The following is a 67,514-nucleotide window of genomic DNA, read 5'->3' as shown; positions in this document are numbered from 1 at the left end:
AATAAGGAAGAAGTGGATACAAATTGCACACTCCATATCTGTGTGTAAAGAATGACATTAATGGGGATGGGGATAAAATAAGAATTAATGCTGAATTAAAGATATTAGTGTTGCTCGGGAATTCTAAGAAACCAGAAAATACTGAGATATATAAATGGATAATTACATTTTTACGTTTCTCAATTAAAAAAAAATTATATATATGTAGCGGGCATGAAAAATGGCTACAGTCATCTCTCCTGCTGACAGTAAGGCCTGGTAAGTTGTGGGCATGCCAGCAGGAATTATGGAGGTTTGCCCTCACACCCTGGTGAGGTGCCCTGTGTATGGATGGGAGTGGTCACAGGCTCTGACTCCATGGTTAGTGATGTCAGAGGTGTGTCAGCTTCCAGAGTGTACATAAGGCACAGCACTGTGTCTAAGAGTTAGTTCTGAGTTCTACGTGGTTCTGAGTAGTCTGCCAGAGTTCTGAGAGGAGTAAGAGTTATGTTATAGTAGCTGAGTAAGAAGACTGTGTCCAGGGACCTGACACAGAGTAAAGACATCCCGGCTGGGATAGGGAATCCCTATTAAAGGAGAATTACACCTTTCAAAGGGAAGCACTGAATGATTATGAGTGGCTAGAGAGACTACTGCGAGGGGCAGCTAGCCCACCTCAAGCAATAAAGATGCTCTTAATCACAAACCCTCTCGTGTACATGTGTGGAGTGATTGTACAGAGAGGAGCACCACAGAGGAGTTCCTCGCCAGGACCATCCCCAAGTGACCGAAGGGACCCTGATGAGGTGGAGGCGCTGCACTGGAACTAGGTAGGACTCTGCACACTACCTCAGCTGCCTGTCTGGACGGGTCATCCCCACACACACTCATGCGGGAGACTCAGGAGTCCTGTAGCCAACAGGTGCACCACCAGACACAACCACACTGTAATGGGGACTGGTTAGACCACAGGGGCCAATGTGAAATTGGGTGGGTCAGGCCGGTTCACAAACACCGTTACATATATTTTTGTTCGAATGCTGTTTGGAAAACTATATTTTTGGTTTTTCCATCAGGCACAAAAACATACACATTTTTTTCCAGTTTCCCCTCTGGTGCATCCAACAAAAATGATTGTAAAAGAGGATCATTCAGAAGAAGTTACCAAATGGGAAAATCTTCCAATATGAACATACGACGCGGGATCTTTTTAATACCCCATCCCTTTTCTCTTAAAGAGAAGGGAGAAATATTCGAGATATCGTGGTAAAATCAGACATCTCCCGGACAAACAACAATACTTTTGTAATCTGATATTGTTAGGGCTGGAGCACACTTGTGGCTTCGCGACACTGCGTGGCTGTGTGCGCATGCGCGCGCCTCCGTCTGCTGAGCGATGTGTGATCATCCCCAGCAGACGGAATGATCCGACACACCACGTCCCCACGTGACGCGCTCAGCCTCCTACCCTGAGGGAGCAGGAAACAGGGGAGTGAGCAGAGGGGACCGGGGGGTGTGAGCAGCGGGGACCAGGGTGTGTGAGCAGCAGGGACCGGGGGGTGTGAGCAGCGGGGACCGGGGGGTGTGAGCAGCGGGGACCGGGGGGTGTGAGCAGAGGGGACCGGGGGGGTGTGAGCAGCGGGGACTGGGGGGTGTGAGCAGCGGGGACCGGGGGGTGTGAGCAGCGGAGACCGGGGAGTGTGAGCAGCGGGGACCGGGGGTGTGAGCAGCGGGGACCGGGGGGTGTGAGCAGCGGGGACCGGGGGGTGTGAGCAGCGGGGACCAGGGGGTGTGAGCAGCAGGGACCGGGGGGGTGGGCAGCGGGGACCGGGGGGTGTGAGCAGCGGGGACTGGGGGGTGTGAGCAGCAGGGACCGGGGGGGTGGGCAGCGGGGACCGGGGGGGTGTGAGCATCGGGGACCGGGGGTGTGAGCAGCGGGGACCGGGGAGTGTGAGCAGCGGGAACCGGGGGGGTGTGAGCAGCGGGGACCGGGGGTGTGAGTAAGTTGTGACACCTCTATTAGAGGTCTTTATTGTATTATTGCAGCTCTGAGCATTATGCCTCCTCCCTCGTGTACACATCTCATATCCATGGTATCAGGTCACCTTTGCCCTTGCTCACACCGGTGAGAAAAACTGGGGTAGACTAAAATGTTTAATGTGAAAAACGGTTAATGTAGATAAATCTGGCAAGACATACACCAATTGGCTTCAAACTTGGCACAGAACATGCTTTGCACTCCCCCAAACTATCCATAAAATGTCATGTTTTTTGATAACATGCACCGCAAATTATGTACATTAACCACTTTCCGAAAGTGGAAAATGCTCACATAAACGCGTTTATTGTGAATCCAGGAGTCAAAACATAAAGTGATTCATTTAAAACTTGCCACATGAGGTGCTGTATACTGCCCACAACTATCCTGAAAATTACAAAGTGTTTGCTAGCACACACTGCAAATTGTTTACATTATGCACTCTAAGAAGGGCCCAGTATCTCATATGGAAATGCGTAACTTTAATTAATGTGCCAAAACATAATCCAATTACATTAAAATTTGGCAGAACACATACTTTACTCGGCCCGCAACTATCCTGAAATTTACATGGCTTTTGCTGACATACACTGCAAATTATTAACGTTAACCAGTTGCTGAAGGACAACAGTCTAAAACGATTAATGTCAAAAACCATTGTAACGGGTGGACCCCCTTGCCTGACCCCCCCAATCTCACATTGGCCCATGTGGTCTAACCGGTCCCCGTTACGTGATCGTGTATGGTGGTGCACCTGCAAGTAACAGGACTCCTGAGTCTCCCGCTTGATGGTATTAGGGGATGACATCAGGACAGGTAGTTGAGGTAGTGGGTGCGAGTCCTACTTACATCATGTGCAGCGCCTCCACCTCATCAGGATCTGTGCTTCCGCAGGGAGATGGTCCTGGTGAGGAACTCCTTCTCGGTGGTGACTGCCACTGTTGAGTAATCTCACACTCACACAGTGGGGGTTTCTTTGAACAGGGCATCTTTATTTGCAGGGTATGAGCAAGCTGCCCCTCACAGATAGCAACTCAGCCGCTCATCTCTGTGCAGCACTCCATTACGAAGGTCCCTTCTCCCTAATAGATCTGCTTTCCACCTCTACTCTCTTGAGCTGCTCTGTCTCTCTCTTGAGCTGCTCTGTCTGTCAGCTCCTCTAACTCTGCTGCGCCTGCTTACTGACTCACAGCTAGCAGGAGACACTGCAACACTGTTGCAAACCTTCCCGTGCCTCTAACTGAACAGAGGCAGCACAACAACAGGAAACTGACTTCTAACTTTAGGCAGTGCTGTGTCTTATATCACCCCCCAGAGAACAACCTGCTCTGTACCACTAAGTGTGGGCACAATGCATGTTGTCACTTCCTTTGGGGACATATGACACCTCACCAGGGTTTGAGGGCAAACCTCCATTGATTGTTGCTGGCAATCCTGCATATTTACCAGGTTTACTGCCAGCATGAGAAAGAGATATGTACACCAATCTTACACATGGCTACACCATTAATGTGGATTAATGTGCCAACACATACACCAATTGTCTTCAAACTTGGCACAGTACATGCTTTGCACTCCCCCAAACTGTTCTGCAAATTTCATGGCTTTTGAGAACATGCACTGAAAATTATTCACATTAGCAAGTTTCTGGAAGTGGAAAATGGATACCAAACGTGCTTAATTTTAAATAAAGTGTCAAAACTTAAACCGATTAGCTTCCAACTTGGCACATGATGTACTGTATACTGCCTACAACTATCCTGAAAATTTCAACGTGTTTGCTCACACACACTGCAAATTATTTACATTAATTTTGATGCAGGAATCATAAACTATCTTTTGAACTTGATACTGTGTCTGCAGTTCTCGGAATTTGAATGAGAGTTCATGTATACAGCGCATGAACCCGCCCTCATGCGCTGTATACATGAAGATGCGCACGCAACCGCCCATGAACTCTCATTCAAATTCCGAGAACTTTAACCAAAACTGACACTAAAATGCGCATACCAACTTATGTGAGATGCGCGCGCAGCCAACAAGATGGCGGCGCTCCGTCGCGCAAGCAGAGGATCATTAAGTACATTGAGGATAAGATTGGCTACTACAAGTATAAAAACACAGCCAGACAGCCGGTCAACATCCATTGAGCCTGAGGAAGTCCTGTTACAGGACGAAACGCGTTGCTCTGCACACTACACTGGGACAATTTCTTTAACCTATCCAGCGGGACCAGAGGCTTAGTCTTAGCCCTCCATCCGGACGAGGAGTGAGGGATCCCCTATCACTATTGCCCTAGCATTCCCCTAGTCCACATTGCCTTGGAGACCACTGGTTTCCATTTTTTACTTTATTTTATTTCGTTTTGTATCTGTTAACCCCTTCTGTTGCAAATAAAACTTAACCCTTTTAGACCAAACAGTCTGCATATATCCTTTTGATTCAGCGTTGCAGGAAGAACCCAAGAAAAACATCAGAAGAGAACAAGAAACCACTACCAGTGTGTACTCACACTGGCCCGTGTGAGTATTGAGCTATTTTTCTCTTTCATCACTATCCACCCTGATCACAAGGTTGCATTAACCTCAAATATTTGCCAGATATTTACCATCTGACACCCTGATCCAATCCTTGAGGTGGGAAGATCAAGATACCTTGATAAAAGATCTCTCACATTGGCCCGTGTGAGTGTTGGTTTATAACATTGCATTGCAACGGTATTTTGTTGCACCAGTCCATCACCCCCCTTTACACTACCACTGTCACACATATGTGTATTGACCATCTTACCTTTCCATTCCCACGAGGATAAAACCCCCATCGAACGAAGAAGAGAAAGAGGAGGAAACACCTAGCAAAGAGACGACAGAAGACGGGAAGAAAATTCTACCGAGAAGAAAATCGACCTAAAGAAACCTTGATGGGACAGAACTTACACATGGCCGTGTAAGTTTTCTATTTATATTTATTTTCACTTTCATCCCACCCACCTACACATATCACTGTCTCCACACCATTACTATATGGAGTCTACTACGTAGACTGGCACCCGCAATCGAGGTGTCCTCCACAGAATTGATTATCAATATATCAAAAATACCACTAACTGTGCTCCCCCTTCTTCTTTCTGCATCACATTGTCAATAAGGATCCTGGATTGATCCTGCGGGGGTTCTGAGTCACAGGAGGACAACTTGAGAAACATTCATTCCAGGCTGTATTATATTTTATACATTTTTACAATATATATACACCTTATTGAGATAGCGCCCGGGTATCTGTCCTAACCAACATTCTTGTCTTCCCTGCCAGCGAGCGTGTGATGGGGCTGTGGTGTGTGGCGAGCTTGTCGCGCGCAGTGGCGGTCACTGGGAACCTGGCCTGAGACCTGTAATGTAGTATCATGAAGATGCCACATGAGCAACTGAAAGAGACACCGTGCAGCAGCAGCCCTGAAACCCTGGAAATTATTAGCTACAGAAACAGATGGGCTCGTCCGGAATTTGAACCCGGGACCTCTCGCACCCAAAGCGAGAATCATACCCCTAGACCAACGAGCCAGCAGTGATTCCCCCCAGTGTATTTGTCAGCTGACCTGACTGAGGTGTGTGAGTCAGGACTTTGACTGAGTGGGTGACTTTGACTGAGTGTGTGACTTTGACTGAGTGTAATGTAGTATCATGAAGATGCCAAATGAGCAACTGAATGCAGCAGCAGCAGCAGCAGCCCTGAAAACCTGGAAATTATTAGCTACAGAAAAAGATGGGACCTCTTGCACCCAAAGCGAGAATCATACCCCTAGACCAACGAGCCAGCTGCAATTCCTCATGTGTGTGGAAATAGAAATGTGTGTGATCTATGTATGACATTGAGTGCTCACCTTTACCTAACATGTAAGTATTAGAGTGTAAGCTTTCTGTAACAATGTCACTGAATTGCTTTTGTCCCTGCTGAGTATTTACTCTCAGATTAAGATACTCTTTTCTATTGCATATTACTATGGGGTGTGACTGCTGTAGCAGATAAATTCATTGTGTAGATTACTCGGTCTCCTATTTTGTGACAATTACAGAGCGTTACTTTTTATTCAGTGTTTCTTATTGTTAGTCTGTATTAATAAACTGTTTGTATTATTTGGGATGGGAAACTGTATTTCTATCAGTATGATACAGGGGCTGTGAGGTGGGTGCAGGTACCGGGCATTATACAGCAGGGGTGCTGTGAGGTGGGTGCAGGTACCGGGCACTATACAGCAGGGTGCTGTGAGGTGAGTGCAGGTACCGGGCATTATACAGCAGGGTGCTGTGAGGTGGGTGCAGGTACCGGGCACTATACAGCAGGGTGCTGTGAGGTGGGTGCAGGTACCGGGCATTATACAGCAGGGTGCTGTGAGGTGGGTGCAGGTACCGGGCACTATACAGCAGGGTGCTGTGAGGTGGGTGCAGGTACCGGGCACTATACAGCAGGGGCTGTTAGGTGGGTGCAGGTAACGGGCACTATACAGCAGGGCGCTGTGAGGTGGGTGCAGGTACTGGGCATTATACAGCAGGGTGCTGTGAGGTGGGTGCAGGTACCGGGCACTATGCAGCAGGGTGCTGTGAGGTGGGTGCAGGTACCGGGCACTATACAGTAGGGTGCTGTGAGGTGGGTGCAGGTACTGGGCACTATACAGCAGGGTGCTGTGAGGTGGGTGCAGGTACCGGGCACTATACAGCAGGGTGCTGTGAGGTGGGTGCAGGTACTGGGCACTATACAGCAGGATATACCTGGAGTTCCTGCAGCCGCTGTGCGCAGGTCTGTGCTGCGCTATCATTCTCCCCTCACAGAAGCAGCAACCTGTGCTGGGAATGTAATATGATGCTGCCTCGGTCCTGCTGCTGATGTGGCTTCCAACTACACATCTGGAATATGGTTCTGTCAGCTGGCTCGTTGGTCTAGGGGTATGATTCTCGCTTAGGGTGCGAGAGGTCCCGGGTTCAAATCCCGGACGAGCCCCTCTACTTTTATAGCCCTATGAAGACTGTTAAATACTTTTACATTTAGATTTTAGTAGTGAACAAATAGAGAGAGAACCCTGTATAGCACTCATGTTCACGCTCTGATGATAAGTGAGTGATTTAAAACATATTCTTTATTGATAGCATCATATATTAAAATGGTAGACGTTGGAGCAACATACTGGAGGTAGGTTGATCCTAGATAGTAATAGCCGTATTGGCTCCGGATCAGACGATATCTTATATCTATGAGCAGAGGGTAAGGTAAAAGGAACCTTTGTCAGGGAGACACTGTAGCTAGAAGATATACAACACTGGTCTTATATCAGAGGGTAAGCTGAAGGTTTGCACAGAGAGTAACCTTTGTGCTGCTGTCTGAAATACCATGTACAGCAGCGCAGCTTGAGTGTTACTGCAGGTAACTTAAAATCAATACACCTATGGATAGTGAGCACTTACTTTATAAACACTGCACATTAGAGGCTTAAAGTGGCCATCGGGGCACTTTTACCCTGTATATCCTGCACGAGCAGGCTGCCGCATAAACTCGCGGTTAGAGACACATAATGCGGAGGCAGTCACTGGTCTGCGTGTGCACATGGGAGATAAAAGCCGACGCGCGCGTTTCGCGAGAGGCTTTCTCAAGGCGAATGGTAATGTGATGGATTGGATAAAATGCCTATTTCTTCATCTGTAATACTTTGCTATGATTCCTTACTCAAAATGGCTACCGCAGCTACCCCTCCCTTCAAGTAAGGAAGATGGCATCGAGGAATTCCCCTCAAATGCTGATGTGTCCAAAAAACCTGCAATAACAGGACCATAAACTGCAACAACAAGACCATACAAGGAAAAGACCCAACAAGAACCAATGAGATACTGACATGTGTATTTACACACAACCTTTAGACCTGAGAGAGCTCCTTTTGCATACAATCCCCCAATGCAGCCTCTACAGTATATATGAACGTGGTCTGTAGGAATACAGACATTCCAGACATTATCATTCTGAACGTGTGTCAGCGTGATTTTTTCTCAGTGCACGCATTACCTACGTAGGAAAATAATCTGGACGGGGACAGATACTCTGTAGATGTTTTCGTGTGATCAATATTATTCAAATCAGCTGGCGCCCAACGTGGGGCCCTGGGTTGTGAACCAACAGACAGCCGTGCGCAGAGGGACCGGGGTGGACCAAGTGCGGACGCGGCAGGAGACTGATCACCTCTGGAGTACGGTAAGATAACATTTATTATCTACCGATACGCACTGTCTCCGCTTTTGGTCTATTTCTGTGTCTCATACGGCTCTCCGAAGGTCACCTAAAGACAGGTAGATATCTTGCCCAGAGCCCGTTTTAAACTCAAACCTGTTACCTAGACTATCTGTCACCCGGTATATGTTTACATGTTGTATATATGTTAGTCAGTGCCGCAAGTGGGAGCCCGGAGTGGAGTGGGATTTTTGCCGGCTGACTAGGGGTCTTGTCATTGTACGTTGTAAACTTGGTGGAAGGAGGGGTAAAGGGGGAGTAAGGTATAGTCGGTTCAGAGAGGAAACACGGTAATCCCGGTAGTGACTGTGCGGTTGGCGCGTTGCAAGGGAAGGGTGTTAATAAGGCGCGTTACGGTTGGTAGCAGCGCGGAATCCTGCCGATTGATCCCTGAACAACCTTTCCCTCTCTCTCGTAATCAAGTTCTATGTTATGTCCAAAATGTGTTTGTGTATTAGTGTTGAGAATTCATGAGGACGGGTGGGGATTGTTGAGAGTAAAAGAGATAGCCCCTAGACGTTAAACTGTCCGAACTCCTGTTTTTTCCGCGTTAAGGTACGCTTTGCAGTAGAAAAAAGAAAGTGAATAGGAAAGAAATAGCAAGTGAATTTGCCAATAGTTGAGGAAGTTGGTATTGAGGGTTATTTTTATGAAAGGTTTATATGCAGAAATTGGGATACAATTAGATACTGTGTATATTATTTGGAAGGGAAAGAAAGTGTTATAAGTGAAGGGAAAGAAAGTGTTATAAGTGAAGGGAAAGAAGAAAAAAAAGCAGGGCATTTTTTGCTAGTAATTGCAGTGTAGAGAAAAAAAAAAGTGCAGTTTTAACATTTGAGCACAGGCAAGTAAGACAGAGAAAGGAGTCTTAGCCTGCCACCTAGTGGCGGAAAGAGAGAGAACAGAACGGAAAAGAATGGGAGTAGCCCTGGTAAAGATTTATTTTTAAAGGGTTTGTTCGTACTGGCCACACGAATGGGTCTTTTAAAACCAGAAAATATTCTTTTTCCTTCTGTTCTAATGGCAACTAGAAAGAGGGGTCTTTTTCTGTGGGAGTGAGAAGCTCAGTGAGCACCGTCTTGTGTGTTTTTGAATCCCACAGGGAAACATACCTTACGTTAATATGAGTCAAAAGAATTCTGTTGAGGGACAGAAGGGTCCCGCTGCATTTATTTTATTATTGCCAGGACAGAAGTTAATATAATAACAAGTGAAAAACAAAGCAAGTAGACTGTTTAAAGTATGTGGCATTACTGCAGCAAAAAGCAGGTTACAGCCAGAAGAGTGGCGAAAAATATTGAAAGAAAAGAGAGGAATTTTGAATGATAACAACCTGCTGAAGATAGCAGAAGCCTAGTTTAATGTTACCACGGCTGTCCAGAGAAAAATGGACCGAGCAGGAGATAGAAAAGGGAGGGAAGATTGTTTTAATTGTGGTGTGCAGCGCCACGGTGTGACTGATTTATCTATACTCACTCCTTTGTTACCTTCGCTCCCAGCTCCAGCAGCACCCCCACCTATACAACCCACTACCCCGCCCACGAATGACAAACCAATTTTGACTGTTTATGTAGCACAACTATATCCTCTGCTGCAGGAGGATGGTTCCTATTACGCCCCGACTGTGCCCCTAATGCCCCTGATGCCAGCCCTTTCACCCCAAACAATCACTACCCCAGCGGTAGGGATTCAAGTCTACCCTGACTCAACAACAGCACACAGACCCAGCAGCAGTGTCCACTACAGTACGCCTGGTAGTTTTGACTCAGATAATGAGTCACAGGCCGTTGCACAGGAGGCAAACATGACCTGGAATTTTAACCCCAGACACCCCCCAGGACCCGACCGCTGCCCAAGGTTATATGGGCAGATGCCCAAGCAGGTAGAAGGTGCCCCAATAATGTATGTCACCTCACCCCCTTCCTGGTAGACACAGGTGCAGCCAGGAGTGTAATTAGAGCTGCAGACATACCTGACCCTTCCTATTTGTCTGATATTGATGTTTTATGCGTGGGGGTAGATGGCACACCGCGCTCTAGCCCATTAACACGACCCCTGCAGATAGGTCCCTACCCTGAACTATTTGCATGATTTGTAGTTTCCTCTACCTGCCCGCTTAATCTGCTTGGCGCTGATGTTTTATCCAGGTTACAGGCCTCCATAATATTCTCCGAGGACGGCACCATTGATGTAACCTCCCTGCTCTGGGAGTCAGATGTCTCTGCCCTTTGTTCCCTTCCAATACTTTTGGCATTAGCGGACAAACCCTCAGCTGCCAGTATACTGCCCGCTGTCATGGATAGGATCACATCCAAATTATGGTCCACAGGCCCTGAGGATAACGGGCACCTAAGGGTACCGCCCATTGTTGTACAGCTCAAACAAGGGGCCCCGCTTCCCCGTAAACTGCAATACCCCTCTTTTCCTTGTAAAGAAACGCACCGCGAAGGGTGAAGCTGATAAGTATAGAATGGTTCAAGATCCTAAAACAGTAAATGATACAACCATTGTATGATGTTTTAACAACAAATCCCTTCCAGATGACCCCAGAGGCTTCCAAGAATTTCACTGTTCTCAAACAGGTAATATCCTCTACCCCTGCCTTGGGCCTCCCAGACTATGATTTACCCTTCAAGCTTTTCGTATCAGAACGAAATGGACATGCAACTGGAGTGTTAACGCAGCCACACGCTGGCCGATGTCGACCTATTGGTTATTACTCCAGCCGTCTCGACGCTGTGGCTCGTGGTGGACCATCCTGTCTTCATGCTGTCTTTTCTGCTCAAGCACTGCGGGATAAAACTTCGGATATCGTTCTAGGGCATGACCTCATTCTCCTGGCACCACATGACATTGCTGCTATTCTCAATCAGACACAGCCAAAATATCTGTCCGCTGCCAGACACCTCAGGTTACAATGCTCGCTTCTCATTCCAGACAATTTCACCCTTCTCTGGTGCCAAGTGCTTAACCCCTCCACTCTTCTTCCACTTCCCAAGGGGGGAGATGTGCGGGGACACGAAAAAGAACAAAACACAGTTGGAGTCTACCTACCCCATGATTGCTTCGAACTCATGAAGCTAGAAACAGCTCATCTGCCCACGGTGAGTGAAAAGCCGATACAGAACCCAGATCTAATCCTGTTTGTGGATGGTTCTCGATATGCTGATCCACAAGGCACCTACCATACGGGTTATGTGGTCACCACAGACTCTGTGGTCCTACTGGCAAGCACACTACCGTCAACAGCATCTGCACAAGAAGCCGAACTACAAGCCCTCACTGCAGCGTGTAAACTGGCAGAAAGACAAACGGCGAATATCTACACTGACTCTAGATATGCCTTTGGTGTAGCACACGATTTTGGCGTCATTTGGCAAACCAGGGGATTTCTGACAGCAGCAGGAACACCAGTGAAACACAGCTCAGCCATACAAGCTCTGATGGACGCCCTACTCCTTCCAAGCCATGTGGTCATCCTGAAGGTAAAGCCCATGGGAAACTGAACACAGAAGAAGCCAGAGGAAACCATCTGGCGTATGATGCGGGAAAACAAGCTGCCAGCGGGATACGAGAAGTGGAAGATCGAGTGGACACGACAAGGATGGTTCCGTTAATGCAGAACCTCCCAGTGAATCGAGAATATCTGAAGAAGTAGGCAAGAATCTGCAACAAAGGAAGAAAAGGAAAGCTGGAAGAAAAGAGGTGCATCACCCCAAGAAGGAATTTACGAGTACAAAAAGAAACTTTGTCTGCCATGGGCACTGTATCCTGCTGTGGTACAATGGGCACATGGAGCAGCACATCTCTCGAAGACTCTTATGAATGCACTGATCGAGAAATACTATGTGGCGCCTGGAATTACCCCAATGACTAGTAATTTCTGCAAATCATGTACAATTTGTGCAAAGTGTAACCCAGGACGTGTGGAAAAACCACCGCAGAAACACCTTGCAAGGCCCCGCTTTCACTGCTATGCTAGCTAAAGAAATTTGGTCTGCGCTAGGGACCACCCTTGCTTTCCACACCCCATACCATCCCCAGAGTAGCGGAAAGGTAGAAAGAATGAATGGCACACTAAAAACTAGAATGTTGAAAATGGCCCAGGAAACAAATATGCCCTGGCCAGATAGTCTACCCATTGCTTTGTTCAGTATTCGATATACCCCACGAGGGGAACATGCTCTATCCCTATTTGAGATACTGTTTGGTACTGCCCCCAAACTTGGTTGTTACTACCCACAGCAGTTACAGATGCAGTCTGATGTTTTGACCAAATATGTAACTGCCCTAGCGCAAGAACTAACCAATATGCATGGTCGAGTATTTTCTTCTATTCCAGATCCAGATCTAGATACCGGGACTCAAACTCGTGCCCGGAGACTGGGTGCTCGTGAAGAGATTTGTAAGGAAACACTCCCTAGAGCCCAGATATGATGGTCCTTTCCAAGTTCTGTTGACCACAGCGACATCAGTCAAACTAGCTGGCAAGAAGGTTCCAGCTCCCAACGAGGACACCTCAGAAGGAAAATGATGCTATATATCTTTTGCTTGTTGGGTCTAGGGGGGGGGGCACAAAAGGTTGCTATCACCAAACATGAAGGGGTAGTCACGTTTTGGTATAATTCATCCAATACTCATGTAGCTACCTTCTCCTTTGATTATTGTAATATTGTCAGCTGCCCCTCAACACATTGGCAATGTGTTCTATACAGCAATTCCGGTTTCAGGTCCACTTATATATGTGTAACGGATTCCTACTGGGGAAAGGAATGTGATTACTGGGGAGCAGTAGGATGGAACACGGGAATAGATTGGGGATACCGACCACAAAATGGTCTAACAAGGAAAGACAGGATGGCAAAAGATTCTTGCCCAAGTAGGTATCGCAATAGTTATTATTTTTGTTTTGTTTGTGATTATTGTCTGCTGTGTTCTCCCATGTTTTAAAAAGTTCATGACCAAAGCTGTTGACAATAGCACACCTACCTTTTTTCTGCAGTCAGATAATAATATTCCACTCTCGGAAGATGGTCCATTTACTCCGTTACAGTCCCTCCCAGTTAAGTACAATAGTATAAACACATAGGGACAGCATCTGACTTCCTTATGTGCAAAGTCTGTGGCAAGGGGGGTCATGGACAAGCCATGACTCGTCTAACGTACAGCACAAAAGAGTTCCCAGGCACATCTGGACAGATGAGTTAGTATACATCTAGGGACAGACTCAGAAATAGACATTTCAAGGGGGGACTGTGATGGATTGGATAAAATGCCTATTTCTTCATCTGTAATACTTTGCTATGATTCCTTACTCAAAATGGCTACAGCAGCTACCCCTCCCTTCAAGTAAGGAAGATGGCACCGAGGAATTCCCCTCAAATGCTGATGTGTCCAAAAAACCTGCAATAATTTTTAAGGAAAAGGTGGAATCCATACGGCAGAACATCCCCTCTGTTTCTTCCTCCCATCCTACACCTCTTCCTAACTCTCCTCCTGCCTTCCTTGACTCTTTTTCCACTGTCTCAGAGGAGGATGTGTCGCTTTTGATCGCCTCCTCTCCCTCTACCACTTGCCCTCTTGACCCCATTCCCTCCCATCTCCTAAAACCTCTAGCTCCTACTATAATCCCTACGCTCACACACATTTTTAACTCCTCCCTCTGCTCTGGAACCTTTCCATCCTCCTTCAAACATGCAACAGTCATACCATTACTCAAGAACAACAAGCTTGACCCTACCTGTCTTTCTAACTATCGACCTGTCTCCCTCCTGCCTTTTGCCTCTAAACTCCTTGAACGTCTTGTATTCTCTCGCTTGCTCCATTTTCTCAACACCTATTCTCTCCTAGACCCTCTACAATCTGGCTTCCGCTCTGCTCACTCCACCGAAACAGCCCTCACTAAAATAACTGACGACCTCCATGCTGCCAAAGACAGAGGTCATTACACTCTGCTCATATTACTCGACCTCTCTGCAGCATTTGACACAGTGGACCACCCTATTCTCCTCCACATTCTCCATACTCTAGGTATTCGGAACAAAGCTCTATCCTGGATCTCATCCTACCTCTCCCATCGTACTTTCAGTGTCTCTTCTGCTAACACCTCCTCCTCCTCTATTGATCTCTCTGTGGGGGTACCCCAGGGCTCTGTCCTGGGACCTCTTCTCTTTTCTCTGTACACACTCTCTCTAGGTGACCTATTAACATCTTTTGGGTTTAAATATCACCTCTATGCCGACGACACACAAATATACTTTTCAACACCTGTCCTTACACCTGCTGTACAAACCAAAGTTTCTGAATGTCTCTCTGCTATATCATCCTGGATGGCCCTCCGCCGCCTTAAACTCAACATGGCTAAAACAGAGCTCCTCATACTTCCTCCCAAACCTGGCCCTATTACCTCCTTCCACATTACTGTTGGAACTACAATCATTCACCCAGTAGCCCAAGCACGCTGCCTAGGGGTCACACTCAACTCCTCTCTCACATTCGCCCCTCACATTCAAAACATTTCTAAAATTTGTCGCTTTTTCCTCCGCAATATAACAAAGATACGCCCTTTCCTCTGTTGCTCGACTGCTAAAACTCTGACTCAGGCCCTCATTCTCTCCCGTCTTGATTACTGTAACCTCCTGCTGTCCGGCCTTCCTGCCTCTCACCTGTCTCCCCTACAATCTATCCTAAACGCTGCTGCCAGAATCACTCTACTCTTTCCTAGATCTGTCTCAGCATCTCCCCTCCTGAAATCCCTCTCCTGGCTTCCGATCAAATCCCGCATCTCACATTCTATTCTTTTCCTCACTTTTAAAGCTTTACACTCTTCTGCCCCTCCTTACATCTCAGCCCTAATTTCTCGCTATGCACCACCCCGACTCTTGCGTTCTGCTCAAGGATGTCTTCTTTCTATCCCCTTTGTATCTAAAGCCCTCTCCCGCCTTAAACCTTTCTCACTTTCTGCCCCACACCTCTGGAATGCCCTTCCCCTCAGTACCCGACTAGCACCCTCTCTATCCACCTTTAAGACCCACCTTAAGACACACTTGCTTAAAGAAGCATATGAATAGCACTGTGGATATTCTGAACACGATACATAAAGCTTGGCCCCCTGCAGACGCACTTACCAGAACTCCCTCCTACTGTCTCTGTACGTTCTACCTACCAATTAGACTGTAAGCTCCTCGGGGCAGGGACTCCTCTTCCGAAATGTTACTTTTATGTCTAAAGCACTTATTCCCATGATCTGTTATTTATATTATCTGTTATTTATTTGATTACCCCATGTATTACTACTGTGAAGCGCTATGTACATTAATGGCGCTATATAAATAAAGACATACAATACAATAACAGGACCATAAACTGCAACAACAAGACCATACAAGGAAAAGACCCAACAAGAACCAATGAGATACTGACATGTGTATTTACACACAACCTTTAGACCTGAGAGAGCTCCTTTTGCATACAATCCCCCAATGCAGCCTCTATATATGAACGTGGTCTGTAGGAATAAAGTCAGACATTATCATTCTGAACGTGTGTCAGCGTGATTTTTTCTCATTGCATGCACTATATATATATATAGGGAAAATAATCTGGACGGGGACAGATACTCTGTAGATGTTTTCGTCTGATCAAAATTATCCAAATCAGCAAGTATTGTTAAGGGAACCCTGCAGGTCGGCAGGTATATATAGGGCCTCCAGAGAGATGACGTCATGGATTAACCCCTGGTGCGCTGAGGTGTGCTTGGTGCTGTTGCAGGAACACAGTGAGTATGCCAATGTTAATAACTGCATACCTAGCACACTATGTATTAAGGATCTGACTGTTGTGTTGTCTTGTTATTGCTTCTTGTCAGATAGATGCACAGTAGAGCAGAAATAGGCTCATTCTGTGCTACAGGGGTAGTGTCAAGGAGATGCCTAATAAATAGTCATGCTATGATTGTGTGAGGGTTCAGAGATGCCCTACTTAAAGTAATGTCACCACTGGTAGGTGGCAGTAATCAATGTACAGGACTATGGAGTTGCCTGATACCGTGATGGCAGAGCAAGTAGGATGAGTGGGGGTATTAGTGATCGGATGGGGGAGAGGTGTACAGAAAGACAGTGAAAGTGGAGATATGGTCTGTGTCATAGATACAGCTATGGAGAGTCATGGCAGCTGTCTCAGGGGTGGGGGCTGTCACAGAAAAGGAGTATACAGGAATCCCTCATTGAGACCTCTAGGTGATAGCGTCCCAAGTGTGTAAATCCATTTGGACTCCTTTTGGAGGAGGGCTTTGTCCCAGTCTCCCCTTCTTTGTCCCCGAGTGAGGAGGTCAATTCCACAGAAGGGGACAGCTTTCTGATCCCCGCCATGACACAAGTTGACGTCTCTCGACAGGGGTTTGTCAGCCTTATTCCTGACAGTGCCTATGTGCTCAAGCACCCTCTGTTTGAGACACCTGCTAGTCTTTCCCACGTACACTTTCCCGCATATACACTTGCCTTGGTATATGACACCCGTGCTGAGGCAGTTGATGAAACTGCGTATTTGGTACATTTTAGTGTTGTTCCAGTTCCCAAATTGTTTAGTAGTTTTCATATACTGGCAGGCCTTGCATCGTTGGCAAGTGTAGGATCCCGTAGGTTTGGGTGGCAGCCATGTTCTCGGTGTCTCATCCACAAAGTGGCTATGGACCAGTAGATCCTGCAGATTCTTGGCTCGTCTGCTGGTCATGGATGGATACTCGTTGGTTACTCCTTTCAGGAGGTCATCTGCTCTCAGAATGTGCCAGTGTTTTCTCAGAATATTTCTTGTCAGGGGCCATTCCCGGTTGAATGTGCCTATGAAGCGTATCACTCTGTCCCTCAGATATGGTGGTTTGTCCATGATAAGGGATTTACGTGAGGTGTATTTTGCTCTCTTGTAGGCCTTTTTGATACACTTACGGTTATACCCCCTATCCACAAAGCGTTGTGTCATATTCTTTGACTGTTGGTCAAACTCCTGATCAGTGCTACAGTTCCTTCTTAATCGGAGGAACTGGCCTGTCGGTATGGCGTTGATCTGAGCTCTGGGGTGGTGGCTACTTGCTTCAAGGAGGTTATTGGTGGCTGTAGCCTTGCGGTAGATTGTAGTATGGAGGATGCCATCAGGGCCCCTAGAAATCTGTAGGTCTAAGAAGCACATGGTGTCCTTATTATATTCCAGTGTTAGGTGGAGATTGTACAAATTAGTATTGAGTATACTGATGAACTCTTTGAGGGTTCCCTCGCCACAGGACAAACACATCGTCGATGTAGCGGACCCAGAGGTCAATGTGCTCAGTGTATGCCTCCAGGTCTTCAGTGAATACTACCTGGGATTCCCACCATCCCAGGTAGAGGTTGGCATACGTGGGGGCACACCTTGTGCCCATTGCCGTGCCCCTTATTTGGTGATATATTTTTTTATCAAAGAGAAAATAGTTACGCCCCCTACTGCCTCTACATTTAGATTTTATCAAGTTTTATCACTCCCAGTTAAGCGATTACTATACAAAGACAAATTTCCTTAGCCAATTCCAATCTGACTTTCACCCCTAAGGCTGCGGCTCCAGTGTTGGCTGCTGCATGGGCACAGCTTAAAACAGCGATCTGCGGTCTGTAGGGCGCGATGGGAGGGGATCACAGCTGCACGCACCGGCAGGCGCACGTGCAGCACCTACACCAGGGCCGTCGCCTAAGACATGGGACATAGTGACTTGAAGCTCGCTGAGGCGCGCTCCTGCTCTGCCTCGCCTGCTGAAAATGTAGCTTTTTCCTGTCCTTGCAGGCGAGGCAGTGAGCGCGATCAGGGGGCGGGGGCGGAGGCGGAGCGGAGGCGTGCCAGGAGGCGGAGCGGGAGGCGGGGCTAGTCCCCCGCTCCCATTAGATGGGAGCGGTCACGTGACCGCTCCTCCGCTTCCCAGAGCGGCAAATTTCAAACCTGCCTGTCTCGGCAAAGTTTCTCAGCCTCCGCACGCATCAGCGCGCTGATGACAGATGCAGGAGCTTTATGCATCTGCTCAGCGCAGCTCTGCCCGGCTCAGCGACGCTTAAACTCACTATGTCCCAGGCCTAAGACTGCGTCTTTGCTGATCACGCATACGCACATAAGCGTGGGTAGGCGCAATGCGTGCAAAGACCAAAAAAATTGTCTTTGTTGCGCGATGGGCCGGTCATATGCGCAGTTCAGCCAATGTGGACAAACCACTCATGTGACATCACGGGCACGCCCTCACCATGCTCCATATCGCGGAACAAGGCACTATCTGCCCTTCCATTGGCTGCCCGCCGACCATATGATCGTGTCGCGGCAAGGAAAGACAAAATTCTTGTCTTCCCTGCCAGCGAGCGTGTGATGGGGCTGTGGTGTGTGGCGAGCATGCCAAGCGCAGTGGCGGTCACTGGGAACCTGGCCTGAGACCTGTAATGTAGTATCATGAAGATGCCACATGAGCAGCTGAAAGAGACACCGTGCAGCAGCAGCCCTGAAAACCTGGAAATTATTAGCTACAGAAAAAGAAGGGCTCGTCCGGGATTTGAACCCGGGACCTCTCGCACCCAAAGCGAGAATCATACCCCTAGACCAACGAGCCAGCTGACAGAACCATATTCCAGATGTGTAGTTGGAAGCCAAATCAGCAGCAGGACAGAGGCAGCATCATATTACATTCCCAGCACAGGCTGCTGCTTCTGTGAGGGGAGAATGATAGCGCAGCACAGACCTGTGAGGTGTGTGCAGGTACCGGGCACTATACAGCAGGGTGCTGTGAGGTGGGTGCAGGTACCGGGCACTATACAGCAGGGTGCTGTGAGGTGGGTGCAGGTACCGGCACTATACAGCAGGGGCGCTGTGAGATGGGTGCAGGTACCGGCACTATACAGCAGGGTGCTGTGAGATGGGTGCAGGTACCACGCACAATACAGCAGGGTGCTGTGGCTTAGCTGGTTAAAGCACCTGTCTAGTAAACAGGAGATCCTGAGTTCAACTCTCAGCAGCGCCTGATAGATGTTCTTTTATCAACAAGCAAAGTATTAATATACTGTAGTGTCCCCTGAGATGGAAATAAATGTGTGTGACCCAGAGCCAGCGCAGTGTGACATTAAATACTTCCCTTTACCAAATATGTAAAAATTAGATCATAAGCTTTTCTAAGACTGTATCACTGGATTGTTTTTCTATGCATGTGATAGAGACAGAACTATAAAATATTGTATATTTAACCATTTTTATATTTTTCACCTTTTTTTTATAACTTTGGTTTTATTGTTTTTTGGAAAGCATACATAATCAGTCATAGCATCTTTTTTATAGTCATTGTAATGGTGAAAGGGTTAACCAGGCTCACTAATAAAGGTTAAGCCCACTTGGTTACCCCTGATCCGTGTGTTGGAGTCCTAGAGTGTCAGCTCTTGGACCCAGATGTCCTAAATGCATTACTGAGACTGTGTGCAAATTATGCGACATTAAAGATGTCTGCGTGTTTTGCCTTTCCTGGGGTGCTGGGACCGGGAGATTTCTAGGCTGTAAGTGTCAGGGTGGGTTTGCCGGAGAAAGTCTTTACAGAATGTGTCTATGTATCGGGGTTCCGGAGTTATGGGATACCCCAAAAGTTGGATTCGGGAATCGAGTGAGATTCTCGGATACAGCCAAGCACTTTGCTCCCATCAGACTCTGACTCTGAAAACGTTCATACGACTCACCGCCAGGATTCCTGCTGCAGCCTCATCCAGACCAGGTAAGGGGGCATGAAGGGGTTAATGTATACCTGCAACCATACACTGGGTCCCTAGTATAGAGAGTGATTCCCTGTATAAGGAGAGGTGCCCAGATAGATGCCCAGGTACCCTGAACCAGGTATAGGGGTTCAGGGGGTGCTCCAGCCAAGTGATAAAGCTGAGAGTAATTTCTTGTGTGTAAATGTTTTAAAAGTTATTTCTAAAGTATTGTATTGTATTGTATGTCTTTATTTATATAGCGCCATTAGTGTACATAGCGCTTCACAGCAGTAATACATGTGGTAATCCAATAAATAACAGATAATATAAATAACAGATCATGGGAATAAGTGCTTTAGACATTAAGGAAGAGGAGTCCCTGCTCCGAGGAGCTTACAGTCTAATTGGTAGGTAGGGAGAACGTACAGAGACAGTAGGAGGGAGTTCTGGTAAGTGCATCTGCAGGGGGCCAAGCTTTATGTGCCATGTGTTCAGAATAGCCACAGTCCTATTCATATGCTTCTTTAAGCAAGTGTGTCTTAAGGTGGGTCTTAAAGGTGGATAGAGAGGGTGCTAGTCGGGTACTGAGGGGAAGGGCATTCCAGAGGTGAGGGGCAGTCAATGAAAAAGGTTTAAGGCAGGAGAGGGCTTTAGATACAAAGGGGGTAGAAAGAAGACATCCTTGAGAAGAACGCAAGAGTCTGTATGGTGCATAACGAGAAATTAGGGCTGAGATGTAAGGAGGGGCAGAAGAGTGTAAAGCTTTAAAAGTGAGGAGAAGAAAGGAGTGTGAGATGCGGGATTTGATCGGAAGCCAGGAGAGGGATTTCATGAGGGGAGATGCTGAGACAGATATAGGAAAGAGTAGAGTGATTCTGGCAGCAGCGTTAAGGATAGATTGTAGGGGAGACAGGTGAGAGGCAGGAAGGCCGGACAGCAGGAGGTTACAGTAATCAAGACGGGAGAGAATGAGGGCCTGAGTCAGAGTTTTAGCAGTCGAGCAACAGAGGAAAGGGCGTATCTTTGTTATATTGTGGAGGAAAAAGCGACAGGTTTTAGAAATGTTTTGAATGTGAGGGGCAAATGTGAGAGAGGAGTCGAGTGTGACCCCAAGGCAGCGTGCTTGGGCTACTGGGTGAATGATCGTAGTTCCAACAGTAATGTGGAAGGAGGTAGTAGGGCCAGGTTTGGGAGGAAGTATGAGGAGCTCTGTTTTAGCCATGTTGAGTTTAAGGCGGCGGAGGGCCATCCAGGATGATATAGCAGAGAGACATTCAGAAACTTTGGTTTGTACAGTAGGTGTAAGGTCGGGTGTTGAGAAATATATTTGTGTGTCGTCAGCATAGAGGTGATAATTAAACCCAAAAGATGTTATTAGGTCACCTAGAGAGAGTGTATACAGAGAAAAGAGAAGAGGTCCCAGGACAGAGCCCTGGGGTACCCCCAGAGAGAGATCAATAGAGGAGGAGGAGGTATTAGCAGAAGAGACACTGAAAGTACGATGGGAGAGATAGGATGAGATCCAGGATAGAGCTTTGTTCCGAATGCCAAGAGTATGGAGAATGTGAAGGAGAAGAGGGTGGTCCACGGTGTCAAATGCTGCAGAGAGGTCGAGTAATATGAGCAGAGTGTAATGACCTCTGTCTTTGGCAGCATGGAGGTCGTCAGTTATTTTAGTGAGGGCTGTTTCCGTGGAGTGAGCAGAGCGGAAGTCAGATTGTAGAGGGTCTAGGAGAGAATAGGTGTTGAGAAAATGGAGCAAGCGAGCGAATACAAGACGTTCAAGGAGTTTAGAGGCAAAAGGCAGGAGGCAAAAGTGCGCCAAGAATGAGGCTAGTGAGTGTAGGTAATATATACCCTCACTCCATCCCTGACAGCAGAATAGGGACTTATATATGTTACCCCACCACAGACTGGACACAGTATATTTTATTAAAGAGTTATATTTAATAGGTATATGTACTGATAACCTGTAAATGAACTGTGGGATTTCCAAGTCCTGGGTTCCGAGGGACCAGATAACTACCAAGCTTGGTGCCTCTGGGTCTGTGCGGAGTCCGGACATGAAAGCCTCAGGGATGCCAAGGTGTTAGAACAGGAGGGGTACTGCAGTTCTGCGTGAGTACCCGCATCCTGGGCTAACACAGGGCTATCCGACCACCATGTGCCAGAACCCAGACTCTGTGGAGCCTGGGCAGCGAGTGGGCTCAGTATGCAAAGAGACAGAGGTGCCAAGTTGGTGGATGCCTCTTTACAGACTGAAAAAAGGTGCCCTCCCGGCTTTACAATACCGGCAAATCGGTGATTGGCTGGCAGGAGAATTCCCACGCTCTGATAGGCTGTAGAAGTTGGTGAGTGAGACCCTGAAACCCATAAGGAGACTTGCAGCCAATCAGGAGCGCAGATTCCAAGCGCCAAACCAACAGCGGGAAATGTAAAGATGCTCTGTGCTGAATAGACACGAGCCGGCTTCAAGGATTCTGACTCAAGAATTTTGACTGAAGTCCCACTTCTGAAGAACATAGCGGTCGCGTCTGGCATTGCGCCGAAATCAGTTCCAGGACTTTCGTGAGTACCTACCGGTTATTGGAAAGGGCTCCTACAGAGATCATTTTTGTGAATGTTATTTAAAGGATTGTGTGTATGTCTTTTTCTGAAAGAAATTACAATTTATTTTACCTCCTTGCTTTGCTCAATCAATGATCCCGGTATAAAGAGGTGTTAAATAACCCGGTCTCCCGTGACAGTCCTCGTTGTAGATGGGATTCACATGATTCAGAAACTATTTCTTCCGCTGGGATCCATTTTAAAGGGTCAGATGTGTCAGAAATAGATCTCTGTCCGGTGCTTCATTTCTACTGAACGGATCAACAAGGATCTATATGCAAATAAAAGGATTTCATCTTCTACAAAAAGGGAAAAAAACATATAAACCTTTTTGTAAGGTTAAACCTGTCTTCTGCCAAGTTCTGGAATTGATAAGGTTAAAAAGAATACGCTGGCCTTGCTATTTTCATGGGAGGCTATTGTAAATAGATTCAGACCAACTGTTCAATGCCTGTCAAAATATTGTTAAAACAAGACCAGAGGATAGGGTTGCCTTATAAGTCACCATTGTATATGTCTCTTGCTCAGCAGTTAAATGTTTTAAGCTCTACAGAAAAGGCATTATGTGAAGGATACATGTAAATTTAGATGTGTACCCATATTTGTAACAGATGACAACTGTATTTTTGTCCCTGCCTTGTGTATATAAGCTTGCTTGTGAACCATTAAAATTTAGCTGTGACAATTCAACAACCAGCCTGCTTGAATTTTCACAGCTCCGAGCTCGTATATGTCATACTATTTGAAAGCATCCCATATCTGTTGCGTTTCAGTAGCTCCCGGGAGAAAAGGTTTTGCTTGCCCTAGAAGGACCTGATCTGTAGAGATCTAACAGTTTTGGTGACAGAAGTGGAATTTCGCACAGGAAAAAGGGTGAGTAAAGATTCTTTTTATTTGTTTCTCACCTTTTCCTCTGCGAAACTAAACAACCTAAATTTATAAGGGCAAAAGAACATAAGGTGAGAGTCCTTATTGTTTAATCGTGGGTAAGTCTCTTTAATCAAGAGTAAGTCCCCGATTCATGTAACATAGGGTGAGAGTCCCTTTGGTTTTATCGAGGGTAAGTCTGTGATTTATGTAACAAAGGGTGAGTCCCTATTGTTTAATCAAGTGTACAGTTAGTCCCTGATAAGTAAAACGGACAGTATATGATTTCAAATAGCATGGCAATTTAATTTAAGTTAAGTTAAAATTGTTTAAAGTTAAGTTAACATAAGGATTGTTTAATGTTAAGTTAAGGTATTGTTTAAAGTTAAGTTAATAATTGTTTATTAATACGTGCGCATAAAGTGTTAAGATTTCTTTCCTGTATAAACTCATTATGGGCACTAACATTTTGTCATCTAATGAACTTACACTAACCTGTCAGCCCTCGCCCTCGCTGTTAGTGGCAAAATCAGCTGTCTCTCTCTCTCGCCTGTATGTATTGTAATAAGCAGCTGCAAGTAGCCCCCACCTTTTTTCCTCCAGCTATTTTTACACAGGCATAGGAATGTACTAAAAATCGTGAATCGCAGCATGGCTCTTAGGAAAAACGAACATGCAAACTCAAATTATTTGTGCAACATTAACTGAGTATGAGTATATATTAAGTTTAAATTAATAATATTTTCCTGTCTGAATTGAAAAGTGGAAAACAAGAGTATAACAGGTATAGGTTTCTTTTTCCCTCGGAATGTTTTACTTTTAAGTATGGATATGGTAAAAAAAAAAGGTTGATTGATTGAGTAATCCCTGTGTGTGTGCTTGTAAGAATCTGAGTGAATTCTATCTATGTGAAAGTGTTATTTGCATTGAATAATAAGAATACTGGTTTATTGTATGTATACAAAATGACTATTCAGGACTTGCAAATGATTCTAAAATAAGAATATAATTAATTGCTCATGATTGAAATTTAATTTTTAAAAGGTGTACACCACCACAATAATATAAACTAATTTACACTGGGCAGGGGAAAGTTTTGGGTATCTGTGGAGAAAAAGAATAAAGAAAGGATGAATTATTTTTGTAAACAGTCCAGTCACTGGAATAATAAGGATGTTTATCGTACTGGCCAGGCGATTTATTTCCTTAACCAGAATTATAATTATTTTCCTCTAAATCTCCACAGATAAAATCAGGTGAATATCTAATATAGAATAACAGGGGAAATATATTCTAGACACAAAGCTAACTAGAAGCTCAGCATTTTAAAAATTAGTTTAAAAAAAGAAAGAAAAAAAAAAAGAGAAGTTAATTATGATATGAAGAAAAAAAAAAGGAATATCTTTATTAATTTATTCTGCAGGATCAAACTGTTTTGTTTTCCTATTTATTAAAATAGGTAAGAAAATATGTGTCTGTTATTTTTTTGTAAAAACTGGTTGAATGTGTGAAAGAAGCGTAAAATTCTGTTTGTTTTGTATCTGCGCTCTGTGCTCTTTTTGTGTATAACCAGTAACTAAACTATCTAAAAGTATGTTAAAGCCTACAATTTTCTGTTTAACAAAGATCCAGTTTTAATTTTTGAATACCAGAAACATTGTCGGGCTGTGTGAAGAGCTGCATATTTCAAGCTGTCCCAAATTGTATTGCAGTAACCAGTAATTAACCATTTTTTTCTGTTACAAGGTTTTGGCAGGAAGCCCAGAGAGTTATTTGAGCTTGTTATATGGCTTGAAATGGAAACAGGTGTAAATTGATTAATATAGAGTTCAAATAAACAGAGGACAGTAACCCAAAATGAGCACTCTAAACACCTGGTGGGTGGGTAACGAAGTGGTTAAAACTTAAATCTTTAATATCCGTGTAAAATAATGGGGATTAAAATGGGGATTAAAACAAATATTAAACGCTCAGACCCTATAGTATGAACACAATGTAATGTTCTGGATCACTGATGAACTGCATAGAATCACTAGTGTATTGCAGTGGGAACAGGTGGATAAAGTAACCACTAGTCCAATGTAATCAGCACAGAAACTCTAGTGCTGAGCCATGTATAAGTGTGCAGACCCCGAAATAGCAGTAAAGCAACGTACAAGGAAAACGGCCCCTGACCAGGTCTGCCAGTATACTAATAATAATAATAATAATAATAATAATGGCAGCATGTTCTTGTATAGTGCTGCTGGTTGTGCGCAGCGCTTTGCAGAGACATTTTTGCAGGCGCGGGTCCCTGCCCCGTGGAGCTTTCAGTCTACATTTTTGGTGCCTGGGGCACAGGGAGATAGGGTGACTTGCCTGGAGTCTCGGGGAGCTGACACTGGGAATTGAACCAGGCTCCCCTGCTTCAGGCTCTCAGTGCTAGTCGGTGTCGTTGCTCACTGAGCCGCTCCTTCTCATATACTAGAGGGTTCTCTATGGAATTATTTTTCTGCAAAGTTGATCAAATATTTAATATTTTATCATTTTTAACCTTCTTTTTCTCTCAAATGTGTCCCACCTTTAAATCTGTGTCTATAGGTTTTTATGCTACAGGTTGTTCTTTCAGCAAATCAGATGCTATTTTGTGTTCTAAAAGTTTCTGTCAGAAGACTATAGCAGATTATATTTATATTCAGTAGGGTTCTTTTGAGATTTTTTTTATGAAAATGTTATACCCAAAGGTTTCAGGTTAGTTTTGCTATACATCAAGCAATTCCATTAAGGTTATGCTTTAAATGCTGTTATCCTTTATATGATATTGTTCACATGTAATACAAGTGAACAAAAGGAGGGTGTTATTGCTGTTATTATTGCTGGCTGCCCCTGAAACCGTATGGCAAGGGCTGAGAGTGTCAGCTCTTGGCTCTTGGGTATAATTGTAACGGATTTTCTGGCCTGACCCACCCAATCTCATATTGGCCCCTGTGGTCTAAGCAGCCCCCATTAGTGTAGTGTCTGGTGGTGCACCTGTTGGCAACAGGACTCCTGAGTCTCCCGCATGATGGTGTGTGGGGATTGCCAACCCAGACAGGCAGCTGAGGTACTGTACTTGAGTCATACCTATATCCAGTGCAGCACCTCCATCTCATCAGGATCCCAGCGTCCGCTTGTGGATGGTCCTGGTGAGGAACTCCTCTGTGGTGCACCCCTCGGTGCAATCACTCCCATCCATACATAGGGCACCTCACCAGGGTGTGAGGGCAAACCTCCATAATTACTGCTGGCATGCCCATAACTTACCAGGCCTTACTGTCAGCAGGAGAGATGACTGTAGCCATTTTACAGCATGGTTACATAATATTGTACCTTACTAGGTTGCCTGTAATTTTTCCTTTTTATACCCCCACATGGGTATAAACTAGGAACTGTGTATGTAGGGTTAACTGCCAGTGGGCTAGTTAATGCATTCTCTGTGTATTCCCTTTGCCTCATGGGCCTGCAGCTGTCTGTGCAAGCTTATAAGTGGATTGCCTTGTATGGGTGGCCCCTTATGAGAAATAGCTGCACAGAATATGCTTATGAGAACAGAGTCTCCTGGCACATGAGGGGAAAGGGAGGTGATATTTTGGCCTGTCTTGTCTGTCAGCAAGGTATTCTTAGCTGGTATCTTAGAGAAGAGAAGATTTTAGAACTCCACATGATAGGTGCAAATAGTGGAGTGCAAGCTCTTGTGTCTACATGTTTGTTTTATGAGTTCTAAGCCTGCAATGCATTGTGTTTGTCCTGTGATTTAAACCCAGGTTGGTGAATTGGCATGTGAATTACATGTGAATAAGCATTCCAATGCCCCAGCTCAGATATGGAGTGCCTGAAAGTGAACTGACCCTGTTATCTTCTATGTCATATTCCCTTAGCGGAACTGTGAAATTTCTTGTGTGTCAGTTTTAGGAGGATATTTGGGTGGAAATATAATTATTTTGGTTGCAGGAGTTGTGGGGCCAAAGTGCTGTTAGTCACTTAATTTTCCCCAGCAAGCAGGCATGATTTGACGGAACGCAGTGTGAATTACACCAGGGCCTCCCTGTGCCCCCAGACTCCTGGATTTCGAGTCCAAATCTCCCCAAGTTATTTTCCTAATAAGTATAAGGTCCCCCAAAGTATATTCTCTGTTTCTTGTGTTTGTGAAGTTTTCAAGGTCTTATCCGAATGAACCACCGTTTATTTTTCTGCCTGTTTTGCCTTGTGATTGATCCCTTAAATATAAAGGTGTATTTGGCCTAGCCTAATGTGACAATCAGATATAATTTTCCCTCATGGGAAGACCAATGGTCACCCTAGGTACCTTATAGATTTAATGTTGTATGATTATGCTCTAAACAGACGATTTTAATCAGCATCTATTGTGTGAAACTAATGCAATTGTCTGAGTGTCTCATGTCCAGGTGCAGTCCTTCCAATTAGATGAAGATAAAGGTGACGCAAAAGCGCTTTTCATCTAAAGTGGAGAGGCCCATTCCAGATTCTACCCAATCAGAGTATTTTTCCTGGATCCATGTTACACAAGTGCACCCACAGTCGCTTCAAAATTAAACCTCAACAAAGAAGGGATGGCCTAAAGACACAGCCGTTCTCAGTTGGTGTTTTGGTTCATAAGAAAACCCGGCACTAACCAAAAAAAAAGGAGAAAAGTTCATAGGAAGAAAATTCGGACCTCAACATATGAACTTTGAACTTTTTAATAACCTTTCTTTTTACAGGTTTTATTATTTTAATTACAATGTTTATTCTATTAGGTTTATATACTGTAAGTGGTGTCCACATAAAGACGATAGGGTAGTAACAAGAATATTTTGTTATATAATGGAATCCTGGTAAACAAAGCCCACATCTTAGGTGCAATCTATACCAATGTACTATACATACCCAATAAATTGTACCCCAGGAACACGAGAGTTATATTTAACCCCTTGGAAAAAGACAAGATGCTATAAGATATTTGTAGAACAATATATATATGAAATTGGTTATGAAGGGAGTAGAAATACAAGTTTACCCTAGGGAAATTATTGACTCTGTGATAGAAGGATAGATAAATTATTATCCTGCAACTAGACCAGGTTAGGATATTTGGGAAAGTGGTTCCAGTGTTTGAAGGTAGAGATGAGGGTTGGGATTTGTTGGGACTTGGTGGTTAGATTAATTCGCTGGGAGCGAAGCTAGTGGATGTTTTTGTATGTGTGTCTGTCCTACTCATTACTCTCTGTGTTATGAACAGCAAATCTTTGGTCCTGAAGTGCGTTGCAACCCCCCCACCGATGCTATGTCTCTTTTTGGTGATGAAGATGTCAGCAGTCCCCCAGAAGAAGAGACCGAAAAAAAAAAGAAATCAACTGGGCCGATACAATGGCCAGAAAGGAGTCAAGCTATGTACTATGGGACTATTTTTTTGGTCCGGCAGGACTATGATATGGTTAACTGTTCTTTAAAAAAGACTGTCTCTAAAGGAAGAGGGGGCTGAGAAGATTGGAAAAGAGGAAGGTGGGGAGGTCACCCAAGGGCGTGTGTCAACCACAAGGAAAGGATCACAAGTCAACCATTTTGCCTATGGCAGCCATTTTGTCTGTTCCGATATTCTGAGTAAATGTAGTATGTAAGATGTATGTGTTGGGCAGTCGCTCCTAGGAAATATTAACCCACACCAACCCCCATTTATGCTCAGAAATAGAATTTAAATAATGTTCATCCTACCTAAGCAAAGAATACGAAATTGAAAGGCATTAATTATTAAAAATAGCTCAGTTAAGAGAGTAGCGGGAGGTCTAATACCCTTTTAGTAATGTATGATTTATATGCAAAAGGGGATTTTTCAGTAGTCAATATAAATGTTGTTTTTCACGATACTAAAAGACGCTATTTTTAAGGTTCAGCAATAGATAAGGACAGTAGTTTTGCAAAATTGTATGGCATTGGGTTATCTGATGGCAGCACAAGGAGGGGTTTGTAAATTAGTGGGTAAAGAATGCCGTTCTTATATTAACACCCAATCAAAAAGTTTACACCATGATATGGATACTCTAGCAGAAATTTAATCTAGAATGCGAGAGGAAACAAAAGAGTTTGATTTTACATTTGGCCTTGAAAATTGGCTCGATGTATTGGGAATTAAATTCTTTTCAGAATTAGGATAATCGCAGGTTTATTACTCTGTGTGTATGAATTAATCTAGATGGCTAAAAGTGTAATCAGCTCTATTTTTTGCCAAAGAAAGATGTTTCTGCTTCTAGCTCGACCATTATGTATATACCTCCCACAAAGAGAGCGAGAAATACCAATAGTATTGGTACTCGTCAACCACCCATATGTTCATCTCTGACGAGATACCTAAAAGAGATAGGTTTCTGCAGGCACATGGTCTCTTGGAGGTTTCTTCCTTGGAGTTTTTCCTCTCCTGAGTGGTTTGCAGAAGAATAAATGGGATTGGTCAATTGATTTGTTCTTTCAGAACAAAAGGAGGAATCTGTAAGGTTAAACCTGTCTTCTGCCAAGTTCTGGAATTGATAAGGTTAAAAAGAATACGCTGGCCTTGCTATTTTCATGGGAGGCTATTGTAAATAGATTCAGACCAACTGTTTAATGCCTGTCAAAATATTGTTAAAACAAGACCAGAGGATAGGGTTGCCTTATAAGTCACCATTGTATATGTCTCTTGCTCAGCTCCCACTTCTGAAGAACATAGCGGTCGCGTCTGGCATTGCACGCCGAAATCAGTTCCAGGACTTTCGTGAGTACCTTCCGGTCATTGGAAAAGGCTCCAACAGAGGTCATTTTTGTGAATGTTATTTAAAGGATTGTGTGTATGTCTTTTTCTGAAAGAAATTACAATTTATTTTACCTCCTTGTTTTGCTCAATCAATGATCCCGGTATAAAGAGGTGTTAAATAACCCGGTCTCCCGTGACAGTCCTCGTTGTAGATGGGATTCACATGATTCAGAAACTATTTCTTCCGCTGGGATCCATTTTAAAGGGTCAGATGTGTCAGAAATAGATCTCTGTCCGGTGCTTCATTTCTACTGAAAGGATCAACAAGGATCTATATGCAAATAAAAGGATTTCATCTTCTACAAAAAGGGAAAAAACCGTATAAACCTTTTTGTAAGGTTAAACCTGTCTTCTGCCAAGTTCTGGAATTGATAAGGTTAAAAAGAATACGCTGGCCTTGCTATTTTCATGGGAGGCTATTGTAAATAGATTCAGACCAACTGTTCAATGCCTGTCAAAATATTGTTAAAACAAGACCAGAGGATAGGGTTGCCTTATAAGTCACCATTGTATATGTCTCTTGCTCAGCAGTTAAATGTTTTAAGCTCTACAGAAAAGGCATTATGTGAAGGATACATGTAAATTTAGATGTGTACCCATATTTGTAACAGATGACAACTGTATTTTTGTCCCTGCCTTGTGTATATAAGCTTGCTTGTGAACCATTAAAATTTAGCTGTGACAATTCAACAACCAGCCTGCTTGAATTTTCACAGCTCCGAGCTCGTATATGTCATACTATTTGAAAGCATCCCATATCTGTTGCGTTTCAGTAGCTCCCGGGAGAAAAGGTTTTGCTTGCCCTAGAAGGACCTGATCTGTAGAGATCTAACACTTTTACTACTGTAACAAGCCTGGTTCATATGAGACGAGGACGCAGAATGAGAAAAAAAGGTCGTTTCTAACACATAAGGAAGAAGTGGATACAAATTGCACACTCCATATCTGTGTGTAAAGAATGACATTAATGAGGATGGGGATAAAATAAGATTTAATGCTGAATTAAAGATATTAGTGTTGCTCGGGAATTCTAAGAAACCAGAAAATACTGAGATATATAAATGAATAATTACATTTTTAGTTTCTCGATTAAATTTTTTTTTATATATATTTTTATTCTAATGCTGTTTGGAAAACTATATTTTTGGTTTTTCCATCAGGCACAAAAACATACACATTTTCTCCAGTTTCCCCTCTGGTGAATCCAACATAAATGATTGTAAAAGAGGATCATTCAGAAGAAGTTACCAAATGGGAAAATCTTCCGATATGAACATACGACACGGGATCTTATTAATACCCCATCCCTTTTCTCTTAAAGAGAAGGGAGAAATATTCGAGATATCGTGGTAAAATCAGACATCTCCCGGACAAACAACAATCCTTTTCTAATCTGATATTGTTAGGGCTGGAGCACACTTGTGGCTTCGCGACACTGCGTGGCTGCGTGCGCATGTGCGCGCCTCCGTCTGCTGGGCGATGTGTGATCATCCCCAGCAGACGGAATGATCCGACACACCACGTCCCCACGTGACGCGCTCAGCCTCCTACCCTGAGGGAGCAGGAAACAGGGGTGTGAGCAGCGGAGATCGGGGGGTGTGAGCAGCGGAGACCGGGGGTGTGAGCAGCGGGGACCGGGGGGTTTGAGCAGCGGGGACCGGGGTGTGTGAGCAGCGGGGACCGGGGGGTGTGAGGAGCGGGGACCGGGGGGGGTGTGCAGCGGGGACCGGGGGGTGTGAGCAGCGGGGACCGGGGGGTGTGAGCAACGGAGACCGGGGGTGTGAGCAGCGGGGACCGGGGGGTGTGAGCAGCGGGGACCAGTGGGTGTGAGCAGAGGGGACCGGGGGGTGTGAGCAGCGGGGACCGGGGGGTGTGAGCAGCGGGGACCGGGGGGAGTGAGCAGCAGGGACCGGGGGGAGTGAGCAGCGGGGACCGTGGAGTGTGAGCAGCGGGAACCGGGGGGTGTGAGCAGCGGGAACCGGGGAGTGTGAGCAGCGGGGACTGGGGAGTGTGAGCAGCAGGGACCGGGGGGTGTGAGCAGCGGGGACCGGGGAGTGTGAGCAGCGGGGACCGGGGGGTGTGAGCAGCGGGAACTGGGGGGTGTGAGCAGCGGGAACCGGGGAGTGTGAGCAGCGGGGACCGGGGAGTGTGAGCAGCGGGGACCGGGGGGTGTGAGCAGCAGGGACCGGGGAGTGTGAGCAGCGGGGACCGGGGGGTGTGATCAGCGGGGACCGGGGAGTGTGAGCAGCGGGGACCGGGGAGTGTGAGCAGCGGGGACCCGGGGGTGTGAGCAGCGGGGACCGGGGGGTGTGAACAGCGGGGACCAGGGAGTGTGAGCAGCGGGGACCGGGGGGTGTGAGCAGAGGGGACCAGGGAGTGTGAGCAGCGGGGACCGGGGAGTGTGAGCAGTGGGAACCGGGGGGTGTGAGCAGCTTGGACCGGGGGGTGTGGGCAGCGGGGACCGGGGAGTGTGAGCAGCGGGGACAGGGGGGGTATGAGCAGCGGGGACCGGGGTGTGTGCGCAGCGGGGACCGGGGAGTGTGCAGCGGGGACCGGGGGTGTGAGCAGCAGGGACCGGGGGGAGTGAGCAGCGGGGACCGGGGGGTGTGAGCAGCGGGGACCGGGGGTGTGAGCAGCAGGGACCGGGGGGAGTGAGCAGCGGGGACCGGGGGGTGTGAGCAGCAGAAACCGGGGGGTGTGAGCAGCGGGGACCGGGGGGTGTGAGCAGCGGGGACCGGGGGGTGTGAGCAGCGGGGACAGGGGGTGTGAGCAGCAGGGACCGGGGGGAGTGAGCAGCGGGGACCGGGGGTGTGAGCAGCAGAAACCGGGGGGTGTGAGCAGCGGGGACCGGGGGGTGTGAGCAGCGGGATCGGGGGTGTGAGCAGCGGTGACACCTCTATTAGAGATCTTTATTGTATTATTGCAGCTCTGAGCCTTATGTCTCCTCCCTCGTGTACACGTCTCATGTCCATGGTATCAGGTCACCGTTGCCATTGCTCACACCGGTGAGAAAAACTCAACATACAAAGTCTCAGAAAGTTAAACTTTGACCCTTTTTGGGAGACATTGCAGTCAGTGATTTTTCCCTGGATATACCTGGTGTTCCTGCAGCCGCTGGGCGCAGGTCTGTGGTGCGCTATCATTCTCCCCTCACAGAAGCAGCAGCCTGTGCTGGGAATGTAATATGATGCTGCCTCTGTCCTGCTGCTAATGTGGCTTCCAACTACACATCTGGAAGATGGTTATGTCAGCTGGCTCGTTGGTCTAGGGGTATGATTCTCGCTTAGGGTGCGAGAGGTCCCGGGTTCAAATCCCGGACGAGCCCCTCTACTTTTATAGCCCTATGAAAACTGTTAAATACTTTTACATTTAGATTTGATCAAGTTTTATCATTCCCAATTAAGCGATTACTATACAAAGACAAATTTCCTTAGCCAATTCCAATCTGGCTTTCACCCCTAAGGCTGCGGCTCCAGTGTTGGCTGCTGCACGGGTACAGCTTAAAACCGCGATCTGCGGTCTGTAGGGCGCGATGGGAGGGGATCACAGCTGCACGCACCGGCAGGCGCACGTGCAGCACCTACACCAGGGCCGTCGCCTAAGGCATGGGACATAGTGACTTGAAGCTCGCTGAGGTGCGCTCCTGCTCTGCCTCGCCTGCTGAAAATTGAGCTTATTCCTGTCCTTGCAGGCGAGGCAGTGAGCGCGATCAGGGGGCGGGGCGGAGCGGAGGCAGAGGCGTGCCAGGAGGCGGAGCGGGAGGCAGGGCTAGTCTCCCGCTCCGGTCACGTGACCGCTCCTCCTCTTCCCCGAGCGGCAAATTTCAAACCTGCCTGTCTCGGCAAAGTTTCTCAGCCTCCGCACGCATCAGCGCGCATGCAGAGGGGGAAACTATAGCCGCGCTGATGACAGATGCAGGGGCTTTATGCATCTGCTCAGCGCAGCTCTGCCCGGCTCAGCGACGCTTAAACTCACTATGTCCCAGGCCTAAGACTGCGTCTTTGCTGATCACGCATGCGCACATAAGCGTGGGTAGGCGCAATGCGTGCAAAGACAAAAAAATTGTCTTTGTCGCGCAATGGGCCGGTCATATGCGCAGTTCAGCCAATGTGGGCAAAACACTCATGTGACGTCACGGGCACGCCCTCACCACGCTCCATATCGCGGAACAAGGCACTATCTGCCCTTCCATTGGCTGCCCGCCGACCATATGATCTCGTCGCGGCAAGGAAAGACAACATTCTTGTCTTCCCTGCCAGCGAGCGTATGATGGGGCTGTGGTTAGTGGCGAGCATGCCAAGCGCAGTGGCGGTCACTGGGAACCTGGCCTGAGACCTGTAATGTAGTATCATGAAGATGCCACATGAGCAGCTGAAAGAGACACCGTGCAGCAGCAGCCCTGAAACCCTGGAAATTATTAGCTACAGAAAAAGAAGGGCTCGTCCGGGATTTGAACCCGGGACCTCTCGCACCCAAAGCGAGAATCATACCCCTAGACCAACGAGCCAGCTGCAATTCTTCGGTGTGAGTGGAAATAGAAATGTGTGTGATCTATGTATGACATTAAGTGCTCACTTTTCACTAACATGTAAGAATTAGAGTGTAAGCTTTCTGTAACAATGTCACTGAATTGCTTTTGTCCCTGCTGAGTCTTTATTTACTCTCAGATTAAGATATTCTTTTCTATTGTATATTACTACTAGCTGGGATACCCGGCGTTGCCCGGGATGTGAAGTGTGAATAAGTACGTGTAAATGTTGTATGTGAAAGTTGTAATGTCATGTGAATGTTATGTAATATTAGTTAAAATTGTGTTTGTAAAGCAACAGCAGTAGAAAGCACATGTATATGAGGGCAAATTTGCGAAGTGTATGTTAGTTGCGTGTTGTGTGGGTGAGTGTTGTGTGTGAGTGGTGGTGTGATTAGTGTTTGTGCAATAAATGAGACAGACGGTTAAATTGGCATTGTTAGCAAAATATATTTTATCTGAACGAACAGCTGAGTTCCAGTGGTAGGTGTTTTGTCAGCGGAGGGGGTGTGGTAGCGGGAGATGTGTGGCGTGCGGTGTCCTCCGGAGGAGGAGCGTGTGTGCCGGTGCGGATGGTGTTTGGTGGGAGATGTGTGGCGTGCGGTGTCCTCCGGAGGAGGAGCGTGTGTGCCGGTGCGGATGGTGTTTGGCGGGAGATCTGTGGCGTGCGGTGTCCTCCGGAGGAGGAGCGTGTGTGCCGGTGCCGATGGTGTTTGGCGGGAGATCTGGCGTGCGGTCTCCTCCGGAGGAGGAGCGTTTGGGCCGGTGCCGATGGTGTTTGGCGGGAGATCTGTGGCGTGCGGGCCGGTCCGCGGCCCGTACAGTGTTTGAGGTAGCGGGAGGGAGATGTGTGGCGTGTGGTCCGGTGCCGATGGTGTTTTAGTGTAGGCCGCGGCCCGTAGAGGGTGTGCGGTTGCGGGAGGGAGATCTGTGGCATGCGGGCCAGTCCGCGGCCCGTAGAGTGTCTGACGTAGCGGGAGGGAGATGTGTGGCGTGTGGGCCGGTGGCGATGGTGTTGTAGTGTAGGCCGCGGCCCGTAGAGGGTCTGCAGTAGCGGGAGGGAGATCTGTGGCGTGGACCGGGGGGGGGGTCGAGGGTGGTGTTTTGAAGAGGCAGTGTGCAGTGTTTGGTGTTGTGTGAATGTCTGTGTGTGCAGCGTTTGGTGTTATCGTGCGTTGTGTGTAGGTGATCGTGCTGATTCTGTACCTGATTCGGCAGTTGTGTGGTAGCAGACGGTGAGGGTTTTGAGAGCTGTGAAGCGTGGCATGCAAAGCGTTCCCAAAGCTCAGTGAGGGGTGGGACAGTGTGGAAGTATTAGCTCAGTGAGGGGTGGGACAGTGTGGAAGTGGCAGCTCAGTGAGGGGTGGGACAGTGTGGCATTGGTGTTGGACGCAGGCCAATGAGAGTCAGTGAGGGGTGGGACAGTGTGGCATTGGTGTTGGACGCAGGCCAATGAGAGGTGTGCGGGGGCGGACATGGCCTGAGCCGGAGTGACAGGCCAAAGGTGCTATGCGATTGGCCCTTGGGACGCAGACATACAGTGCTTTCACAAATATATAGTAGAAGATGGGGTGTGACTGCTGTAGCAGATACGTTCATTGTGTAGATTACTCGGTCTCCTATTTTGTGACAATTACAGAGCGTTACTTTTTATTCAGTGTTTCTTATTTGTTAGTCAGTATTAATAAACTGTTTGTATTATTTGGGATGGGAAGCTGTATTTCTATCAGTATGATACAGGGGCTGTGAGGTGGGTACAGGTACCGCGCACTATACAGCAGGGCGCTGTGAGGTGGGTGCAGGTACCGGGCATTATACAGCAGGGTGCTGTGAGGTGGGTGCAGGTACCGGGCACTATACAGCAGGGCGCTGAGAGGTGGGTGCAGATACCGGGCACTATACAGCAGGGTGCTGTGAGGTGGGTGCAGGTACCGGGCATTATACAGCAGGGGTGCTGTGAGGTGGGTGCAGGTACCAGGCATTATACAGCAGGGTGCTGTGAGGTGGGTGCAGGTACCGGGCACTATACAGCAGGGGCGCTGTGAGGTGGGTGCAGGTACCGGGCATTATACAGCAGGGGTGCAGTGAGGTGGGTGCAGGTACCGGGCATTATACAGCAGGGGCTGTGAGGTGGGTGCAGGTACCGGGCACTATACAGCAGGGTGCTGTGAGGTGGGTGCAGGTACCGGGCACTATACAGCAGTGGCGCTGTGAGGTGGGTGCAGGTACCGGGCACTATACAGCAGGGTGCTGTGAGGTGGGTGCAGGTACCGGGCACTATACAGCAGGGTGCTGTGAGGTGGGTGCAGGTACCGGGCAGTATACAGCAGGGTGCTGTGAGGTGGATGCAGGTACCGGGCACTATACAGCAGGGTGCTGTGAGGTGGGTGCAGGTACCGGGCACTATACAGCAGGGGGCTGTGAGGTGGGTGCAGGTACCGGGCACTATACAGCAGGTTGCTGTGAGGTGGGTGCAGGTACCGGGCACTATACAGCAGGGGCTGTGAGGTGGGTGCAGGTACCGAGCACTATACAGCAGGGTGCTGTGAGGTGGGTGCAGGTACCGGGCACTATACAACAGGGTGCTGTGAGGTGGGTGCAGTACCGGGCACGATACAGCAGGGTGCTGTGGCTTAGTTGGTTAAAGCGCCTGTCTAGTAAACAGGAGATCCTGAGTTCAACTCTCAGCAGCGCCTGATATATGTTCTTTTATCAACAAGCAAAGTATTAATATACCGTAGTGTCCTCTGAGATGGAAATATATGTGTGTGACCCAGAGCCCGCGCAGTGTGACATTAAATACTTCCCTTTACCTAATGTGTAAAAATTAGCTTGTAAGCTTTTCTAAGACTGTATCACTGGATTGTTTTTCTATGCATGTGATAGAGACAGAACTATAAAATATTGTATATTTATCCATTTTTATATTTTTCACCTTTATTATAGTCCTCGTTGTTGATGGGATTCACGTGATTCATCTTCTACAAAAAGGGAAAAAACGTATAAACCTTTTACTACTGTAACAGGCCTGGTTCATATGAGACGAGGACGCAGAATGAGAAAAAAAGGTTGTTTCTAACAAATAAGGAAGAAGTGGATTCAAATTGCACACTCCATATCTGTGTGTAAAGAATGACATTAATGGGGATGGGGATAAAATAAGATTTAATGCTGAATTAAAGATATTAGTGTTGCTCGGGAATTCTAAGAAACCAGAAAATACTGAGAGATATAAATGAATAATTACATTTTTAGTTTCTCAATTAAATTTTTTTTATATATATTTTTATTCTAATGCTGTTTGGAAAACTATATTTTTGGTTTTTCCATCAGGCACAAAAACATACACATTTTTTCCAGTTTCCCCTCTGGTGAATCCAACAAAAATGATTGTAAAAGAGGATCATTCAGAAGAAGTTACCAAATGGGAAAATCTTCCAATGTGAACATATGACACGGGATCTTTTTAATACCCCAGCCTTTTTCTCATTTAAGTCTGCGCCCTCCTGCATCAAATGACGCTGCAGGGTTACGTGACGTCACGTGACCCCGCGGCTTCCTTTGACACCGGGTTGCCATGGAGACGCGTCATTGGAAGCCAAGGTAAGGGAATTTTACAGAGGCCTCGCGCGGTAACTCCGAGATTTAATGTAAATGCCTTCGGGGAAGCGCACGGCCTCTGTAAATGGCGGGAAGAATTGCTTTTTTCCCTGCTGAGTCTTTATTTACTCAGATTAAGATACTCTTCTCTTGTATATGTAGCAGTGGCCCTCCTCACCTGCGCAGAGTAGCGGGTACCCCATATAAGGCAGTTGCAGGGGCGATCGAGTTGTCGGGGGTTCCCGGCGACATCTGTGCCAGGGTGCTGCCATTTTGCGTACGTTCGTGCATGCGCAGTGTAGCCCCAGGAGTACCGGCGGCCATGTTGCGACTGGCGCGGTCTTGTGATTTCTGTTGCGTCGGGCACTCCTCTTTTTGTAGACAAAGTGTATGGCAACAGTTGTAGAGCAGTTAGAACTAGCCCTTGGAGTTTTCTGCTCTTGAAGCAGTCTTTCTGCAGCTTCTCCACACCACGGAGTCACCAGTTCAGCTTCTTCAGCTAAGGATTCTGCACTCCTACCTCTGTTTGTTGCCTGTTGGGCAGCTGTAGGTTTTGCTAGTGCTTTCTTTGGTGGCTCAAACTTCATATTTTTGTTTTGAAGTTGCGTGGAGTCCCCAACTCTCACTGTACCCTTGTCCTCACGGGCATTAGTTACTGTGGGATACTGGTGCTTGGGCAGTGCCAATACCTTTTTCCGTATTGGAGGAATCTGTATCAGAGTCTCCTTCATATTCTGGAGCTCTGTAATTTTTGTCGTCAAGGTTGCCGCTGCGTCAGTTTTCTCCTTGGTGTACTGACTCAAGAGAATGGAACAGTCTCTCTGTCTCTCCAGCTCTTGCTCCAGTTTCTGAGCCTTCTCACGCTCCCTCTCATACAGAGTCACCTGGTATCGAAGCTCCGCCTCCAATGATGCTCTGAAGACATGCAGCGTGGCCTTTAGCTCCTCATACTGCTCTGTGGGGACGTACTGGGTATTCAGACGTTCCTGCAGCGCTTGTACCTCCTTAGCAGCCTGCAGATTTCTTCCTGCAGAGTTTGCTGCTTCTCCTCAGCATACTGGAGGTGTGTACGCAGACCTTGCAGTTGGTTCTGCAGTCGGTGCTCTGCTTCAAACATTTCCTCTTTCAAAAGTTTATTTATTTCTTTAAGAGCCTGCAGCTTTTCATTCTTTCCCTTGACGTATTCTGTCAACTCAGAATTTTCTTTTTTTAATCTTAAATTTTCTCTTTTTTCAGTCTCTGAACTATTCAGGGCCTCCTTGCAGTCCACCTTCCATTTTTGCACATCTGCTTGGAGGCGGGCTGTCTACTGGTGTGAGACTTCCATCTCCAGGTTTAAGTTCTGAAGCTCCTTCTGAGAGACTTTGAGATCTAAGTTAAGATGTAGGATAGTTTTCCTTGAAATGTCCAGCTCCTCAGTGAGACTGTGTAGTTCCTTTCTGGAAACTTCCAGGTCTGTGCGGTAGCTGTTGGTCTCATGATGTGAGGCATCCAGTGCTCTGTGGAGTGTCTGAACCTCTTTCTGAGCTACGTCTACTTCTATCCGGCCACTGTTGACCTCCTGTCGTGAGGCATTCAACTCTATGCGCAGAGTGTGAACCTCTTGCTGGAAGACTGTCATCTGCTTCAGTGCCTCCTCATACTTCCGCTTTAGCGTAGCCACCATTTTGTCAGACTGGCTCTGCTTTACATCCATGGTGGAAATAGTAGCCTTTGCAGTATCTAGCTCAGTCTTGAGATCCTCTTGGCCGCAGAGTAAATTGCGAGCACAGTCTTCTGTAGCTCAGCATTATTATTTTTTTCCCTTTCCAATTCTTCACAGAGCAGATCACTGTCATGCCTGGCAATTTTCAGGGCGTCTTCAGGGCTGGTCAAGGGATCGTCACTCACTGGTTCCGGCTCTGCTTCCCTGGGATGACTGGTTGAGGGTTCCTCACTGTTGGCACCGGACAGACACTTCTTTGGGGTACACGACTTCTGCCTTGGGCCCTCTGGATATTCAGTTATACGTGGGACGAATTCTCCATTTTCTCTAGCCTGCAGGGCATCTCGGTCCCCCTTTTTCTCCACAGGATCTGCGGACGTGTCTGTTACTTCCACAGTAAGTGAAGAACCGCTTTTCTTTTTCTTCCTTTTTGATTTGGATGACACCGTCCCTTCAGGGATACTGGGGTCTCCATCTTCATTTGAAGTTTTAGCAGCGTCACTGGATCCACCCGGCTTTTCTTGCAACTGTAATAGCTGATGGAAATATTCGGTGATCCACTGCTCCCGCTCTGTCTCCTGCTGATCATATTCATCATCAAAGGGAGCGGTCTTTTCTGTTCGTGCCGAGTTCAGGCACCCCCACCATTCTTGGGGTGTTTTGTGGGTGTGACTCGGTTCGGGTTCCCCGTAAGAGATGTCTTCCTCTTTATTGGACTAGAAGGGCCACTCTTCCGTGGGGTAGGGTTCATTACAGGAATGCTGCATCTTGTCCTCCATTTTTAAGCTATCAGGTGTCATTTTCTTCCTGACCTCATGAGACGCTATTGCAGCTGTTGCCACTGTATTTGCTAGAACCCCCAATTGTGATAGTCCTACAGATGGGCATATTTTGCTTGTAGAGGTAATGGCTCTCACAGGCATCTCTGTAGATTTTTCTTTCTTGGGTAATTTTTTTTTTTTTTTCAATATCAGCAGTACTGTGCATGCATTTTCTCTTATCAGGTATAAAAGATTGTGCAGTTGCTAGGTAAAAAAAGTCTATTTGCTATACACCATTTATTTGCTAGGTGAATCCCTCCACTTCAGCAACAGAATTTGGTTTTCTGCCTGAGTTCAGTAATTTTCAGTCTCACCTTTGGGTATTATGGCATTCACACTTCACACTTTGGGTGTCTGTTTTGCTCCCAAGATAATAGGCATACTTTTTTACTTGCAGAAAAAAAAACATTCTTTGCAGTGGACTCAACACTCAGCAATTGGCTTTGAAAAAACTTTTTCTTTATAGGGCAATTTTACACTCAGCATTTGTTTGCTAAAAATACCCCTGCTTCAGCACAGTCTTTGTATCAATTTTCACACTTTTCTGCATATACTCTATTCACAGCTGGTAGCCCTATGCGGTGTGGCAACCTTTATTTGAAAAATCAGTACCACTCGTGGGTCACCATCTGTTTTCACTGCTTCAGCGAAACTTTTGAAAACAAGAAAAACCTATCCCTTTTTAAGGGCTGACTCACTTCTTGAACCCTGACTATGGCTAGAAGGCAAAATCCCTATTTCAATGACCGTATTACACTTTGTGATAGGTAATTAAAGGTTTACCTGCTTCAGCAGTCTCTTGGGATTGGGGAAAAGAGTCCATCTGTGGTTTTGTAAGTTTCAGTGCAGTGTAAGTTTCAGTGGTGTGTGTACCTTTAACTCTGATCTCTGCTGCATGAGGGGTTTTTTTCCCCCCAAGTTGTTTAGACTGTTTGTAGGCAAAAAAACATAACAAAAAATTTCACATAAAAACTCCGGTCCTTTTTAACTACAAGGACACCTCTTATCCCACTTCTGACACCATATGTGGACGGACGTTCACAGAGGTACGCAATTAGGAGGCTTTATAACGTGAAATTATAATAGGCTTTATTATTTATGTTTATGTTTATATTTATGTTCCTTTTCATCAGGAAAATTATCCAAACACAGGGGGGGGGGGAACAAAGCTTCCATTCACTTGTTGAGTAATTCTAGTGAAAACACTATGCAACCAATTCACATCTCCCTAGTCAAGCATTTCTCCCCAGCCCCAAACATACTGTAGCATGAAAATAAGCAGATACAGTATAAGCAGTCTCTTAATAATGAAAGTCTTATCTGTTTATCAGCTGTAGAGTAAGCTTCTCTGCTCTCCTGGAACCGCACTGAGCGTGCACAGAAAATCAGCATCCAGGTTTAGAAGTCTTATTTGGGCCTTGTGTCTTGAAAGCAGCTCTGCTAACTTTGGCAGAGCTCAAAACAAGTGTGTCTCCAAGTTCAGCTCAGGTGTCAGCTAAAGAGTTCTCACTTCCTGTTTGAACAGACAGGCTTTTGTAAGCCATCTCAATAAGGCAGGTGGTGTTTAGTAATTAACTACCAGAAGTTAACAACCACACTGCTAGATTAAAGGCACATTACTGAACAGGGATAAGTCCCCTGTTACACACATTCTGTTACATTACAGAATAAGCGACATATTCAGTTACATTACAGAATCAGAGGCACGTTCACTTACATTACCGGATCAGTGACACATTCAGTTACATTACCGAATCAGAGACACATTCAGTTACATTACCGAATCAGAGACACATTCAGTTACATTACCGAATCAGAGACACATTCAGTTACATTACCGAATCAGCGACACATTCAGTTTCATTACCGAATCAGAGACACATTCAGTTACATTACCGAATCAGCGACACATTCAGTTACATTACCGAATCAGTGACACGTTCAGTTACATTACCGAATCAGAGACACATTCAGTTACATTACCGAATCAGAGACACATTCAGTTACATTACCCAATCAGTGACACATTCACTTACATTACCGAATCAGAGACACATTCACTTACATTACCGAATCAGCGACACATTCAGTTACATTACCGAATCAGAGACACATTCACTTACATTACCGAATCAGCGACACATTCAGTTACATTACCGAATCAGAGACACATTCAGTTACATTACCGAATCAGTGACACATTCAGTTACATTACCGAATCAGAGACACATTCACTTACATTACAGAATCAGAGACACATTCACTTATATTTGCATAAGCACACACGCACCTCTTGATACATATACCGCTATGTGTGTGCCATCCCCTTTACCCAAAACCGGTGTAATGTAACTGTGCTAAAATAACTGGAAATGATTGGCTGTATACTAGCTGGGAGTAGATGGCGCTCTCTGTAGTTTAACCACGTTACTGGATCTGCGCTATCCCAGATTACAGAATAAAGACCTCCATTTCTTGCTGCCCCTTTCCTCTGCGCGCTTTATTCATGTTGAATTTTTTCTTTTATCTTGTAATTGTTTTAAAATAAATTCAAGAGCAGAACCTAGAGCCTACTCCTACTCAATCTGCACCTTCCCCTGCCAAAGCAAAACGGCGGCAAGTGAGGGGGTGGGTGTATCCCTATGGAGGAGAAAATACCGCGAGAATAGATCTGAGCGGGAAGCAGAAATTATATTTTCTTTCATTTTCTATTCAGATCGCTTATGTAGTTACGGCCACGTGGTCCGGAATATCCCTGAAAGTGAGTGTTCCCTGTTCCTGGATTTGGGAGATCCGGACCCTCACCCTGTTCCCCGGTGTCAGACTCCAACCCCACGAACGTGCCCATTCTCAGCTGTTACTGACTGGTGTACCACACGAGACACATCACCTGATCACAATGTTACATTCTGTGCAGTGAATCATTATGTGTCTGTACAGCATTTGTTCCTCGTCACAAGTCAGTAATAATTATTACTTTTCCAGTTATGAACATACACCAGGAAATAAGTGTGTGAAACATTGGTGATAAACAGCAGTTTATTGAAGAGACAGAGACACAGAAAAGCCGCGATGATTACATTTACATTATGTGCCAGTAAAGTATTCAGCAGAGCCCACTGTGTCATGTAATATAGATACAAGCAGAGTCATTAAATAGAGACACATTTAGCTATGTAGAAGATTTCCTGCACTGGGGCAGCAATGGCAGGTAAATAATGAGCCCGGCAGTTACTGTCAGTGCTTGGAAGCGATGCCCCCAGTGTAACAGCTGTATCCAGGCCCTGAGCAATGGCTGCTTTTGGAGACATGGCTGATGCTTCTTCCGCTGCCTGAGCTACATCCGCTCTTATGGTGATGTCCACTTCCACCGTGGGACATCCCCCCAGCGCAGTGTTTTCCCCCAGTGCTAGAGTGTAGCACGGCTGTAAGAAATGTAACGTACGTGTCACTTAGTAACAGTGTGATTGGGAATGTGTGGGACATAACGTAACATATTATTATTATTATAATTACAGTGACGGGTATTCATGCTTAAGGACAGTTTGTTCTTGCTTATGCCACAAATTAATTAAATGGGAGTCAGTGAGCTATTACACTTCTTTACTTCTAATAATAGGAAGTTAGATTTTAGTAATGGGTTAATAGAAGAAAACAGAATGTAATTGTCTTTCTAATTCAGTTATTGTGCTTATAAAAGAGTGTCAGAAATGACAAATTAGAAGACTATGGAAAAGTTAAGAGGCCAAACTTAACCCCAAGTTTAGGAATAATCTTACACCCCCTTAGCACATACACACAAGAAAACTTTGAGTCACTTACAGATGTTAACAGAGCCGTCTTTACCCAACCTGAAACAAACATAATAATTATTAGTAGGAGTATTGGTCCATGAAGATTAAACATTATGATGTGTGTCTTCTGTTGTAGATGAGTGAATGTTTATTAAAGTGTTTTATCCCATTTCTCAGGCATGCTTTAGGCTTGTATTTAATAGCACACAATGTATATAATTGGGGAGATTTGCAGCAGGGGGGTATTACAATATAATGTATGAGACGTGTGTAAGTTCTTTCTATGCTCACAGTAAGAGGAATAAAGGGGTGTGTATAGATATTACATTTACCTGCACTCTTCTCCCTCCAACATTTTTTTATAAGTTGCAATCTCAATATCCAGAGCCAGCTTCACATTCATCAGCTCCTGGTATTCCCGCAGCTGGCAAGCCATGTCCTGCTTAGCTTTCTGCAGAGCATTCTCCAGCTCAGACAGTTTATTCTTGGCATCTCTGACAGCCGCCTCTCCCCGTCCCTCAGCGTCACTTATAGCGGCTTCCAGTGCAGCGCGCTGGGGAACACATGGTGATAATGGCAGAAAATCAAACCAAGTTTCTAATTACTAGTTACTCCAAACGTCTCTCGGTTACACGTACAGATGTAGCCGGCGTAACTGTTTCCTGTTTGAGGTGTGCCCGGGCAGGGAGTGTTCTAGGGCAACATTAACATCCTATGGAGACGTATTTTTTAAATTATTTATTATTTCACTGGGATAAGCTTTTACCGGGGTAACCTTTGTTATCTTAACAACAGCGCATATTAGATGTCTTTTTCACAGCACAGGGACGCAATGTTTCAGCAACCGATATCTCCTAATTTTCCACACAAATGTTAGAATTGATCAAAACAGAAAATATTCTGAGACATGCCTGGGTGTGTTGGTCAGTCCCTGATAACCCTGAGACATACCTGGGTATGTTGGCCAGTCCCTGATGACTCTGAGACGTGCCTGGGTACGTTGGCCAGTCCCTGATGACTCTGAGACATGCCTGGGTATGTTGGTCAGTCCCTGATGACCCTGAGACATGCCTGGGTGTGTTGGTCAGTCCCTGATAACCCTGAGACATACCTGGGTATGTTGGTCAGTCCCTGATGACACTGAGACATGCCTGGGTATGTTGGTCAGTCCCTGATGACTCTGAGACATACCTGGGTATGTTGGCCAGTCCCTGATGACACTGAGACATGCCTGGGTATGTTGACCAGTCCCTGATGACTCTGAGACATGCCTGGGTATGTTGGTCAGTCCCTGATGACCCTGAGACATGCCTGGGTATGTTGGCCAGTCCCTGATGATACTGACACATGCCTGGGTATGTTGGTCAGTCCCTGATGACCCTGAGACATGCCTGGGTATGTTGGTCAGTCCCTGATGACTCTGAGACATGCCTGGGTGTGTTGGCCAGTCCCTGATGACACAGAGACATGCCAGGGTCTGTTAGCCAGTCCCTGATGGTACAGAAACATGCCTGGGTATGTTGGCCAGCACCCAGATAATGCTGAGACATGCCAGGGTGTGTTAGCCAGTCCCTGATGGCACAGAAACATGCCTGGGTATATTGGCCAGCACCCTGATGACTCTGAGACATGCCTGGGTATGTTGGCCATGACCCTGATGACTCTGAGACATGCCTGGGTATGTTGGCCAGCACCCTGATGACTCTGAGACATGCCAGGGTGTGTTAGCCAGTCCCTGATGGCACAGAAACATGCCTGGGTATATTGGCCAGCACCCTGATGACTCTGAGACATGCCTGGGTATGTTGGCCAGCACCCTGATGAAGCAAACAGAAGGGCAGTTATCAGTTGCTGCTCCGTTGCCTCCCTGTGAGGTTAAATGGAGCATTGCTAATTACTCGTATTAAGGTTACAGAGGCTCCCTGGTAAGAGCTGAGACCAGTGACATAATAATCAGGTGAAAACCAGAAATGTGCAAAACTGTCCTAATGAATTTGCAAAATTGAGATATTTTTTCCCCAAATTTGATTCCTTTTAAAACGTTTCACCAAATCTTAGAGAGATAATAATGTCACACAATGATTATTAGCAATTACGTAACTTTTACATGGTTTGTGACATTATGTAAAGCAAAACTCTTATGAAAACTCAACAAAAAATGTAAGTTAGAAAAAGATCAGCAGAACATAAACTATTAAACTGTCGGATCATGTTATTATTTCTGTTTGTTTTCTTGCTTTGGGGGGGATCTTCGCTTTAACATATTATTGAATATTATACATTTTCTTCACATTCATTTATTGTTTATAAAAGGTAATACAGCTAGATGGCTTTATAATGAAAGCTATTAGTGTGTGTGCCTGTGTAATATGTGTGTGTGTTACCTGCGCTTTCACACTCTCTATCTCTCCCTTAAGCCTCTGAATTGCTCGGTTGAGGTCAGCGATCTCATTCCTGGTGTTCTGCAGATCATTCCCATTTCTCCCGGCAGTCATGCTCAGCTCCTCAAACTGGAGATAAAACAGGACTGGTTATAAATATGGAAATTATATCACAGGATTTTGTGCGCCCGATGTGCATGAGGATTGGTTTTAGTTGTGATGTTATCTGCCTGTAATAGACTCACCCTTGTTTGGTACATGGATTCTGCTTCAGCCCTGCTCCTGTTAGCAATGTCCTCATATTGAGCTCTGACCTCAGCAATGATACCGCCCATGTCCAGGTCCCGGCTGTTATCCATGGAGACAATGACTGAGGTATCTGAGATCTGGGCCTGAAGCTGAGATATTTCCTGTAACGTAGACACATGATAATATTGTGCTTGTGCGGTGTTATTGCGCTGGGTTTGGGACAGGTTTGTAGCTGGGAGACTTATTGATAAATATACCCCTTTTCCTTAAATTGCGATAGTGCCGATCGGGGAACTATTACACACAAACTCTTATTACCTTCAGTTGGAGTTTCCACGTGTTAGTGCCCCGATCAGCACTATTTCATTATAATCAATAACCTCCTATGTCTCACATATATAATGCTTATGTAGCTGGATATCAATAACCTATTGTCCGTTAAACAAGAAAGTAACAGAAACGTGTCAGAGGTTTTACCGCATCAAACAGAACTCGCAGGAAGTTGATCTCATCAGTCAGGGAATCCGCCTTAACCTGCAGCTCCGCTTTGTTCATAAAAGCAGCATCAACATCCTACAGGGAAGAGACACGTGAAATGGGGACACGCGTGTGTGTGCTTGTGTGTGTGTGTGTGTTTGTATGTGTGTCTTTATATGTCTGTGTGTATGTGTGTGTATCTGTGTGTATATGTGTGTATCTGTGTGTGTGTGTGTGTGTGTGTGTGTGTGTGCGTGCGTGCGTGCGTGCGTGCGTGTGTGTGTGTGTGTGTGTGTGTGTGTGTTTACAGTATTTTGTGCAGTCTGTATTTAATTTCAAATAATGTAATTCAGCTTAATTGTGACAAATCTCCCTATGGCCTTACCCTCTTTAGCCCAACAAATTCATTCTCTGCAGCGATGCGCCTGCTGTTTTCTTCCTCATATCTGGGAATTACATGTTAGATTTTATCATATTGTATGTTGTATATTCATTCTGGTGGAATATTTTGTATTATTAATATTTTTTGCTGTGTTATATTATGTGTGTATGTGTGTGTATGTGTGTGTATGTGTGTGTATGTATGTGTGTATGTATCAATCTATGTGTATATGTATATAGCTAAAAGTACCCGGTGTTACTCGTGAATCCTAAAAAACAATCCCTCTCCCTCCCACCACTTTCCGTTAATTCCTTACAATGTCCCCAATTCTTTCCGCCTCTCTCTCCTTCTCCAGTATTATTATTTTCTCCTTGGGCGCCAACTGACTTCCTCTCTTTCCCCGTCTGCTTCCAGTGTAAACCTTTTAGCTATCTGACTCTTATTATCTGCCACCAGGCTATGTGCATTATGATATCCTCAGATACATTGCCGACCAGGTACAACACCCAGTGGCTCACATGCTTAGAGAAATTGCAATAACTCATTAAATTACAAGTAGAATGTATCTAATTGTATCCAGACATTAACATTAACCTGCTCGTTCATCTCAGGAACCACCATACAAAATGTGGTTACGATATCTTAAGGGGTGTCCAAACGCAGAGCAAACAGACAACTACAACAACAAAATATAGTAGACTATAAGCATAAATATCCCATACTGAGGGTAAGTTAGAACATACCTTCTCTTCATGTCTTCTGCGGTCTCCTCCATACTGTTCCTTTCTGCATCCAGGCGCGCTCTCTCACATGTTAGACTCTCCAGCTGTCTCCTGAGGTTACTGATAAAAGCCTCAAAGAGAGGTTCCATTTGACACCTTGCAGTGTTCTGATCCTGTAACAAAGCCCACTTGGTCTCAAGCATTTTATTCTGTTGCTCCAGAAATCGCACCTAAAGCAAGTAGGAGAAACAATAATAATCATAAAAATGGCCAAACAATCTCAGCAAAATATTCTGCAGTTTGCCTGGAAGATGCAGCAATAATGTTTTGTTTTATCACATAAGCCAACGGGTTCTGTTACATATAAATGGGCTAAGAATATACTATTTAAGCCGTAACTGCCTCTGTAATTGTGTTACTTTGTATATTTCCGCATATGTTTGAGTTTAACACTGCAGCCAAGTAAGAAACATGCATCAAATGTGTGACACTGTCACTGGGTGGGAACCGCTGAGAAAGTGGCACATACAGTTCTTACTTACTGAGCAGTGTCATTCTATAAGGTCCCTTCTGGTGCTGGGAGACACCTTATGGTCTATTCAAGTGAAGACGTGTTATGGAATTGCACCACTTAGTAAATATGAGCCAGTACCATCAGTAAGAGCCACACACCACAGTCTGTGCCGCCTGTTTGATTAATGACACCGTCCCACTAAGTTACAGAAATATGAAGTGACCTTACAGGATATACTGCAGCAAAGTGAATGTTTTGACCCCACAGATTAATTCCCATATAACCGTCAGTAACTATTTATCTCCCTGTTGCACGTTGTGTCACACTGATTTCATGCTACACGTTCTCTAACCAGAGTTATTAGGACATGTACATGCTACCGTCTGTCCCCATATATGTGTGATGTAAAATGATCTTACCTTGTCAATGAAGGAGGCAAATTTGTTATTGAGACCCTTGATTTGATTCTTCTCATCAGTCCTCATTCTCTGGATGTTTGGGTCAATCTCCAAGTTGAGTGGTGACAGGAGACCTTGGTTCACGGTAACAGGGGTGATGCCTCCAGAGCAAAATGATCCCCCAATGCCATATCCACTACCAGATCCATATCCGTGTCCACTTCTCCCTGAATGGCAACTTCCACCTGAGATCTTATGTCCCCTGGAACCAGCACTACAGGCACTTTTACTGCTAAAGCCAGACTTTGCCTGGTGACAAGAAGCGACTTTGTTAGAAGAATATGAGCAGATGCTGTGGGTGCCGCCATGCTTAGGTAATACAGCTGAGTGTGAGCTGGAGTGCTGGGGCCCAGAGCTGCAGTGGGTAGATTGATGAGGCATGCTGCTTCCTCTATAGGGGGCGATATAGAGATAATAGGAAGTGCAGTCTGCACAGCAGGTGTAAAGTAGTCCTTTTCTTTTAGAACAGATACAGTATCTGCTCCTTTTATACTGGAAGTGGGTGTTGCCGCTCACGTAAAAGACCATTGTTATGATTGATGTTTGGTGGCATCATTTCCTCCTACTTTCATAGGGTACAATAACCCAGCCACATTATCAAAGCAGCAACGCTTTTACTAGTGGCGACCTATTTCCCCATAAAACATTGCATTAAATGTCTCATTTACAGAAACAATGTATGAGAGATTATAGAAAGAAGCCTCCGTGATAACATATTAACCAGTAATTATAATAGGAGTGGCCTTATTTAACATTTCTGCTGTGTTTTACTTTTCCAACAGTTCCTAATTTTCATGTGAAATCTCTTTGTGACAATGTATCAGGTTCTTTGCCCTGTGATTCCCATTTATAGAATGTCAGTAGGAGGAGTCACTGAGGAGTTACATGACGCGCGTATTATAATGCATTGTATCTATTCTGTGTTTCTGTGTCATTTATTCACCTTTTACTAGCATCAAAATAATCTGCAAGGCCTGAGAGGACAGGATCAGTGACAGGGGGTAGAGACAATGCTGGTGCCTTGGGCCCAGTGAGACATGTGGTCCGGGACACGGATCTGCAGTTCTTCAGCCCTCTGACTCAGCGGAACCTTCTCCCTGAGGGCCCTGGGTCGGCCGCACACATTTTCCCTGAGTTATTTCTCTCCCCTTTTCTCCCCTTGGTGAGAGGATGGATCTGATACCTGTATGTCATGTGTAGAGAGGGGTGAATGTGTCAATATTCCACCCACAGACATTCACAAGGTTTTTGACAATATTAAATTTGCAGATTAATATTTGCATGCGAAGATGTTATTAAAAAATAATGAGAAAGAGAAGAGATTTCCTAATTGAAGTGACGAGTGTTATATATCCCATCAATCACACCTTCAAACAAACAGCACGCAAGGAGACACCTGTATACCAAAAAAGCCCCCCTGAGATACAGACAAAGCAGGGCTCACTGTTCCAGGTATTGGGTCCGCTGGGAGATCCCCCCGCGGGAGACTGGCGTTGCTGGTCAGTGGCTGCGGGGAGCAACAGGAAACCTCCGAAATGGCACCCCAGGGGTTAGGTGATTTTTGACATTTTGATTGCAATTTCTGTTCTACAGACGGCACAGGGAATATTTTTGTTGAGGTAATTGAACGACTCAAATACTTAACCGTACAAATAATAATATTGTAATATTAACACGCCTCTTACACACATGTAGTCGTAATGTTCTGTGGCTGTTATAGGTTTCACTCTAAGATCGTGCAGCACAAACTCCCTCCGGTGAATCTGATGTACTGCGCCACTACGCCTGTGCTCACAAACTTATCATACTCATAGCGTCAGAGTGCCACGTGTGATTAGTATTCTGACTGGTGATGCTCCCCCAGAATCAACTCTCCCTGCGGCAAGACAAGCGTACTGAGACCGGGTGTGTGGGAGAGGGAGAGGTACCCAGGTACCTCAGGTGTGTTTCTTTTTTCGTCATTGAAAGTGAGTGACGTCACATCCTTTTAAAAAATGGACTCTGTCACATGGTTTCTACAACCAATCAGATTGGGGATATACCATATGAAGCTTCATGTGGTATATCTCACAATCCGATTGGTTGAGTAACATGTGATGGCAGCCATCTTGTTTTTGGTGACGTCATCTTAAAGGGAGTGAAGCACAGCCTTCCTGATTAGCTGGCTTCCTCACTTTACATGACGTCACATCCTTTAAAAAAAAAAAGAATTTCTGTCACATGGAACACCATCCAATAGAATTGGAGATGTGTCATTTGACAGTCAAATCTGACGTCACAGGCCTTATATAAGGCCTGTCCCGTCTCATTTGATCTCAAGAAAACAACAGGACCACATCCGCCTGTATAATGTTACATAGTTACATAGTGGATGAAGTTGAAAAAAGACGTACGTCCATCAAGTTCAACCTATGCTAAATATAGACAACAGATACTTTATCCTATATCTATACTTACTTATTGATCCAGAGGAAGGCAAACAAAAAACCCCAGAGCCATATCATCCAATGATATCTCATAAGGGGAAAAATAAATTCCTTCCTGACTCCAAGAATTGGCAATCGGATTAATCCCTGGATCAACATCCTTCCCATGTATACTTATTTAGTATATCTCTGTATACCTTTCCTTTCTAAAAAGATGTCCAACCTTTTTTTGAACAAATCTATTGTATCTGCCATCAGTCTCCATGGGTAATGAATTCCACACTGTAACTGCCCTTACTGTAAAGAACCCTTTCCTTTGTTGCTGGTGAAATCTCCTTTCCTCCAACCTTAAGGGATGCCCCTGAGTCCTTTGTACTGCCCGTGGGATGAATAATTCTTTTGAAAGCTCCTTGTATTGTCCCCGAATATATTTGTATATAGTTATCATATCCCCTCTTAGACGTCTCTTTTCTAATGTAAATAAATCTAATTTAGCTAGCCTCTCCTCATTAGTTAGATTGTCCATCCCCTTTATTAATTTGATGGCTCTTCTCTATTCTCTCTAGTTCCATAATGTCTTTTCTTAGGATTGATGCCCAAAATTGTACTCCATATTCAAGGTGTGGTCTTACTAATGCTTTGTAAAGGGGCATAATTATGTTTACTTCCCTTCCACCCATTGCCCGTTTGCTAGATAAGATCTTGTTTGCCTTTGCAGCTACTGCATGACTTTGGGCACTATAGCTAAGCCTGCTGTCTACAAGCACTCCTAAATCCTTCTCCATCAAAGATTCCCCCAATTTATCCCCATTTAATTTCTAAGTCGCCTTTTTATTCTTGCATCCCAAATGCATAACCTTACATTTATCTGTATTAAACCTCATCTGCCATTTACCTGCCCACGTTTCCAGTCTCTCCAAGTCCTTCTGAAGAGAAATAACATCCTGCTCTGATTCTATTACCTTACACAATTTAGTATCATCAGCAAAGATGGAGACTTTGCTCTCAATGCCAACCTTAAGGTCATTAATAAACAAGTTAAAAAGCAGGGGTCCCAGTACCGATCCCTGAGGTACTCCACTCACGACTTTAGCCCAACCTGAAAATGTTCCATTTATGACAACCCTCTGTTGTCTGTCCTTCAACCAGTTTTCAATCCAGGTGCAAATATTATTAGAGTCCAATTTTCTTTATTTTGTACACCAACCTCTTGTGTGAAACCGTATCAAAAGCCTTTGCAAAATCTAAGTAGACCACATCAACTGCATTACCTTGGTCTAAATTCCTACTTACCTCCTCAAAGAAACAAATAAGGTTAGTTTGGCATGATCTATCCTTCATAAATCCATGCTGACTATTAGTAATAATTTTGTTTTCCATTAGATATTCCTGAATATTATCCCGTATTAAACCTTCAAGTAGTTTCCCCACTATTGATGTCAGGCTTACAGGTCTGTAATTCCCCGGTTGTGATCTAGCTCCCTTTTTAAATATAGGCACCACATCTGCTTTACGCCAATCTTGTGGTACTGAGCCTGTGGAAATGGAGTCTTTGAATATTAAATATAATGGTTTGGCTATTACTGAGCTTAACTCCTTGAGAACTCTTGGATGTATGCCATCGGGGTCAGGTGCCTTATTTACTTTCATTTTATCAAGCCGCTTATAAAACTTCTTCCTCCGTTAACCAATTGTTCATTAATATGGAGGTTGTGGCTTCCTCCTGTGGCGCTACTATTGAACTTGATTCTTCCCTGGTAAACACAGAGGCAAAGAATTTGTTTAATACCTCAGCTTTTTCCTTATCTCCAATAATCTGCCTACCCATCTCACACTGAAAGGGCCCTATATTTTCTTTTCTCATTTTTTTGTTATTAAGGTACTGAAAGAACTTTTTAGGGTTTATCTTACTTTCTATTGCAATCCTTTTTTTATTATCCAATTTTGCTCATTTGATTTCCCTTTTGCATTTTTTGTTACTTTCCTTATAATTCTGATACGATGTCTCCGTCCCTTCTGACTTAAAGAATCTAAACGCCTTCCTCTTCTTGTCCATTTCCTCCCCTACCTGTTTATTTAGCCACATTGGTTTTGACTAATTTCTTTTATACTTATTACCCAAGGGTATACACTGATAAGTGTGCTTTTCTAACAATGTTTTAAACACTGTCCATTTATCTTCTACAATTTTTCCTGCAAAAACATCATCCCATTGTATTACTACTAGATTATACCTCAGTTTATTAAAATCTGCCTTTCTAAAGTTTAAGGTCTTTGTTGAACCCAAGAAATCTGTTTTTTGATCATTTATTTCAAATGAGACCATGTTATGATCACTGTTACCCAAATGTTCCAGTGACAGAGTGATGGTGCAGAAACATGCGCTAAAATAATACTAGTGATCACTACTAATAAAGTGAAATATTAAACAATAAATTATTGGTGACTTTTAGTGACTCAAATAGTGCCAAATAAAGTTATTATTAAAGGTTGCAACTCCCTGCTCGGACCCTCTGGAACTTCACTGGTCCTAGATGGTCGATATGTATTCTCGCAACCCAGGGGGAGCATGAGGGAGAAAAGCAACAACAAAGAAACAATCTAAGTGCAGACAATCAGATTCAGTTGGAATTATTGTGGTGAATGACTTGGCTCTTACAGTATGTGCAGCCTACTCACAAGATGGTTGTAGTTTTTGGGCAACAACAGGTAACTTGGATCTGTAAAATCTTCTGTATATAGGCAAAGTTTCACTCCCACTCAGAAGTCGATACGGTTATGGCATAAAAAGATAAAGAAAAATATCCATCCTGCAGATCAATGGTACAAAATAAATGCTTTCTAATGATGCTAAAAATTGCACACTTACATGCTGTTTTATCATTTTTATATTGTAAGTGTGCAATTTTTAGCATCATTATAAAGCCATAGGAACACTGTTTAAATGAAAGGTTCCGCTCCTGAAGGCATTTTTAACACTAAAATACACCAAATATTTTACGCAGGCAATAAGATATGCAGCACACACATAAATTATATAGTGTATATACTTTATTATATATATTATATAACATAATAAATAATATATTATACAGTATAATATAATATTATATATATATACGCTCTTACGACGCTTTGCAACGTGCTTATGTGTGTAGCCCCCTGTAAACAGAACGGGCTACATATCTTTCTCCTACTGTGGTAAGTCCTGTTAAGGGCAGGCGCCAGTAGTATTCATGGGTTTTCCCCCTTCATGCCCTGCCTTGAGTGATAGATGCAGGCCCCTGACTCTGCTGCAGGCATGAGACAGAGGGGAGGTCCTGCTGACATCATGAGGGGTGGGACTGACTCTATTTAGTAGCCAGTTCCTGTGAAGATGTGGGCTTGTTATGTGGGAGTTGGAGGAGAGAAGTTCTGCCCTGGGACCAGAAGAGAGAGGCTACGGTCCTAAGAGTTTGGAGAGTGAGCAGAGCTAGAGTGGACCAATGCCCCTCACCTTACTGAGGGGGCGAGGGGGAGAATCTACCCCCACCCAGAGGATACCCGCTGAGGTGGGCATTGGGGGTATTGAGGCCCCCCACAGATCATCCTGCAGGAGTACAGTCTGGAGGAGAGGAGAAGAGGAGGGGGTCTGGTGTACCTTTGGAGTGCCTTGGGCATATAACCTGTCGTGTACTGCTGCTGCTGTGTGCCAGATAAGAGACAATAAAGACCTGCTGATTTTACATAAGACTGTGTGTGATTCTGGAGCATTCACCCTGGGACCAGGGTTATTCTTCTATGCGGGTCCTACCCCACATCCCTGGGAAGTTATAGAGGATGGAGGCGCTGCATCACTAAGGAAATGGAGGCAACAACCCCAGAAGCCTGGTCCTGTGTCCCCAACATCACTGCGGGAAGCTCAGGCCCTCCTGTTACCGTCAGGTATGCACCACCAAAGCACATGTAGCCAGCCCTCACTACACCCTAGATATGGCATCTGTGTCTGGGGGGGGGGGGGAATATGGGTTACATTTGGAGGCGAGCTGCTGAGATCAGAAACAGGACAGGCTTTCAGCGAAGCAGAACGGGAAGAGTGAAGTGCACTCTCCGTGCAAGTGCTGGAGAAAGTAGGGCATGTCATACCAGGGGTAGTCAGGGGAGCGTAGACTCCCACACAGTACGCCCTGGGTGCCCTAAGAGGGTGGCGTAAGATGGGTGCCTAGCTATAGCTGTTCTATTCCCTTGAGACAGATAGTGTGAGGCAACTGGGGGGGTTAGCCTGTTAACTTGTCCAGGGACCATGGCCCAGGGCCCGCACTATGAGTGGCCAAAAGTAGGGACGCCCGTACTTAGGGAGATGCCCGGTACACTAGCCAGCACCCACATAAAATGCACCACAGAGCACTTGCAGGAACAGTCACCGAGTAAGGAGTTCTGCCTAGCCTGGGGTATGCCACCTCATATCAGTGGGCACAGTCAGAAAGCATGCAGAGAGCACCAGAGAGTGTAAAGGAGCAAGTGGAGGTTCGTCAGTGTCTAGGAACGTGTTACACCGTAGACACTGAGCGTAGTGCACATTTACATGTGGTGGGCTCATCGAAGATGGCGGCCGTCACTACATGTGCACCGCGGAGCAAAGAAGAATCCAAAATGGCGACAAACGCGCTATCAACGGCCCAGCAGTTAGCAGCCGAACTAAAATGGCGATTCCCGCCAATCCTGGAGCGCGCAAGTGAATCGTGCAAAGAGACTGTACGAGAAATGTGGCGGGAGATGTGAAGGGGTTTGGCGCTAAACCCAGATCCCCTGCAAGAGGAGCGGAGCGGCGCGAAAGCCCACCCACCTGTGCTGTGACTGGTCAACAAACCAGGCCACGTCACACTGAAAGAAGGAGTGCCCCGCCTCTAGTTTCCACCAGAGGGAGGGGGCATAAGGAGAGCCAATCAGAAGCGTCCTCCCCAGCAAAGGGAGGGACCGGAAGCGAGAGCGAGGAACTTCACTTCTGCCTGACATTCGAGGAGCAAGGAGCTGAAACACTGAACTGTTCCACCCCTGAGCTAAAAATGTCCGAACTGAGCACCACGATCTACCAGCTTCCAGGAGGCTTACTGGTAGTGGAGGTGGAGGGCCACGAATACCTCCGGTGTCTGTGCGTCCACTGCGGGATACCTGGAGCGGTCCCAAGCACTAAGGCACGATGCCCTCAATGCGGCACGTACTACCTGTGGCCTAACGAGCCATAGCCACTGATCAAGACCCCGCGGTGTGCCTCTGTGGGAACACTAACGGAGGTGGTGGAGACAAAAGACAAGGCTGCCTTAGTTATCCGTTTCAACCATGCGGGAAGAACCAAGGCCCAGCCAGCTACAGAGCCGAGAGAACCGTCGGCGGAGAAGAGCGCGACCGCAGTGGAGGTACCGGAGCAAGCCCGTTTCGTACCAATACATACTGGCTGTATCGCAGGAAACAAAAGAAGGTACACGTGCTGAATCAAAACCAGAAAAATCCTTAGCTGATGAAGCTGAAAAGATGGGACATTCTCTGGAAGTGGGTGTGGAATTGCAACTTAACCCCAAAGAGGCTGAACTAGCAACCCCATTGAGTGGGAAAAGGGCAGAGAGACAGCTTCAAGAGCAGAAAACTCAAAGGGCTGTTTTTAAACGCTCTGCAACGGCTGCCATACAGTCTGCCTACAATAAGACGAGCACCCGACGCGAGGGAAATCTCATGACCACGCACGCAGCAAAAAGACTGTACTTAGAAAAAGTCCTCCTCGAGCGACTGAGGAGTGCTGATCTCAAGCACCTTCGGGAGGAGACACGAATGAACTGGAGAAAGGGCTCCGATGTCAGCTGGACTGAGGGTTCTCTTCCTCCATCCACTCTCATTCAAGTCACAGAGATATCTAGAATGAGAGTGGAAGGATGGGCTTTGGCCGTGGCAAGCCTGAGCTTCCCACAAACAGGGGAGGTATGTAACAGGGGAGTTATCCCTGTTCAGGAAATATGCCTCTAATCCAGCAGTGTGGTGGTTAACTGCTGGTAGTCAATTAACAAACACCACCTGCCTGATTAGATGCCTTCCAGCCATAGTCAGGGTTCAAGAAGTGAGTTAGCCATTGAAAGGGATAGTCGTTTGTTATTTTCAAATGTTTAGCTGAAGCAGTGAATACAGATGGTGACCCATGAGCGGTACTGATTCTGCAAGTTAAGGCTGCCACACCGCATAGGACTACCAGTTGTGAATGGAGTATATGCAGAAAAATATGAAAATTGATGCAAGACTGTGCTGAAGCAGGGGAATTTTCAGTAAACAAGTGCTGAGGGTAAAATTGCCTACTATAAAAAAGGAATTGCTGAACGGTGTAAAAGGTATCCCAAAGTGTGAAGAGTGAATGTCATAATACCAAAAGTTGAGACTGAACTCAAGCAGAAAATCACATTATTTGGTTGAAGCAGAAAGATTGCACCAAGCAAGTAAATGGTGTAAAGCAAACAGAAGTTTATACCTAGCAACTACACATTCAGCATACCTAGTGAGAGATTACACCTAGCAAGTAAATGGTGTAAAGCAAACAGAAGTTTATACCTAGCAACTACACATCCAGCATACCTAATGAGAGATTATTCCTAGCAAGTAAATGGCGTAAAGCAAATAGACATTTTTACCTAGCAACTGCACATCCTGTATACCTGACAAGAGTAAATGCGTGCACAGCACTGCTGATATTGTAAAACTTATCCAAGAAAGAAAAAGTCTACAGAGATGCCTGTGAGAGCTACGACCTCTACAAGCAAAATATGCCCACCTGTAGGACTACCACAATTGGGGGTTCTAGCAAATAAAGTGACAACAGCTGCAATAGCGCCTCCTGAGGTCAGGAAGAAAATTACACCTGATAGCCTAAAAATGGAGGACAAGATGCAGCGTTCCTGTAATGAACCCTACCCCATGGAAGAGTGGCCCTTCCAGTCCAATAAAGAGGAAGACATCTCTTACGGGGAACCCAAACCGAGTCACACCCACAAAACACCCCAAGAATGGTGGGGGTGCCTGAACTCGGCACGAACAGAAAAGACCGCCCTCTATGATGACGAATATGATCAACAGGAGACAGAGCGGGAGCAGCAGATCACCCAATATTTCTGTCAGTTAAAGCAACTGCAAGAAAAGCCTGGCGTATATAATGAAGCTGCTAAAGTATCAAATAAAGAAGGAGACCCCAGTATTCCTGATAGGACGGAGTCATCCAAAACAAAAAAGCGGAAAAAGAAAAGCGGTTCTTCACTTACCGTGGAAGGAACAGACACGTCCGCAGATCCTGTGGAGGAAAAGGGGGACCGAGTTGCCCTGCAGCCTAGAGAAAATGGAGAATTCATCCCGCGGTTAACCGAATATCCAGAGGGCCCAAGGCAGAAGTCGTGTACCCCAAAGAAGTGTCTGTCCGGTGCCAACAGTGAGGAACCCTCAACCAACCATCCCAGGGAAGTGGAGCCGGAACCAGTGAGTGACGATCCCTTGACCAGCCCTGAAGATGCCCTGAAAAATGCCAGGCATGACTGTGATATGCTCCGTGAACAATTGAAACAAAAGGAAGATGGTTACACAGAGCTACAGAAAAATAACGTGAGGCTACAAAAAGATGTGCTCACAATTTACTCTTTAGCCAGGACAGAATTGGATGATCTCAAGACTGAGCTAGATACTGCAAATGCTACTATTTCTGCCATGGATGAAAAGCAGAGCCAATCTGATAAAATGGTGGCTACGCTAAAGCGGAAGTATGAGGAGGCACTGAAGCAGATGACAGTCTTCCAGCAAGAGGTTCACACACTTCGTATAGAGCTGAATGCCTCACAACAGGAGGTCAACAGTGTCCGGATAGAGGTGGACGTATCTTTAGAGGGAGAAAGGGGATGGCCCGGTATTAAAGGGGTTGCACCCCATATAGCCATCCCCTAACCTCACAAGAGAGACAAGAGGTTAACTGGACTGCGGTCCAGGAATGAGGTTTGCACCTTGTTGTACCTTGAAAATGTATGTTCCCCTGTTCCCATGTTTCATTATAAGCATGTATTTTAATGTTTTAAAGTGCATTTCTGTATCTCCAGTTCTGGAGGTCGCAGAGAGTTCCTATTTGGCCAATATGTGGAGTCACTGTAGGCATTAAAAACTGGCAAAGGTCGACCCACTGAGCCCACCAGACTGGAACTTATTAATATGTGTAGATATTAAAGTGTATATGTATTTTATTTTGGATCTGTTCTGAAAATGCACGCGCCATTTGCTAGGCTAATAGGTCATGAAGGCCAGACGGCTGAGTAGCCTAAGCACGGTGATCAAAAAGCTAACTGCCTTGATTGTTTACCCAATGTCTAGGGATTAAGTATTACTCAATCAACAAACTCTGCAGTCTAATTGTTACCTGAGGGCATGGGTTAGTCTGTGTCTCCACATTAGAGAGTGGATACAGATAATTGTTCACCAATAGGCTGTGTTCAATGTTAAGAATAGGGTTGCACAGGTATATAAACTGTGTCAACCCTACAGTTTTTAGTTGTGCTGGATTGCTGGAGTTGTGCTTCTGATACCATCTTGAATGTCACTGGATTGCTGGAGTTGTGCTTCTGATTCCACCTGGAATGTCACCGGATTGATGGAGAATTGCTAGCTGATACTTCTCCATTCCCCAACCTTAAGTAAGTGTTACCATCTTGTCTGTTAATTGTACTATATTGCTGTGTTCACCTTTTTAAGGAATAAATTATATTTTTTTTATATCTAAGCCTCGTTCAGGTCAACCCAGATATTTGGTGTTCATTATATCTTGTCATAAGCTATCGTGACAAGCTCTATAATTAACTGGTGGCAAGCGGTGGGATTGAACTGGACCTGTGTTACAGTATACTGCGGGATACTGTAACACAGTAGGAACTTGATGGTAATTGCGAGTTCCTGGGACTAAAGATATTGAACACACAGTAGTGCAACAGTTAACACAAGTTGTAACACCACCTCACTGCTGCGACTGAACCATGAGCGAGGCTGAAGGCTCATCCAACATGTGGACCCGAGCTCAGCTGAATTACAAGTGCCGTGAATATGGACTGCCCTATGAGAACCAGGAGGTCGCAGACATGGTTGACGCAATCAGTGACTATGAAGCCCGGCTTGCAGAGTCTCAGGATACGGCTCAGCTTGCCCTTATACAGCCACCCGGAGATCAGGGAAGGAACCCAGTGCCGGGGCGGCGGAATCTCGGGGAGGGAACGAGTGCACCTCCCGGGAGCAGTGCAACAGGAGGGGTACTGGTTGCTGCGGCTACCAGTCCGTTCACCCCAGAAATGTTGGCACGGATTACTGCGTGGGGAGACAGAGGGACACCGGAGGAGCGGCTGCAGTTTATCACTATGGCAGTGAACAGACCCGCTTATTGCCCCCCTGTCCAACCCAACAACGATGAACTTAAGCTGGACCAGCACAGTCTCACCAAGTTCGTGGAAGGCACTGACCAGATTGACAGTTTCTTAAAGAACTTTGAAACGCAGTGCCGGCGGTACAAAGTGCTTCCCCTGCATAGGGTTGCACGTTTGGACCCCTTACTGTCCAGCTTGGCTAAGCAGACAATGATGGCGCTTCCAGATGAGTATGCTGATGACTATGAACACCTGAAAGAACTGTTATTGTTTCAGTACGGTTTTACCCCTGAAGCCTACCGGGGTAGATTCCGGCAGGAAGAGGGGCAGCCCAGGAGTCCTATGTCACCTACGTGACCCGCATGGCTTTGTACGGGATACGCTGGGTGGAGGGCTATGAGGCACGGACTTACCAACGCCTGCTGGACCTCATCTTTCAGGAGCAGCTCATGGAGCAGTGCCTGCCGGCGGTGAGGGCTTGGGTGTACGACAAGAAGCCCAAGACTTACCAGGAGGCGGCGAGGCTTGCAGATGACTATGTGGCCAGCCGAGCCCTGATGACCGCCAAACCAGTAGCCAAGGTGGCGGTGGCGGCGGCACTGGGCAGAAAGTCTGCCAATACCCCCACAATGGACTCAGAGGCCGCCTGCGGGCAGCAGTTCACAGAAGGCGGGGGAGCTCCGGCACGAGCGCCGGTGCAACAACTGCAACCGCCCTGGTCACATCAGACCAGATTGCCCGGAACCCCTGCGTTCCGGCGGACCCCATCAGGGGCAACGCACTCCAGCTGCGAAGCCGGTAGCCCGCGTGCGGGTGGCTTCCACCACAGACTCCGGACCGGTCATGGAACCAACGCCCAGCGAGACGTCCCATGCAACGCCTGTCCCGGTGTCATCGGTGCCTACAGCCAGGAGCGGAGGACATCTCAGCGCGGACCTGCAGCAGACGGACGGCCGGAGCAGACATCTCACCCCGGTCACCGTCGGTGACCGGCAAGCAGTCGGCTTGCTGGATTCAGGAGCTGCAGTGACTCTGGTCCGACCTGATATGGTCCGGCCAGAGGAATTACTCCCAGGCCCTGGGATACAGATCACTGTGGCCGACGGAGAGCCACGTTTCTTACAAGTGGCCAGAATCTTTTTGGATTGGGGGGAGGGCCAGGGTGTGCGGGAGGTGGGGGTTTTACCCGGTTTGGATGCCGATGTTCTTCTTGGCAACGATCTGGGACCGATGACCTGCACCTATGACCGAGTGCTCAAGCCCGCTGCAGTGGCGGCGGTTACCCGGAGCCAGACAGCGGCAATGGCGGCGGTGCCAGTCCCCCAGCCTTTGGGACCAACGTTAGCGGAGGGCGCAGAGGAGCTCAGAGAGGTAAGCCAGGATCAGTTGCAAGCACAGACTGACTTACTGTTCCCCCTCACCCTTCCCCATTCTCCGGACAATGACATGACTGGGGGGTGGCCAGAATTAGGAGCCCAGTTTAGGGAGGCAGTGAAGACAGACCCTACCCTGGCCGGCGTGAGACTTCGGGCGTCCGAATCTCAGGCAGGGGAAGGCACTGAGCACTGCCTATGGTATAAGGGACTCCTGTATAGAGAAGAAGGGAACCCAGGGATAGAGGAGGGATTGACCGGTAAGCGACAGCTAGTAGTGCCCCAGGGGTACCGACAGCAACTGTTACGGGTAGCTCACTCTATTCCGTTAGAACAGAACGCGAGCCCGGTTATTACAGCGTTACTACTGGCCGGGGGCATCTCGAGATGTGGGCAATTTCTGCCGCTCTTGTGATGCCTGCCAGCAAGTGGGTAAGGCGGGCGACTGTGTGAAGGCACCCCTGAAACCCCTACCGATAATAGGGGAACCCTTCCAGAAAGTAGCGATGGATCTTATAGGACCCCTTATGATTCCTAGCAGGTCAGGGAAGTGCTACATCCTCACGGTGGTGGATTTTGCCACCCGGTACCCTGAGGCGGTAGCGCTTGGCAACATAGATGCCAAGACAGTGGCAGCAGCTTTGCTGAACATTTTTTCCAGGGTAGGTTTCCCTAGTGAGGTCCTAACCGATCAGGGGTCGCAGTTCATGAGTGAACTGTTACATTGTCTCTGGGATGCATGTGGTGTACAGCACCGGCGCACAACCCATTACCATCCCCAGACAAACGGATTATGTGAGAGGTTTAATGGTACCCTGAAGCAGATGCTTCGGACCTTTATAGAGGCGGAGGGGAAAGACTGGGAGATTCATTTACAGCACTTGCTGTTTGCCTACCGAGAGGTACCGCAGGAATCTACAGGCTTCTCCCCCTTCGAGCTACTATATGGCCGCAGGGTACGTGGACCTCTGGACCTATTCCGTGAGGGATGGGAAGGGGAGGCTACTGCTACTGATGCTTCAGTGATCCAGTATGAAGTAGATCTCCGAGACCGGTTAGAGATGCTCATGGGGGTGGCCCAGGACCACCTCAGGGCCGCTCAGACCAAGCAAAAGCAATGGTATGACCGGAATGCCCGTAGAAGGGAATTCACCCCAGGACAGCAGGTGCTTGTTCTCAAACCCACTCGGGAGAACAAGTTAATGGCTGCCTGGTCGGGACCATACCCGGTCATCCGAAAGGTGAATGAGTGCAACTATGTTGTACAGTTAGAGCCTGAGAGGCACAAGACATATCACATTAACATGTTGAAAGAGTACAGAGCATCGAGAATGGGAGCAGTGATGGCCATTTGTAGCCCACTGCTGGAGGATCCGGCGAGCAATGCTCTGCCTGATCTCCTTGGGGAGGCTAGGCAGGGACACACTGTGGAGCAGGTGGAGATAGGGGCACAGTTGAGTGCTAGGCAGAAGGGAGAATCCAGGGACATGCTAGCTAAGTATAGGGCCCTCTTCACTGACATGCCAGGGACCACACATCTCACCAAACACCCAGTGCACACAGGGGATCTGCAGCCTTCTCATAAGCACGCTTATAGATTGTCAGCAGAGGTCAACACCAGTATGGAGAAGGAGATAGAGGAGATGCTGACCCTAGGGGTTATTACTCCGTCCCAGAATCCTTGGGCAAGCCCGGTAGTCCTAGTTCCTAAGAAGGACAAGACCACCCGGTTTTGTGTGGACTACCGCTTGCTCAACGCTGGGACGGTGTCAGATGCCTACCCCATGCCCCGCATGGATGAGTTACTGGATGAACTCGTGGGGGCAAAGTATCTGACCACTATGGATTTGAGCAAAAGCTATTGGCAAATCCCACTGACCCTAGAGGCTAGGGAGAAGTCAGCATTCATCACTCCAAGTGGCCTCTATGAGTTTTTAGTGATGCCATTTGGGATGAAGAATGCCCCGGCTACCTTCCAACGCCTGGTCAATAGGTTACTGGAAGGGATGCAGAGCTATGCCAGGGCTTACTTAGATGACATTGCTGTCTTTAGTAATTCCTGGGACTCCCACTTAGGACATGTAGCTGCGGTGCTGGAAAGGATCAGGGAGGCTGGGCTTACCTTGAAACCCACCAAGTGTATGGTAGGGATGGCAGAGGTCCTATACTTAGGGCACAGGGTGGGTGGAGGGCACCTCAAACCAGAGCCAGCCAAGGTAGAAGCCATAGTTCAGTGGCCTGTTCCAAAAACCAAGAAACAGGTCATGGCATTTTTGGGCACCGCAGGGTACTATAGGAAGTTTGTCCCACAGTACAGCGCCGTGGTCAAACCCCTGACTGATTTGACTAAGAAGCAACTGCCTGTGCTTATCACCTGGACTCCTGCCTGTGAAACTGCTTTCCAGGCACTGAAAACTGCGCTTGCTGGGGCCCCCATCCTGGCTGCCCCAGACTATACCAAACATTTCCTCATACAGACTGATGCCTCGGACTATGGCATATGGGCTGTGTTGAGCCAAGTGGGGGACGATGGTAGAGAGCACCCTGTGGTGTACCTCAGCCAAAAACTACTTCCCAGAGAGGTGGCCTATGCCACCATTGAGAAAGAGTGCTTGGCCATTGTGTGGGCACTCAAAACACTCCAGCCCTATGTGTATGGAAGGGATTTCACGGTCCTCACAGACCACAACCCCCGTGAGTTGGCTGCAGAGGGCATCAGGGGAGAATGCCAAGTTGCTAAGGTGGAGCTTGGCCTTGCAAGAGTTTGAGTTTACTATTCAGCACAAAAAGGGTAGTGAAAACAGCAATGCTGATGGACTTTCACATCAGCACTATCCCTCTGAGACTGAGTTCGTTAAGGGTGCTAGCAGTGCCCCACTCCCCATTAGGGCCAGTGGGCCACAGGTCACCCATTAAGAAGGGGAGGTGTAGAGGGAGAAAGGGGGTGGCCCGGTATTAAAGGGATTGCACCCCATATGGCCATCCCCTGACCTCACCAGAGAGACAAGAGGTTAACTGGACTGCGGTCCAGGGATGAGGTTTGCACCGTGTTGTACCTTGAAAATGTATGTTCCCCTGTTCCCATGTTTCATTATAAGCATGTATTTTAATGTTTTAAAGTGCATTTCTGTATCTCCAGTTCTGGAGGTCGCAGAGAGTTCCTATTTGGCCAATATGTGGAGTCACTGTAGGCATTAAAAACTGGCAAAGGTCGACCCACTGAGCCCACCAGACTGGAACTTATTAATATGTGTAGATATTAAAGTGTATATGTATTTTATTTTGGATCTGTTCTGAAAATGCACGCGCCATTTGCTAGGCTAACAGGTCATGAAGGCCAGACGGCTGAGTAGCCTAAGCACGGTGATCAAAAAGCTAACTGCCTTGATTGTTTACCCAATGTCTAGGGATTAAGTATTACTCAATCAACAAACTCTGACAGTCTAATTGTTACCTGAGGGCATGGGTTAGTCTGTGTCTTCACATTAGAGAGTGGATACAGATAATTGTTCACCAATAGGCTGTGTTCAATGTTAAGAAAAGGGTTACACAGGTATATAAACTGTGTCAACCCTACAGTTTTTAGTTGTGCTGGATTGCTGGAGTTGTGCTTCTGATACCATCTTGAATGTCACTGGATTGCTGGAGTTGTGCTTCTGATTCCACCTGGAATGTCACCGGATTGATGGAGAATTGCTAGCTGATACTTCTCCATTCCCCAACCTTAAGTAAGTGTTACCATCTTGTCTGTTAATTGTACTATATTGCTGTGTTCACCTTTTTAAGGAATAAATTATATTTTATTATATCTAAGCCTCGTTCAGTTCAACCCAGATATTTGGTGTTCATTATATCTTGTCATAAGCTACCGTGACAGTATCTCAGAAAGAGGTTCAGACACTCCGCAGAGCACTGGATGCCTCACATCATGAGACCAACAGCTGCCGCACAGACCTGGAAGTTTCCAGAAAGGAACTACACAGTCTCACTGAGGAGCTGGAAATTTCTAAAAAAAACGATTGTCAATCTTAATACAGATCTCCAAGTCTCCCAGAAGGAGCTTCAGACCCTCAACCTAGAGAAGGAAGTCTCACGCCAGGAGACTGTCATTCTCAAAGCAGATGTGCGTAAATGGAAGGAGGACTGCAAAGAGGCCCTGAATAATACAGAGACTGAAAAAGGAGAAAATTTAAGATTACAAAGAAAAAAATTAAAACTCAAAGAAGAAAATTTTAATTTGACAAACGACGTCAAAGAAAAAAATGAAAAGCTGCACGATCTTAAAGAAATAAATAGACTTTTGGAAGGTGAGAAGTTTGAAGCAGAGCACCGACTGCAGAACCAACTGCAAGGTCTGTGTACGCACCTCGAGAAGGCAGAGGAGAAGC

The 67,514-nt window shown here is 46.2% G+C and overlaps 1 protein-coding gene and 7 non-coding genes across 8 annotated transcripts; 4 read left to right on the top strand and 4 right to left on the bottom strand.

The window, feature by feature from the left end:
• Positions 1–5,505: 5,505 nt before the first annotated feature.
• On the bottom strand, positions 5,506–5,577 carry TRNAP-UGG (transfer RNA proline (anticodon UGG)). The gene has a single exon. It is a non-coding gene; the product is annotated as a tRNA-Pro (tRNA).
• Positions 5,578–6,940: 1,363 nt separating this feature from the next.
• On the top strand, positions 6,941–7,012 carry TRNAP-AGG (transfer RNA proline (anticodon AGG)). The gene has a single exon. It is a non-coding gene; the product is annotated as a tRNA-Pro (tRNA).
• Positions 7,013–18,827: 11,815 nt separating this feature from the next.
• TRNAP-UGG (transfer RNA proline (anticodon UGG)) lies at positions 18,828–18,899 on the bottom strand. The gene has a single exon. It is a non-coding gene; the product is annotated as a tRNA-Pro (tRNA).
• Positions 18,900–19,233: 334 nt separating this feature from the next.
• Positions 19,234–19,307, top strand: TRNAT-AGU (transfer RNA threonine (anticodon AGU)). The gene has a single exon. It is a non-coding gene; the product is annotated as a tRNA-Thr (tRNA).
• Positions 19,308–33,551: 14,244 nt separating this feature from the next.
• On the top strand, positions 33,552–33,623 carry TRNAP-AGG (transfer RNA proline (anticodon AGG)). The gene has a single exon. It is a non-coding gene; the product is annotated as a tRNA-Pro (tRNA).
• A 1,110-nt stretch (positions 33,624–34,733) lies between these two features.
• Positions 34,734–34,805, bottom strand: TRNAP-UGG (transfer RNA proline (anticodon UGG)). The gene has a single exon. It is a non-coding gene; the product is annotated as a tRNA-Pro (tRNA).
• Positions 34,806–37,448: 2,643 nt separating this feature from the next.
• Positions 37,449–37,522, top strand: TRNAT-AGU (transfer RNA threonine (anticodon AGU)). Its single transcript has one exon. It is a non-coding gene; the product is annotated as a tRNA-Thr (tRNA).
• Positions 37,523–43,973: 6,451 nt separating this feature from the next.
• LOC142485043 (keratin, type II cytoskeletal cochleal-like) lies at positions 43,974–50,408 on the bottom strand. Its single transcript, XM_075584280.1, has 9 exons — positions 49,891–50,408; positions 48,979–49,187; positions 48,239–48,299; positions 47,854–47,949; positions 47,373–47,537; positions 47,131–47,256; positions 45,079–45,299; positions 44,775–44,803; positions 43,974–44,377 (listed from the first exon to the last, which is right to left on the bottom strand). Exons 1-9 carry the CDS (start codon positions 50,308–50,310, stop codon positions 44,190–44,192), a joined length of 1,515 nt encoding a protein of 504 aa, XP_075440395.1. The 5' UTR covers positions 50,311–50,408; the 3' UTR covers positions 43,974–44,189.
• Between the last annotated feature and the right edge of the window lie 17,106 nt (positions 50,409–67,514).

This window comes from Ascaphus truei, unplaced genomic scaffold (assembly GCF_040206685.1).
Source record: "Ascaphus truei isolate aAscTru1 unplaced genomic scaffold, aAscTru1.hap1 HAP1_SCAFFOLD_526, whole genome shotgun sequence".
NCBI classification, from domain to species: Eukaryota; Metazoa; Chordata; class Amphibia; order Anura; family Ascaphidae; genus Ascaphus; species Ascaphus truei.
Note: the sequence above shows the minus strand (reverse complement) of the source record. Positions and strands in the feature narration are given on the sequence as shown.

What these genes read in the sequence shown, in the direction of transcription:
- LOC142485043 (XM_075584280.1), bottom strand. Translation starts at nt 50,310, where the DNA reads ATGCCTCATCAATCTACCCACTGCAGCTCTGGGCCCCAGCACTCCAGC. An exon ending in AATCCATGTACCAAACAAGG is followed by an intron (nt 47,257 to 47,372) that starts GTGAGTCTATTA and finishes TTTTATCTCCAG; the next exon opens with TTTGAGGAGCTGAGCATGAC. An exon ending in TAGAGAGTGTGAAAGCGCAG is followed by an intron (nt 45,300 to 47,130) that starts GTAACACACACA and finishes TGTGTTCCCCAG; the next exon opens with CGCGCTGCACTGGAAGCCGC.